The sequence below is a fragment of the Pagrus major genome, chromosome 22 (assembly GCF_040436345.1).
Source record: "Pagrus major chromosome 22, Pma_NU_1.0".
NCBI lineage: Eukaryota > Metazoa > Chordata > Actinopteri > Spariformes > Sparidae > Pagrus > Pagrus major.
The window spans coordinates 6,866,082-6,938,170 of record NC_133236.1 but is presented as its reverse complement, the minus strand read 5'-3'; the positions used below and the strand labels follow the sequence as shown (position 1 = coordinate 6,938,170).

Sequence of the window (72,089 nt, the reverse complement as noted above, 5' to 3'; positions counted from 1 at the left end):
GGGTTACACAAGGCAATGAAAAAACCACAAACTATAATCATAAGAAATATGGTGGATTTTTGAGGATGAGTTCAGGAGTCTCACAGCCTGAGGAATGAAGCTGCTCTGTCGTCTGCTGGTACAGCAGTGGATACTCTTGTATCTTTTGCCAGATGGCAGCAGTCATAAATGTTCAATTATTAATGACTGATTATTTATTTGGGGGTTTTTAATAGAGCAGTTCTTCTTCTTCAGTATTCAAGATTTTCCTTATAATTAGCAAGTAACATATGACAGCTATAGGCGCGTCCATATAGCTCAGCAGCAACAGTTTCTGTATACAAAGCTCTGATCAAATCAAGGAGCCGCACCAACACATGAAGATGCTCAGTGCCCAGCAGTGCCGACGAGCAGTTCCCAGGTCCTATAATGTCAATTTAGAATTTGCACTTAACTGTCCTGTGACTGTCTGAAAAAAGAAAGACACATCAGATGAAAATGCAAGCAGTACAAACACATACAATGGACAGTAAATGGATGATAACAAAGGTTTATATGTATGCGCTTATGCTGTAGTGTAACAGACTGACAGCAAATCCCCGTCTCCTCTCACTGCCAGTAACTGTGAGGCTCAAAGAACACCTGTGGCTCAACATAACATGGCTCCACTGTGTACTCGACAGCCACCTTGTGGTTAAAATGTGAAAGTGCAAACAATATGTCAGCTCATATATCAGCCTGCATTTTTCAGGCGCATCTCAAAAAATAGTAGTATCATGGAAAAGTTCCTTTTTTTCCCGTGACTTAATTCAAAGAGTGAAACTTTCATATATTCTAGATTCATTACACATAAAGTGAAATATTTCAAGTCTTTTTTTTGTTTTAATTTTGATGATAACAGTTTACAGCTCATGAGAATCAAAACTCCAGTGTCTCAGAATTACATAAGAAAAAAAAAAAGGATTTATAATACAGACATGTCGACCTTCTGAGAAGTGTGTTCATTTATACACTGAATACTTGGTCGGGGCTCCTTTTGCATGAATTACTGCATCAATGCGGTGTGGCACGGAGGCGATCAGCCTGTGGCACTGCTGAGGTGTTCTGTAAGCCCAGGTTGCTTTGATAGCAGCCTTCAGCTCATCTGTATTGTTGGGTCTGCTGTCTCAAATCAAAAAGTTGTAAATAGTACCAATAAAATAATCCAGTGCTGTCCTGTTTTTTTGTTACCCTTCTGTTGAGATACCTGGAGCACTGATCAGTCACTAAAAGGTGACGTTTAGACACTGCAGAACACTGATTGGTCAGTCGGAACAACCAGAGTAGAGTAGATTCACCAAACTCGTGTGTTTTTTCCCAGCAGTCCTGCCTCCCTGCCTGCAGCCTTCCTAAATAAAAGTTTCCTTGTTGTAATAAACAACTACATTCATGTCGAGAAGAAAACACACAACACGTGAGTGAGTGGTTGAGCCAAAGAGACAGTACCACAGATAGCAGGCCAACTTAAAGAGTAGGCTTTGTACCATGGTGGAAACTTTTTTGCTTTTGACTTAGTGTGTGGTATTTACTGTTCAATGTAACTTATCATTAAAAAAGATCAAATCAAAAGGAATGCAGAATTTGTAGGCTTTTACTCACATCATCATATTTATTTAGATATGTATTCTTAATTAAGCAGAAACTAGGTAGTGTTTGGGAGCATATTTGAGGTGTAATGAAGTTTGTCCAGTAGAGGTCAGGCTAACTCTGGTATTGCTTTGACAAATTATCAACTTGAGCAACAAGTTTTCTCTCTCTGTTGTTCTGACACATTTAGAAGGTCACAACGAAATCCCTGAAAATCTGTTATAGTATTATATCCATCCAGGCATAACATCGTTATTGGCTCAAGTCAAACAAAAGAAATCTACTTTATTGTAATTTTTGTTTTTGGTCAAATCAAACTAAGACTTATAGACCAATACTTATACATGGTATACATGATAATTTAGCTTGGCACTACATACATTACTACTGCATACATACTGCATACATTCTTCAGTTGAGAACAGTGAGATATGTGTTACTACTGGTGATCTAACAATCAGAATCTTTTCTTAACCAAATGCAGGAGTCTACCGCTTCTCAGAAGTGTTCCATGCGCCACCCGGTGCTGCATATCATAAGTAAGTGTTCTCCCACATGTCGACACAAGTCTGTCCAAAGCTAACATTTCGAGCTACCTCTTAAAGCAGGGAATCTGTGCCACCCACTGACTCACTGTGAAGTGTGTTTGTCTATGTAATGAATAACTATTTTGTTTCAATTGCAAACTTTCAAATGAACTCAGAGGGATCAACTTTAGAATCTACCTCTTGTGGATGTTAGTGTCTCCCTTACGACACCTTTAGGCCCTCATGTGTTGGACACTTGGGTTAGAGTTTGGTCTGTTACCAGGAGACTGCACTTGACAGCTGCTGCTGACGCCTTGAAACGCCAACAGATTTGCATTGAAGAGCTTTGCTTTGGTTGCCCGAGGGACTCAAGTATTTACTACAAGCCATCAAAGCATTGAGACCACACCTAAACCTCTTCACATGCATCATGGGTGGTGGCTCTGAATTCAGGTAGAGCAAAAATGAACATTTGGCCACGATGGAAATGCAAATGTTCCCCACCACGATAAAGAAATGCAGGTGGGTGACGAAAATATTAAACAATGGAGCTTTAATGGAGTGGAGATTTAGACTAAGTGAGACAAGTTATAAAGACTTACAGCATCAATAAACATATAACTATACAAGTGTATTGAAATTGTGAGTGTTAATACAGACTGGTAGACTTAAAGAGGCAGAAAGAAAGTCTTATTCACAGTGGCAGCATCAATCCTTCTCAATGCAAACACACCAGCAGGTTCCTGGCACAGAGACACGTGCCTCCGGCCTGTAATGGCAGAAACAATGAAGTCACATTTCCACAACAGAGCAGAGTGAGCTGTGTGATTACAGCAGACCCCCAACAGAGACGTGCTGTGAGGATGAATAATGTATATAACCATAGAAAGCACCGCTCAGCTATTTGCTTTTCTGCCTCCAGAACCAAACTGCACATGCACACGTACAACGATTGTTGAAGAGTTGAAAATGGGAGGACAAGGTCAAAAAATGGTTCAAAGTTAATTTGCTGTCTCATTCGAGTCATCAAAGGTTTGACATTCTAAAACATAATGCTGACAGGATCATGGTGGTTTCACCTGCAGTAGTAAATCCCATTAAATTAGCATTTTAAAGCAGTAAGCCACACCAACAGTATCAGTATCATAGACAGAGTGTGTCTCCCTCCCTCCCTCTCTCTCTGTGCCTGAAAACTGATCCTTTTATCCCAAATACAGCAGAATGAAAAGCAAGTTAAACCATGCCTAACATGGGGTGGTGCTGACACAGACATTTTTGTCCATTGTAAAGATCCCCTCCTCACATTTTTAAGACACATAAAATGTATTGTATTATTACCTCATTAATAGTTTTGAGTTTGTATTTGAATTTATTTTCCAAAACTACTTTAAGTCTCAACAATCATTTAGATAAGAAACAAGCTGTTAAGGTTTGTAAAGGTTTGTAGTAGGACCCAAAAGTGGACACCAAGACAGGGAATAGGTGAAAAGGAATTTATTCAGGGTTTGCTCAGGGATTCTCGGGTGGTGGAGGAAGGCTCTGGCTCGGAGTAAGGGCTCACGGTGCAGGAAGATGGAGGCTCAGGTGGAGAGTCCGGTGTGAGAGAGGCGGTGGATCCTCAGAGGGATCTAGCTGGTGGCTGGGGAGCAGGAGGCTGGGCGGCTGAGTGGCTGTGGAGCTGGAGCTCGGGGTGGCACTGGCTCACGTCGTCGAGTGGAAACAATCTGGCAGCGTGTGTGGAGAAGACCAGAGTATTTGAGCTAGCGCTGATGTACAGATGAGCTGCAGGTGTGTGAGGAGCAAGAGCACCAGCCGTCCATGGCAGCCATGCCCAGCCCCTGCAAGAAACCTCAGAGCACACAGAATAAAACAAAACCCCACAAAAAGTCCACAGTCATGACACAAACTAGACCATTAATGGCTCCAAACCTCTTAAGTCACAAATCATGCATGTCTTAAAGTGAGATCTGTGAGCACTGTCTGCACAGTGAGGCTCAAACGGTAAAGGGACAGTTCACCCCCAAATCAAATTTATCTTAGCTGTAGCGCTATTTATCCATCTAGATTGTTTGGTGTGAGTTGCAGAGTTTTTGAGAAATCGACCGTAGACTTAGACCTAGACAAACTTTAATGTCCTCTGAGAGAAAATTAGTGGTACAGCACAGAACATATACAGACACATTAAAAATACATCAGACAGCCAAAAAACAAAATTGCCTAAGATAATCTGTAGCAGCCGTCATCAGTGACAATTATCATTAAAAAAAAAAAATGTCATGAAACTGTGGGCCTATTATTATTATTATACTGCACATCCCCAATGTATCCCTTTATATCATATCCCCTGGTCCATGTATTTCCCTAGAGTCCTATAGCTGACATGTCTTGTTTAATTGAGTTATTGCCATGGGAATAAATTAGTTTCTTGCTTGGGTGGCTCTGATCTTGGGGTATTTATATCTCCAACCAGATGGGAGTGGCTGAACTCCACTGGAAGTGGATGGGATGTATTTATTCAGACTTAACCTGCGTGGTACAGTCAGCCTGCTATTTTCCATGATTTTCCCACAGTTCTTAATCTTACAAAATACATTTGTAAGTAGTGTCTCAGAAATCAGGATCTGGTCACTCAAGATGCTCCACATGCTGACCTTGTTGTGAGCAGTTTCATGTAGGAACTATTTTCTTTCTACCAAACGACACCCACCAACCCTTTCACCATGCAGAAGGAAGCGTGCATCTACTAATGGATGAGAGGCTCCTGCTCGTGACAGTGCAGGATGTAACATCAATGGTGTCCTCTTGTTCGATAGAAAGAAAACACTTCCATGAAACTGCTTGAAATAAGGTCTGTGGATCATCTGGAGTAAACAGGTCATGATTTCTGAAAAGAGACATTACTGTTGAGTTTTTCCATCGTATTTTTTGGTGCTTTGAGCCAAACAAGCCAAGTGCCAGCTAATTCCATTATATTGGAGAGAAGGCAGATATATCTGTGGCCAATATCTCCAAAACTCAGCTAGATGGGTAAATGGCACTATAAGCGACAATATGCAAAACACATTCTTAAGTGGAAGGGCACTTCAAATAATTTCTAATGTCTAATAGAGGATGTTTGTCATTGTGTATAATAATGGATAGAAATCCATTTGTATTACAATCTGGCTCTTCTATTCATAGCTTTGGTCATCATTTCTTTAAAGGTGCAATATGTAAGAATTGGCAGCCTGTCAAATTCATACTCAAAACAAATAGGGGGCTGCATATCACCAGAGTAGCTGCTAACTGCTGCCGTGCTAGTTAGCTCAGTTAGCTGAGCAGCTAGTGGGAAGTATTATTGTTCACACTGCTAGCACAGGAGATTTGGTCCAGGACAGGTCAGGGCTAGCTGGATAGCAGGCTAACTTCAGTAGATATTTCTGCAATATGATACAAAGACATCATCATGTCATAACTGCTATTTATTTACATTCTGTTGATAATTTTAGTTAATTTTTCAACATTTTCAACAAGAAATTCTTACATATTGCGCCTTTAAGTTATGACCACATTGCACTTGCAGTTTTTGCTGATTTCTGGGAACACAGAATTGCTACAACAAAGACGGACAGAGTCAGAAATGCATTATTAGACAGATTGTAAACACAACTTTGCTCTAATCTAAACCAACTTCACTGGAGGTAAAACCAAAAATAGTTCACAATATCCCTTTACAGCACAGGAAAACTGTGTGTACACAACAACAGTAAGTACAGTAGATTAGATTTTGGGTTACAATTTCACTGTTTGCCTGTGTTTGTTTGAGTAACCTTGGTGTTTGTTTACAACCTGCAGTATATATGCCATGCCTCCTTTACCTTCTTTATACCAATGTCGCCAAGACTATGAAAATTTTAAACCCGAACTGTAATAAAGCAGAATTATCCTTTAAAAAGAATGACTACACCCGTGATTAACAAAGCGGCATGTTTGTGTGCAGGGTGGGCTGCTGTTTGTGGGTGTTGATGGGAGATGGTTGCATGCATGCGTTGAGCGTGTGTGTGTGTGTGTGTGTGTGTGTGTGTGTGAAAGTATGCGTAAATGCAAACATTCTTTCTTACCCGCTCAGTGTAGACACACTTTTTCAAACCCACACTCTTTGGCCCATAATAGCCTGTTTTTACTTGTGCTCTATATAAGGCAACTTCACCTAGTAACTGCAGTCTGAGGATATGTGTGGGCCTGCAGGCTGTGTGGCCCACTGAACGTCAGCTCTGCTGCAGCATGAGTGAGCAGCAGCGTTAGTCAGGACGTGTGTGTGCAACATATCACTCTGATCCTGCTCTCTGAGGTCACTCTTTCTGTCTTTTCTGTACCAAGGCCTAATATCCAAGAGGATTGCCTTCATTCTTAACTTTGCGTGGATTTTCCCTTCATCTCCCATCGTCTGACTGAGTCACTGACCCAGTTATTCTCAGCTCTTTCCCCACCAGCAAAAGCAAAGCAGCACGTTTCATCCCTTTATCTCTTCCCCCTCAGCCCCCCCTCGCTGCGCCGTGTCCACTCACTTCCGCTCCACGTGCAGGGCAGATGGTGCTCCAGTCTTTTTATCGGCTGCTGCTATTTGCAGTAACATCTGAGGCTATAAGCTCGCCAGCTTGTGCGTATGCAGACTGTTTACTAACGGCCTGCCCGACGGGCCAACACACCGTACGCGTTGTGTCTGGATATCTCGACAGCAGGATGGTAACTGGATGCGTGACAGGTTGACTGCTGCGAACAGATGACCCAAGCTGCTCAAGCCTCCATGTTTGCCCCACTGACACATATGGGACAGTGGTGGCTGTGATGAAAGACTAGTCCAATAGAAACCTGGACCAATCACAGGTGGCTGTGAGTGAGTAGTGGATCGTTGTTCAATGTGAGATTTCAGCAATTTTATACGTTTGAAAAAAGAGAAGATGACTGGTTGCTTTATTAACCACAATGGACCACAAGTTGTGTCAGGTGTTCATCTATGTCCTCATTAAGACCAGGATTTAAGGATTTACCTCCAGTCCATGAATCCAAAAAGCCTCCCTTTGGCTGAGTTTTTGTATTCTGTCCCCTCCCCTGACCAAAGGTTTGATGTGCTCGATACCCTCAAAACAACAAAACATCACTAGCATTGTGATATTCACTAAGTGTCTAGCTGTATCGTGATTCCTGGTTCTGATGGTACAGTATATTCATGCTCGGCGAGGTGATCCCTCACACGTCTTTTGGTACGGCCTGTGTAGAAGATGCCTTCCACACGTGGGTATGACAGGTGCTACATAACAACAGTGGTGGTGCAGTTAATAAAATGACATGTTTATTAGTTGTGTTTGTGTGAACATCAACTAAAGCTTTAGTTTGCAGAACATTAACACAGTGAGAGCAGAGTGCCAGCCGGCCCGGTCCACCAAGTACCTTCCTTGTCTGCTGGAAGACATGAATGCATGAGCTGTCTCTCACAGTGGGAGCACGCCTGAAAGAAATCACAGGGGGTTCAGGAAACACTTGACTCAAAATGGTGTCATTCTCAATGATGGCCCAGTTTCATTATACAGTTTGATACGTTCAGCATGTGTACTGTGCGTGGTTACAAAAAAGGACAGGACCGATGTAGAGGCTTATGTCTGCTGTGTTTTTGAAGAAGAGTATCCCGCTCAACTGACTGTGCTCTGTCTAATGCTGGCTTAACCACCCTAAGTTTATCTCCTGATATATTCTTTTTCGGTGTGCCTGAGTTGCTTTCTCAATTTTATGTTTTTTTTTAAAACACACTTTGTGACATGAATCTAATAAACTTGGGTACAACATTAAGTTTGATGTATGTAGACTGTACAATGATGTAACCTGCGGATTGGTAGGCTACAACCTAAGTCAAGAACAAAATATCACCAGTGTGCGCACAATGCATTCCTCGTGGTTGGTTAGTAGCTGTAGACCGTAGCACTAGTCTCATTTTTAGATGATCAAACCATCACACTCACATGCTGTCCTCTACTGGATCAGTGGATCTTGTACATGCTTTGGTGTTAGACCAGACTGCACTCACAGTGCGATGTAGGACCACGGATTTGGAGCATCAACCATTAACACGTTTCATTCATGTTAGTCGTCTTTCATCTGGGACTGCCCAAAATCTCACAGTGTATACCAGACAGCGAACATCTCCAACAAGTCATCATATCTACATTCCATACTTTTTTCTGTAAGCAAGCCTGGGATTTTGTGAGGTTACAGCAACTAAAACTATGTGGTTAAAGGAATAGGTTAACATTTTTGGAAATATGCTTATCTTGCGGAGAAGATCAAAACAATTCCTGTACCTCATGTTTAATCTATCTGTTAAATATGGAGTTGGAGCAAGGAGATAGTTAACATAGCTTAGCATAAATACTGGTATCAGGAGGAGACAGTTAGCTTGGCTCTGTCCAAAGGCAACACAAATCTGCTATCAGCACCTCTAAAGTTCACTTATTAACCTGAACAGGTTAAATAGCATTAACAGGTGGAGACTCTATGAAGTCACTGCACCTGGACAAGAAATAGTTCCAAGCAGCAGCAGGTAGGAAGAGACTTGATAAACTTATCAAGAAGGCCAGCTCCATCCTGGGATGCCCTCTTGACCCAGTGCAGGTGGTGGGAGAGAGCAGGATGATGGATAAGCTGTCACCGCTGCTGGTGAAGGAGTCCCACCCCCTGCAGGTCATTTTCGCAGCACTGGTCAGCTCCTTCATCGACAGGCTGATACACCCCAAGTGTGTGAAGGAGAGGTATCGCAGGTCCTTCCTTCCTGCTGCTGTCAGACTCTACAACCGGCACTGCTCCCAGTAGACCTTGCTGTGCACGGTGCAATAAAAACTCTACACATAACTCAGTTCTCATTTTGGTTTGCACTAACTGGGCAATTTTCATACCCATAATTATTTATTAACAATACACTTCCACACTGTTTATAATTACACTGTTTATATTTGTACATATGTATATACAAGTCTATCTCTATTTCTTACCTTTTTATTATATTGTTTATTTTTTACTATTATTATTGTTTATTGTTAAATTGAACTGTCCGTTGGCTGCTGTGACGCACAAATCTCCCCGTTTGCGGAACTAATAAAGGAATTTTGATTCTGATTCTAACTGGCTGTAGTTTTCTATTTCGTCAATCAATCAATTCAACAAATCAATCAATCAATCAATCAATCCTCTAACTCAAGTCAAGAAAGGAAACTACAATGTTTCAATAAATGTATATACACCGATCAGGCATAACATTATGACCACCTGCCTAATATTGTGAAGGTTCCCCTTGTGCAGCCAAAACAGCTCTGACCTGTCAGGACATGGATTTAAGACCTCTGAGGGTGTCCTGTGGTGTCTGGCACCAGGGCGTTTTATAGTGGATCCTCTGGGTCCTGTATGTTGGGGGATGAGGCCTCCATGGATCAGACCTGCTCCAGCACGTCTTACAGATGCTCCATCAGATTGGGATCTGGGGAATTTGGAGGCCCGGTCAACACCTCGGACCCTTTATTGTGTTCCTCCAGCTGTTCCTGAGCAGTGTTTGCAGTGTGTCAGGGCACATTGTCCTGCTGGGGGGCCACTGCCATCGGGTAGTGTTGTTGTGATGAGGGGGTGTACTTGGTCCACAACAGTGTTTGGATGGGTGGTGCGTCTCAAGTGGCATTCACATGAATGCCAGCACCCAAGGTTTCTCAGCAGAACATTGCATTGTGATGAGATGATCAATGTTATTCACGTCACCTGTCAGTGGTTTTAATGTTGTGGCTGATCGGTGTATATAAATGCATCAATCTATTCCTTGAAGTTGAGGGAACGGTTGCCTTCATGATTACTGAGTGTTTTAGCTTCTTTCAGCTGTTCTGCTTTGAAGACGTGTAGCTTTACTATTTCAGTCTCGCTCCTCCCATCAGTTATGATGTACAACTATGATATAACACACTGTACACTACCTGCAGCATCAAATGGCAGACAGCTAATGACTAACAGGAGAACATAGTGAAGCATTTAGCTGCTAAAGAGCCAGAGATTTCCCTTGGGAGCTATAGAAGAAACAAATGGAGCAAAAAGAGCGTAAATATGGATTTGCATTCATCAGGTGGACACAAACCTGAGTTCAAATGAATGTAAATGTTCCTCTATCTCTGCTGGCTGTGTGAATAGGTTAGCCACTCCAACTTTATAAGGTGATAATGTGCCAATATTACATTCAAATCCAATAAAAACAATCCTTTAATCGTTCTCATTTTAAGTATCAAAATGACTACAATACCTGATGACACGACAGTAGATATTACGACGAAGGGCAGCTCACTGCATCTGTGTTGCACATCACATAAAATCCGTTCCAGACAGACAGAACAATGACCTCCTTTCCACAGCAGAAATAAAGGTTTGCAGACCATTTGTAAACCTGAAATTTAGAGCAAAGGATCAAAAAGGCTCTTCAATTATTCATACGATGAGCATTACTGAGCACTTTCTAAAATCAGCTCAGTACATAAAGAATGCCCTCATGCTGTAATGGAGGAAACAGAATGACAGTGTAGCATAATCATATGGCTCCATAATGGAGACTGAGGCCAGGTTCGAAGCCAGATTGTGTCACAGTTCAGGGTAGTGTGATGGGGTACGTCCAAGCTTTGATCGCACAATGTAATGGAATTAGAATAGTGACACCATCACTACTTTCTATCTTTATTCAGATTTACATTATTTACCAAATGAAAGAATAAACTCATGTATTGTCCAGAGCTGTTGGTTGGTGCTACTAAGAGGAAAACACCACTGCTGCCAACATCAATACCACTTAGAAACAGTCCACACTTGGAGAGTTGTCTGTTTTCACTGGGCCCTTAAGGAGCTCATTAAAATATAAGTGAACTCAAAATACTGCAAACTGAACTGAGTGACTTCACTGACCTTGACAAAAACAAAACTGACCTTACCAGAAATACATGAGAGGAACAAAGAGTACACTATAAACTGGCTGGACAAACCACTTAAACGAAACACACTGACTAAATTAACTACAAACACTAGGTTGGCCCCTACACTGAGAACGGATGGCTGTATAGCCTAACTGTGTTTCATGATAACAGACTGCAGAATAAGACTTATAAGTGGATTCATTTCCAACAATTGCCGGTCCAGTGTGCAACACAGATGTAGAAACTTAATGGCACAATTCATACACAGAAAAAAGGGAGTATTAAAAAAGAATGGTTTAGAGGCTGCTCGTTTAGAGTCACTCAAACAGATCGACTGGTCTTAATACAGGAAGTTAAAGGAACATTTCATCCAAGCAAGTCCCCAGCTACTTCAGTTGTTTAGGAGAATGCTGCAACGCTGTTTTGCTGTGAAGCTAAATAGTCCACATATTTAAAGGGGCACTGTGTCGTTTTGGAGAAGAAATTCAAACCCACATATAAACAAAGTAAAACAGTATAAATTGTGTTGTCCTTTAAGGTCATTTTGTTTAGTCAGTTTATTCAGTCATGAAAACAAAGAGGGTTTGTTTATTTAGTTTGTTTAGGCATCCAATGAAGATCTTTCTCTTCTCATTAACATTTCTTCACCTAAACTACAGAGTGCTCCTTTAATAAATGACTGGTATTCAGAAATGTCCTTCTCTAGTTAAACAGCCCTCCCAGTGTTGGCTCCAGGGTGTCACTCACATCATCAGAGGTTTTTAAATATGAAATAAGTCTCCCAGCACACCAACGACACGCCATTCTGGGCCCGGACCTGGGTTCACCTGCAGGACACATCCCCTCTCTCCACACAGACGGGACTCAACACACGTGTATGGCTTTTCGGGTGCTGCGATTGGCTGCGACGCCTCGCCAACCCCGCCCTTCTGTGTCTACGTCACCGCGGCAGTGTCCGTAGCGCTCTGCAGCGCTGAGGGAGAGCCGCACTGCACAGCCTGGACGGGGCGAGGCAGCGATCCCGGTGTGGCCCTCATCCATCATCGCTATGGGAATTACCACAGCGTTCTTTCTGAACCAAGCCCTGATCCCGTACTATCTGAAACCGGTCCACCTGGAGACACGGACTATAAAACACTGCAGTTGAGAGTGTCGCTGCTCCAGAGCCCGGCTCAGCTTCTCTCCTCCAGTGAGCCTAGGAGGAGGAGGAGGAGGAGGATGAGAAACATCTAGAGATGACAAGTGTTTCTCCTGCAGACAACTTGAACGTTTGCTCGAGCCTCATCCGTGTTTTGTAACCCAGGACGATGCCTGCCATGTGTGTGTCCGCAGTGGTGAGTCCATCATCATTTTATCACCTCCCTGCTTGTTTCCAGTCTTTATTCTAAGGACTCCTCCAGCAGGTTCTCCATTTAAAGGGACAGTGCCTGTTTTTTTCGTCCCAGCCTGAACTTTAAATCAAGTATCCCAAATAAATTTCACTGTTAAATAAACTCCAGAAATGCTCCTCTTTTTTACTTTAGATTTAACATCTCATTGGTGTGTCACTCACCCCTCTGTGTGTTGACGGCACAAAAGAGTCTCCAGTGGAAGGATGGAGAAAGAAAGGGCACCCAGCAGTCTATTGTTTACCCCGTTGTACACCCAGTCAACTGCCTCTTGTCTGTTGACTGTCAATGACATGGCTTGATTGAACAATTGAAACACAGTCAATATGACTACGTGGGTTTAGACAAACAACATCGCTCTAACACACTCATTTTGATGGAAAAGGACATTTTATTGTCATCATAACTTAAGTGTCAAGGATGGAAGGGTGTTTCTGTGCCAAGCAGGATCTCCCTCATTGAGGTGGTGGAGGTGTCCTTTTGTTATCCCAGTGCAGCTGGAGCTCAATGTGTCATCAACCTCAGTGAGTCAGATGAGGGTCCAGCACAGAGACTGTGTCCTGGTCTCAGAGCATGAAGGCTGCTGTCGAGCTACGGTGATGTTGACTTTTTGAACAAAGAGTCATGTTGGTCTGTTAGGTTCATCAAGACTGTCAGGTTCATGCAGATCATTCAGAGATTTGAGTTTGGTATGTTTTGATATTAAGGCTGGATAATGATAAAATTGGACATCAAGTGTCTGTTTTGTTACATTCTGTTTTCAATTCTTGAATAAAAGGATGTGAAGTCGTTGTAAACAGCGTTTTTTCGGATGAGTGTGCAAAAAGCTTCGCCATGTGGGATTATAATAACTTTTCATTACAATAAAAGGTTTGTTTCAGGCCACACATTCATGTCTACACATTTCTAAGGACTTGATTTTTTAAATTAAAAAAAATGAATAACTGAAGCACAATTAAAAGTGTAAATGTGTATTGTGTGTGCTCATGCAAACATCCAACCTACATGAAGTATAAACTCAAATGCGTCTGATGCATTTGATGTCATCTTTTGGACTATATCTGCATCTTAAGTCCCAATACCTGACCCAAAACTCAAAGGGTCCAAGCTCAGTCTTTCAGGTCAGGTTTGGAGGATGTTGTTTCATTAAGCTTTGGGCTTTGGTCAAATTCTATTTTTCTCTTTGTTTTTTATTTTACTTTCCATCCCTTTCATACCGGTCAGTAGTTTTACGCATGTAGATACCCTTCTAGTGTCATTTGTGAAAGTGCCCCTCTAGTGCAGTAGAAGACTCCATTAGTAGGCATGCGGGGTGGTAAGATGGGTCAAATACACGACTTCCCCCCCAAGAATGATTGATAAGTTAGTAAGTAAGTCAAGTTACATTAAGTAAGTTAGTGTTAGTGATTGAATGTGGTTATTATAAGCATGATGTTTTCCTAAATCTAACCAAGTAGTTTTTGTGCCTAAACGTGACCAAACCACACTCATGTCACAACATTAACAGTCCAAAAGTTATGATATGTGAAATGTTCATTAATATGCTTTATTTCAATAGTGTAACTGGATGTTGCAAATGTATTATTATAGTAGACTGTCTGAAGATAGTCTGAAGCTCAAGGTCACTGAGCAAGCTGCTGTTTTTGAGGAGTTTAGTGTGACAATGTATTTATATATTCTTACACTATAGAATTTATAAAGATCTTTTCATACTTTCTCTCCTTGGTTCTGCCAAATGTCGTATGCATCATGTGTTTTAAGTAGATCCACAACGCCCAGGAACAGGGAACGAGTCATAGTGTAGCCAATGGATTGCATTAGCCTGCCAAGATAATGGTCAGTCATGGATGAAATAAAAGAAATATATAGATTTACATTGGGTTTGGTTCTTAAATTTGCTAGCACAGGTGTCAACTTAGCTTGTCCTTTCAAATGTTGGAACAATCCACCCACAACTTTAGCTACCCTGCTTGTCACAAGTGCATCTGTGGCAAAGCTCCAAAATCGACTTAAGAAACAGATGGTGATACTCCTGGATCACCTCCTACTCTTCAGCTGCAGTGCTGTATATCCAGAACACTTTGATACAAATCAAGGATTAAAAGTGAAAGCTGTGTCTCCAAGCACACAAAAAAACACTGGTGACACCACTTAAATCTTGACTTGTGTTTAACCTGATTCATCTATCTGCATTTCATCGAACCACTCATTAGTTGTATAATTTTAGTTTCTAAAGAGGAAAAGTCATCACGTTATTGCTCCTCTCACATTTAGGAACATGTCTAACTAACGAACAACAACGGAGATTAAATTAGGAACATTTTACAAGTTGTATTTTCACAATAGATGAACTCAATTCCTCCCAGTGCTTCATGCTTCAGTAATCAGCAGTAAACTCAAACATCTACACACATAATCTTCTCCAGCTATTGTCAGTGATAAATTCAGCGCGACTGAATCCAAACAGAGTCTCTTTCTCTGAGCTGGAATGAGCTGCGACTCATGCGGGATGACACGAGGACACACAGCAACAGGTGCTGCCTGCTGTCTGTGTGGGTAAATGTGCGTGCATGTCCGGCGAGGGGGGCAGTGAGTAAGTGCACGTGTGTTTTTGTGCCAGCGTGTGTGTGTGTTTGTCTATGTGTGCGCATGTGTGTGCTCATGGTGGGCCCCACTTTAATTGGATAGTAATTACAACTTAATGTGTGCCACACACACAAACATCCCACCCACACCCAAGTGTCTGTATGCACACACCTCATTATGTAACACACGTGCTCCAACACACACACACACACACACACACAGCAGCCTAAACAGTAGCTTGATTGTTTTGTCATGATCCAGCGTTTTCAGTTAATTAAGTCATTCCTGAAACACCTTCAAAGTTTTGGAAAGGTTTACAATACTGAGACATCTGAAGCTCACATTAGACCTCAGTCTACTTCCTGCTCTGTGGTCTAATCTGTTGCTGCTGAGCCTGAGTCAAAAAGTAAATCAAAAGTCTTGTCACACAATGCGACTGACTGCAGTTTGTGCTGCGGTGCACTTGCACTTGCACTTGCAGACAGACAGCTCTTCCTTGATGCTGACAGGCTGTGTGTCGTGGCATGCAGTCTGTGTCCACGTGCCGTGTTCACTGCTTATTTTAGGATGTTCTGAGAAATATGAAGACACTGGAAGGTGCCTCTGTCTGTTGTCCATCTCGAGTTTCAGGCAAGTGGGTTCTTTTGCCCTTTGTGTGGCAGTCATGATACACAGTATGCTCCAGGCCCACATTTTAGGCAGTAGTTAAAAGTGCTGCGTGTAGTATTATGAAATCAATTAGGGGTCAACAGGAGGATCACTGTGCTCCCAACACAAGCAGAAATACAGGCGTCAGAATTTCTCACGATAGCAGATAATAGGCCGAATGAATAGAGCCTGGAAAAAATGTCATGATTCAGCACTTTTGATAGCAGCATGCACATAAGTATTTACCCAGAAAACACTTTCAGTCTCCTCTTCAGAGAGGTCAAAGAGGAAATGTTAGAATTATTAAAAGCACCCTACCCCTCTAGCTCAACAAGAATAGGACTGCCATAGGCATGAACTGGGCATGCACTTTAATGCACTTCCATAACGTTGGGGGATCTTGTAAGAGACAGATCAAAAAAACAATGGGCAAAATCAAAGCAGCAGAGGCTGAGGTATCCTGAGACTTAGTCCCTAATATCAGTCAAGCTCCACATGCAGGTGATGCTGACTGTAAAGTGTATTTGTGTATTTGTGTCTTTATTTAATGGATAACACTCTAAAACCAGATAAATTAGATTTTGAGACTTTCTTCAGTCATGCTAGCTTGATTGTCTGGTATCCATTTAGTCATTATTTGCCACTCTCAGCTCCACCCAGGCTCCACTTGAAATTTGACGAAATTTGAAAATTGTGGTTCAAGAACAAAATAGTGAACTAGCTGATGGGGTTGAAAGTAAATCCAGGATCCATATTGTCCCCCCAGGAATGTTTGGGTGACATCACAGATGGTTTTGTGTGACATTTCCACAGTTTTGAGACATTTGTTGCTTACTGTAATTCTACCAACGTATGACATCAACAATGCATTGATGTTAAAAAATGTTCTAGGCGACCCATGCACACACCACGAAGAGGAAAGAAGGACTGGTGCATATTACATGTGTGATTAAGAGTAAACACACCAGTATGAACACTCCCTGCGTCAATGCTACGTTTATATGCTGTTGTCACTCTCTCATACCAGTCAAAACACACACGGTCTAATGTGTGCAGACCTGGCAGCCCGTCACATGCCAGAAATGTGCAGACGACTGGCTGTTGATGCTCAAGCACAAAAACATGGAAGTGAAAGAGCTTCACGCTTAGCTGCCTGTCGCCTAAAAAAAGATTTGACCTATCAGGTGTACCTCTGTTTTGATGCCTACATGCAAGCTTGGTCCTGGGCGTGTCTGTGCAGCCCCTGCTGGAGGTAGAATTACAGGGTGTTCTGTGAAGCAGCAAGCAGGGAGTCACAAAGTCAGGGGTTGAGGTATTTGTTTCATTGAATGTGTGTGTGTGTGTGTGTGTGTGTGTGTGTGTGTGTGTGTGTGTGTGTGTGTGTGTGTGTGTGCGTGCGTGCGTGCGTGCGTGCGTGTGTGTGTTTTGTGGGTGGGTGTGCTCAACAGGAACCTGCTCTGCAGTGGTGCAGTGGTGCCACACTGGTGCCTATATGATGTAAACAAGAGCTGCCTGACTGGCGACTCCACCCTCAGATCTCTCCCTTCAGCCTGTGTTCTGTCCTTTACTCTGTCAGTGAGTCACGGAGGCATCAGCTCAAAAGTCCTCCACATTTTCCACTAACACACAGCATAAAGCACAGCAAAAGCAAAGGGACTGGGTTGCACCAGCTATTCAGAAATCAATCCTTACCTACGCCAGTTTCAAATGAGAGATTATGGCGTTTTAGTGATCAGTAATGTGTGAGTCTGGTCAGAAATAGCATCTGTAGCTGCTCCCACTAGTAAGACTGCATTCCAGCCGACAATAGAAAATGATACACTTTAGACATATTGGGGGAGCTGTTCAAATTGTATCAATTTCACTGTCACAAAACAAGTTTTTTTTCAAACTGATTGCTTTAAGAGACACGCAGCAATTCAGTATTGTACTTAGCAGTGTGGCACCTACATTAGACAGATTCAGTCAACTTCAAAGCAGCAGAGGCTGAGATATCCTGACTTTTCTGCTCGATGTATATAATTATAGAGGTGGTTGTGTGAGGGTTAAAAACACTATACTAACGTGACATTTTATCCATTATATTTGGGTTTTAATACACTGACAATGGACTCCAGCCATATTTGTTTATTTTTTAGGCACTTTCATATTATTAAGCACTAACTCTGACACATCAGTTAAGATTTGGACTCGGACAACAGAAGTTACAGTTAAAAGCTCATCTGCTCTGCAGCACCAGCAGCAGAGTCGCAGCACAGAGTAGCAGGAGTCACATTTCACTTGTAACATGATGAGAGTAAAGTCTCTGTTACCTTGGCGTGTGCGCCGCTCTTTTGTTCCGTCCTTCACGCAACTTCATGTCCCACCTGGAGCGTTTCAGAAGCAGAGCGTCATGCCTGCCTGATGTTGTTGACTTGCTCAGACTGTGTTTATTTCATCATTTATTTTGTGAGTCTGCTGTGGTTGAGTAGGCTACCTAGTTAAACTGGTTCTTTTTCTGTCTGTTTAAAGTGTGTTCATTGTTAATATTTCCAACTTTGTTGTGCTGTGGAGCCCAAATCAGCATATGGTATTTTATTTTGAAAATTGACCAGATGCACTGTGGCATCCTGATCTCTGACTTCCTGTTTGGCTTGATCTGCTCTGTGATTGGCTGTAACACCAAGTGGAAACTGGAGGTAAAGATAACTGACTGACAAGACGATGGCGGATGATTTTTTGTCAAAGCATGCCCATAATGCAGCTTAACAGCTTTTCTTTATTGGACCCTCTGTGTCTGGTTACTGTTGCATACCATTGTAAACAACCTCCAACACGGAAAAGTGCGATGGAATGGAATTCCAAGTTGGAAACCCCGGGTAAGATCCACCAAGCCCAGACTTCACCAACAGAAACGCATGACATCACACAGTGAAAAATGACCTTTTACCTTGTTACCACTTATTAATTTATGTAGAGTTTGTGTTGTGAAGCATGCCGTCCTTTCAAGCATGCGGTATGAGCCTACACCTCCTGTCTTTATTAAAGAGTGCTGATCTGTAAAATCAGCCGCTGTAGTTGCGTGCAAAGTTTAAAGCCTGCCATACAAACATCCATTTGCTATGGTTGTCTGTGTTTTACCAAACAGATGCACTGAGACACATTTCTTATATCCCTATCAATGTGGAAGTATCAACCTCCGAGTTGCAATGGATGACAGCATAAAGTCCAGTCTGTTAAACTCCACACCCGCAGTTTGAAACACGTTTTCTGTATCTGTCTCGTCAAATTTGTAATCTCCAAACCTCAAAAAATCCTGATGGTATCAATGACATCATCAGTATCTTTTAGACTATACCAAGCTTCTACAGAGACACAGACAACAGCATACAAAAAGCTGATCTTCATCTGTAAAATTGCTAGAGTACCCCTTTAAAACCCCTTTACATTCATTTAAAGCAGGCGTAGAGAAATGTTTTAGTTGTGCCTTCCAATAAACACAATTTTAATGTCTCCTAGAAGAAGCTAGCCTTCTCACTCTTGTCACTGCATCTGGTTCATGTGCCTTCACAGGGTAGCTCACTTCGTGTCGAGCCGTCTGATTGGCTGTCTGGCCTGTGCACCAGGCAGATGATGTAGTTTATGCGGCAGACACAGAGACAAAGTTGGCATAATAAGAGGAAGGCTGGCAGCACTAAGAAATTGATTCATGCTTTGCTGAGCTGCAGAGGTAGCTGTGTAGAGTGTGTGTGTGTGTGTGTGCAAGCAGGAATGTACTGACAAAGTGCCAGCACTGCACTTTGTTTCCTCTTCTGCTTTTTGTGTCTTTGTTGGCATTTTATTTTCCTAATGGCAAACAGGAAATGCAGTTACACAAGACTGGTTGATTGTGTCTGAACGGGAGGACGGGATGCTTTCAGAGGTGGTCAAGACATCAAGACACACCCTCAGAAAGACACACACTGACCAAATGAGAACATCTACTTGTCTGCCATTAGCTTAGGGCACTCTTGAATAGCAGCCGTCGCAGTAATAATCCTCATTGGTTTCAAACTGTAGCACAGCTGGGTCGGCTCGATGAAGAAATGTGTGCTGCAGTTGTTTTTCACTCACTTTCTATTGACTGTCCTGCCCTCAATTTACTTCAAATATCATAATACCCTATGAGCTATGTTATAATGGAGGGTTAATACATGTAGACTCATCATAGGAGGCTCTCTGTTTACTGTAAAATATATCTAGACTGACACAAATTATTGTGGCATATAGATACTGGATAAAGTAACAGTAAATGTGTGTAACTTAATATAGACAAGACTCTTTTTAAGGCTAGTGATTAATAATTGACATCATTGTGTAAGGTGAGTGTAGGTTTCGTGGTTACTGTTACCTGCTAACGTTAAAATACGAGTCCAGCTGGTCAGTATGTGACTGGAACATTAAACTAACTTTGTGTCAATGCAGACTTCACTAGGTGTATGAAAAAGAAAAGAAAACTGCCAGTAACACCACTAATTTTCATTTTAAAAGGCAGTTTTTGGACAGATCCCCCAAAGACATATAATATGTTTATTCTTGTCTTTTATAGGTGCTGGTAGGCAGATGTTTTTTATTCTTTGAACAGAGCCAGGTTGGCTGTTTATCCCTGCTTCCAGTCAGTAAATTAAGCTAACCACCTGCTGGCAGTAGCTTCACATTTAGCGTACAGACATGAAAGTGGTAATGCATCTCCTCTTATCACCTGTTTAGTTACTGGTTACTGATGAAAGCTTAAGGTTTCCCTTATATTTGTTTCCAGAGTTCTACATGGTTTTTCATAAGTCTACTGTAGATAGTGATAGGAATATGGTAAATCCCATTAATTTTGACCTTGTAGTATCTAGTTACAACCAATGAGTTGCACTGATGAGATCTTATTTCTAAGGCAACAACAACAACAATACTTCAAACATAAATGAAGTGGGTCACTGTTTATCAGAAATCAGAATCAGCAATACTTTATTGATCCCTGAGGGGAACACTGGTTATTGAGTGTGGATAACCAATCCAATTACATCTCCTTGTCTCACAGTGCAACACAGAACAGTAGATTACTGTACACATTTTGCCACGATTACTAGATGGGCTGCTGTAATTGTGTTCATCCAAACTGACTAATGTGGAAAAATGAAAAACAGCCCTTAAACAACCAGTTTTCTCAAACACTTAAACATAAAATACTCCAACACACAGGTCTCCCAGTACTAAGCTGGTGGCCCAGTGAACGATGCTGAAAAAAACTGTCCCACACATGATCCTAAGTAATAATTGCATTAAACTAGAATTCTTTTTTTCTGAAAATACAGTGTGAATGCTGAATAGCCCATTGCTGGAAATGCAGAAATTGCCTCACATTGCCTTACAAAAGGATTCAAACCGCTGCTCTTGCGGTCCAGTGCTCGGACATGAGCTCTGTGCTCAAACGTCTTCCCGCTCTTCTGTCACCGCTTCACATTCACACGAAATATGAATTACCTACTCCAAAAAAACAATGCATCCTGTTTTTGTTTTTTTAACTTGAACACACTTATGACATATCACCATGTAATGATATCCAAAATCTAAGACAAGATAATGTACAGTCTTGTTTCACGATACGCTTTATTGATATTTTGCTCAGGCGTACTCTAAACAAATACTGCATGCATGAAAATACTTATTGTAACGTGTCATCATGATGTCTGCACTACAGTATTGTGTTTTCATGAACATGCAGATGTAGAACAGGGTTTCAGGCTTTAGAACGAGCAATAGAGGACTCGTGCAGTTTTCTATGACAGTGTTTACTAATAGTAAAAAAGAGTTATTGCGCTCTTTTCTCTTGACTCTTAGGAGATGCTTGGTATTTTTTAATGAGCCTGCTTCCCCAGACAAAACAAAATCAGCACCGTGGGTAACGACATGAAAAGCATGAGTATCCAAAGCAATCAGAAAGTTCCTGTTTAATACCACAGCATGCCGTCTGTTCAACAGCTTCACATTAAATAGTGAGTGATACACCTCAATTATGGTAATGTTCAGTGCATGCTGTTCCAATAATAAAATTCTACAAACAAGCAGAAAGAACCACGGGGGGACCATCCTTTGTCCTGTAACAAGCAGAATGTTCCCATTTACTGCAGCACGTGTTCTCTACTCTACCAATGTCTCACTTTGAACATTGATGTGAATGAATGCATTGATGTTACTGACGCAACAAAGTTATGAGCCGCATGTCGAGAACATGCTCTGATGTTTATGGATGAGGTTCTGGGAAAGAAAACAAAGAATGAAGGGGTGGTTTGGTGAAAGGGCGCTGGAGCGGTGAAAGAAAGGACAGCTTGATTCCTATAAGCACTAATCATAAAACAAGTTTGTCTTCCTTTGACTGTTTAATTGAGAGACGTTTGTGGGAAATTAGTTCTGGACCCTGTTATCCTCGTGGATGTCTTGAAAAACCTAATTTTCTCAGCAGTGGCTTGTATTAACACGGGATGTCCAAATAATCTGGGTCTGTGCTCGTGGATGTCCAACATTCACGTGCATCATCAGCAAAATTCTCCCTTCACTGCATCACTTCAGAGCCACCAGCCCTGTTTGTTCTGCATACACACACAAGCTGCTAATCTTCATTCACAATTTTGTGAAAAGACATAAGACACTTAAACACACATTTCTGCACACAGATCCACGTTTTGTCTGACCTGTCTCCATCCACGTCTGAGTTTCTCTCTTGTCGTCTTTCACTGTGTACTTTTCTCAATCCTTCTCTCCCTGCTTTTTTTTTTTTTTTTAAAGTGTGTTATGTTGAACTAGCAATAAATTACACTTCCAGGCGTTACTAATGTATTTTGTTTGGAATAGTTTGCATGTCTCTGATACTTCTGTCTTGAATCAGACTCAAGTTAGGATAAGATAAAATAAGATAATCCTTTATTAGTCCCACAGCGGGGAAATTTGCAATATCACAGCAGCAAAGGGGATAGTAGAAATAGTGAGCATCAATTAAAATAGTAGTAATAAATAGTAATAAATATATAGAAATATAAATATAAAGCAGTAGAAACAATATAATTGTGGGGGCTTTACTGGGAGCAGAGCCGGTTGTACAGTCTAACAGCAGCAGGAAGGAAGGACCTGCGATATCGCTCCTTTGCACACTTAGGGTGAAGCAGCCTGTTGCTGAAGGAGCTCTCTAGTGCTCTCAGAGTATCTTGCAGGGTGGGAGCTGTTCTCCATCAGGGATAATAGATTAGCTATTGTCCTCCTTTCTCCTACCACCTGCACTGAGTCGAGGGGCCATCCCAAGACAGAGCTGGCCCTCTTGATCAGTTTGTCAAGTCTCTTCCTGTCAGCAGTTGTGATGCTGCTGTCCCAGCAGACCACTCCATAGAAAATGGCTGATGCCACAACAGATTCAAAAAAAGGTCCTCAGGTGTGCCCCCTGCACTCCAAAGGACCTGAGTCTCTTTAGCAGGTAGAGTCTGCTTTGACCTGTCCTGTAAAGTGCATTTGTGTTGTCTGTCCACTCCAGTTTATTGTTCAACACCCAGGTACTGGTAAGAGTTCACAATCTCATTTCATGTCCTCATGTCCATTCTCTGGATATTCACCGGTGACTGCAGTCTAATCTGGAGGCAGCTCTGCTGGCACCAGTCCACAAAATCCTGGGTCAGTCCTCTGTACTGTCTCTGTGTCATCCTCATCTGTGATGAGGCCGACAGGCAGAGTCATCAGAGAGCTTCTGCAGGTGGCAGTTGTCAGAGATGTGCTTAAAGTCTGCAGTGTAGAGGGTGAAGAGAAAAGGAGCCAAGATGGTTCCCTGCTGGGCCCCTGTACTGCCTTTTCCCACTCACAGTCTCGTGCCCTCACATACTGGGGTCGGTTGGTGAGGTAGTCCAGGATCCAGGATGATAGGTGGTGATCCACCCCCGAGTGTTCCAGCTTGTCCCTCAGAAGCACAGGCTGTATGGTAGTTATTTTTAAGATAATATTAGACTCATAGATTCTTGCTGTGACTTGGCTGTGAGACATTGCAGACTACGCGTTAGACCATGAAGTACATTGGTGATTGCAAGGAAGGCACCCTGGAACCATTAGACCATTTGGTACACTGACAAATATCTGTCCACAGACAGATATATAACCACCTGGAAAAATACTCAAAACTGCTCCTGTGTTAGTTTCTGTTACAAAAAATGTGTTTTACCATGATGACACAGAGACAGACTCACAAGGTGGAAACATTACAAACACTGTTACGGCTGGACAATATTGGACATGAGTGGCTTGAAGTTGTTGGGAAACAACACAGGCTGAAGTGAAGGATCGGAAACTAGGGCCCTGTTTTGAATTGTGGCATAGGAACTGCATAGTAAAGCTCTGTCAGTACTCCAGCATTATTGGTGATAGTCCTCCACTGATGTTGTTGCTCTGACATGACTCACAGTGTGTGTGTGTGTGCGTGTGTGTCTGTGTAACCTTAGACATGTGTGGGTTACCCCCCTAAACCCAGTGAGCTGTTGGCTTCCCAGCAGAGGTGAGAGGGAGCCTGGCTATAAAGGAAGGACGAGTCATATGTCTGTTTAAAATCTCAGTTCTGCTCGTAAAGTCAATGAGCACTGTTAGGCACTCAACTCAGGGGGAACAGGATGAGTCAGGGGAGTCAGTAAATAAAATGACATTGGATTTAATGGGTTTCTGAAAGAGATACTTCCCAAAAATCTCATCAAAGCAGACTCATACACTGGGAACCCAAACGGCAGCCTTGAAAATTGGACTTCCCCGAATCCCCTGACACACAGCACACTCATGTCTGCCTGCCTGGCCTGTGATGTTTCATACAAAATTATAAAAGTAGAATTCTGAAATTGGTCTGGTTGTGTGAGGCTTGCTCATTGCTGGTTGGGAAACAGTTTTGGATTGGATGGTTTCATGTTTTAGCTTTGGGGGTCGTCATTTGTGACCTGATCAGTGTACAAACTGTACAAACTGTAAACTGTTTTCAGTTTTCAGATTTCTCTAACTTCCACACTTTCTTCTCTTCTCAGCTCTTATTAACAGTGCTGGTTCAGATCTCAGCCCGGGTTTTGACCACCAGCAGCCCAGCTGACCAGCCCCTCCTTTCTCCACGCCGTTATCAGCACACTGACCCAGACTCGGGCACCCAGCTGGTCTGCGACAAGTGCCCGGCAGGCACCTACGTGTCTGCCCACTGCACCCTGACAGCTGTGAGGGAGTGCAGCCCTTGCCCTGAAGGCACCTTCACAAGGGGTGAGAATGGGGTCCAGCAATGCCATCGCTGTCGGGCTCCATGTCCTGCAGGCTTCATGGAAAAAGTGCCCTGCACGGCCACCCAAGACCGTGTCTGCACATGTCCCCCGAACAGCTTTTTGTCGGGTGTCGATGGTGGCACAGAGTGTAAGCCCCACTCACTGTGCCCACCAGGGACCAGGGTGAAAAAGCGGGGCAGTGGAACAGAGGACGTGGTCTGTAAGCAGTGCACCAAGGGGACTTTCTCAGACGTGGAGTCGAGTGCAATGAAGTGCCGAACCCACACAGACTGCCAAGCTCAGGGGCTGGTGCTGCTCACTCCAGGGACTAGAGATACAGATAATGTCTGTGGACCATCTTCTACAGCCCCCTCTTCCTCATCGCCCGTCTCCTCAACCACCCCACTGGTGCCTGCACAGGCTGTGCTCGTACAGGAACCTGTGACTTCTTCATCCTCTTCATCATCACTGACTGGACCTGAACACAAAGGTCAGAACAGAGATCTTGTTTCTTCTCTGTTATTTTCAAAGAAGTTAATTTTAGCATTTCATATTAATTCCCTTGATTATATGTTTCACCTCACTTTTCTGGTAGCTCAATATCAAATAGTGTCGTTATTACTCCTGATGACTTGAAATGGGCTAACTTCTGAAATGGGCTGAATTAGCCTATTAAGAGTTCATCTAAGTATGGATGTCCATGTCTTTACAGTACAGCATCATTATATCAACTATATAAAGCAAGAAATTGCATGTGAATGCGGAATGTCGAAAAGTTGATGCCAAACTGCTTAGTAGCCTTAAAAGTTGTATAAAACAGGTAATTTATGAAAAATGTGGAATTTTGTAAGGTTTGCTGAAAAGCTGTCACTAAACTACAATGCTGGCTCGAATTAGTAGCAGTTAAAGGAGTATGAAGAGTTGGAAAGGTGGGGAATGGGTCTAATTAATATAAATGAAAAATGAATAATTAATAAAAGTCATAATGTGTGAAAGAGGTGAAACATTATAAGGTTTGAAGGGAGTTAAAGTATGAATGAGTAGAATGGAGTCGGAAACACTATGAATAGTTGGAGAAGTGGCACTGGAGTTAAGGGCACAAAGTAAAGTGTGAGCTTGGAGCTAAACCACATAGCTGACTTAACTTTGTATGAAGAAGCAGCTGAAGGAGATGACTTAAGAATAATGGGTGCCCGTTCACACAAAGGATATAATCTGAGAAAGGTTGAAAGTTGCATGAAACTTAAAACAGAAATTGTGTAAGAAGTATTAATGATATGAGAAAGTTGAGCTCCCCAGTGTCATGAACGTTTCAAAGTTTAAATGCTGTTTCTATCTGATGGCATGAATGAGTGGGAAGAGGCTGAAGATGAGTAGGTTTGAAGGGTTTTCTAATTGACTACCAAGTTTCACAGAAAGTAGGGATTTTTGAAAGTTGAATAATACCCAGAAAATATAAGAAAGATGAGAAACATTGACCTGTTTAAATGGAGTTTCTAGCTGAAGGCACGAATGAGTAGATGCGAGGTTAAAATGTACAATAGCTGAATATTTTTATGTTTGAATAAAGTTTAAATGTCGAAAATTGTGGAAGGACTTGAGTGCCTCAAAACATGGCAGAATAACAATGAAATTGGTGTGTAGAAGAACACACTGCATGTTTTCAGAGATTCATGGAGATTGGTAGGCATGGAAACAAACTGGTGGCAGCTCCTTATCTCAGGAATGTTACTATATGTGGACAGGAGGAGTTATGGGTATTTCTGTCTTTCTCCGTCACCCTCCCTTTATCTTTTCCCCTCCCTCCTTACCTTTAGATCAGAGAATGTGAAAACACCTTACTTTCCCTTTGTCTGCCTGCACTCTGTCCTCCTCCTTCCCTTGTCATCCCTCTCTGTTTTTACATCAGGCCTGTCTCAGTCAGTCAGCCAGTCATTTCTCAGAATCAACCATCCATAGCTAGTATACCCCCCCCCCCCCCCCTTCCCACAGAGACCCTCACACCTATAATACTGTCACCACTGTTTGTGTTGGCATTGGATCGATGGCCTCTCAGCCAGTTAATCTGACCCTGTCTGTGCTGTAAGAGGGAAAGTGGGGGTGGGCGAGGGTGGGTGTTACGCACTCATGACTGCTATTTTCACCCGTCTTTTACTCTCAGTGATGAGGATGGAAGGACCACTTTGGCAAAGGAGCAAACCAAAATGTCTTTAACCACTTTACACAACAATAACAGCAGCGATAAAAGCCTAACTGTATTCACTATATTTCAATTTATATAAGTCACTAGATGTAAGGGGCTTTGTAGTTACATCACATATCTCAGAGCAACCACAGATGCAAGCAAAGAATTTGATATGAATGTTTAAATATATCAACTGGGTCCAAGAAGAACACATAACAGTGCCTGGTAAACAATGAATTCATCTGGACTGGATATAGCACCATGCCAGTAAATCCACATTTATCACAACAAAAGATGGAGAAAGTAGTGTTGTATTCAGCATAGGAAGAAAAAGCACGAACAGAACCTCATCAGAGGTTTTGTTTTTCAAAGTATGTTGATACTTTGAATGGTAAAAGTGCAGTTAAGAAAAGTATCACCACGGCAATGGTAACATGCCGAAGTTTAAGTTTAATGCGCACCATGTTCACAATTAAAGTTAAGCCCATAGTTTATCTAAAACTGGCTGATTAGACCTAAAGACAAAACACACTTTAGGCTAGGGGTGTCAAGATTTCAATTCTAAATAGAAAATTTGAATTATGACACATTTCACAGTTTTCAAAAAGTTACAGGTCCTAGGATTTGGGTATTTTACTTGGCAATATTGCTATTTCCATAATATTAGATTATATTCCCCTACTAATGCTATGTCTCATTTTGACCTTTTAGATAAGCACTTAACATGGACATTTCATCAGTGTGAATCTTCAGCTGTGATTAGACTAACTATATCTTGCATGTAGAATCACATATATCCCCAATCACTGATGCTCAAAAGCTGAATACTTCCACTATGGTTACTGGACTGCCTTACATCCCCTGCAAGTCTTCTGTATTATCCTAAAATGCTGTTTGTTAAAGACCTTTTGGTGCCAGCCAAACATCAGCCTAAATTTAGGATTAGACCTGCACCTGTGTACCTGTCTGCTGATAAGAGGATAAGAGGGATTAACACTCATCCAAGTGACAATCCTAGTAAGCAGCAGCCCATTTATGATCTAATGTCATTATACAACACCAATCCCATTAGCAGCAGCACACAGTCACAGAGCGAGCAGCAGGGAGGTGGTAGCAGCCATATTGATAATCAATAGTTAATGGCGCACTAAAGGTCGACTGACCATTACAGTTTGTTCCCATGTCTGAAAAACACTGTCCCTGCTGTTGTTTATGTCAAATGGGACAATCCTATTTGTTCCTTTCCTATTTCAACAGGTGACAGACTGGCTGTGAATCTTTAGTCATTTGACCAATCCCTTCTCCTATTGAAGATTCTTTCAAATTACTGCAACTGAAGCCTACATCTGATTAGATTTGTCCCAGCTTAATGAAGGGGCAGACTGTGGGGTGAGCAATTCAAAGCTCATCTGCTGTGAGATTAGGAGGTGGAGCACAGCTGGGCCTTAACAAGTGGAGGCAGATTGTAGTTTGTTTGCAGTTTATAAGCATCAGCTGCAATTTAACTATAAACAATTGCTTAAAAAATGGTATATAAAGCATTCCCTTGTTTGTTAACAGTCAAATAACTGATAACTAAAGTTTGAGCAACTAAAAAGTCACAATTTATTAATGATCATTATAACAAAGTGTTAAACCTTTGATATCCTAAAAAAGTTTGTTATGCATGGCTGAGATAGAAAAGTTGCCAGCTGTGTTTTTTTAAGAACCATCTCCCAACAGTAGTGGATGAAAATGCACATCCATCTGCATTTTCTTCTGTCACTTTCCTGGAAATTCTGTCATAACTGTCTCACCATTTGTATGGACACCAGACTATTGAAGACCAACGAACTTCCACTGAGCATATTGCATTTTTTTCTCACTCGGGTCACTTTACACTATATAACATCAGTAATATTAGGTCTTGGATGACTGAGTATACCATTCAACTCCTTGTACAGGCATGGTCATCTCTGACAGGCCAGCATGCACAGTAAAACCTTAGCAAATGGTCTAAAATGTTTAGGATTAACATTAAGTTCAAGTTACTAAAGCTTGTCTATGAAGTAAAACTCACCTATTCCAACTCCAGGTTTCACAACGATCAGGAAATGAACATCAGCTAGTCCTGTGAGACAGGAAATCTTGATCCAGCCTCCTCTCCTGCATTGTGCTCTGGTTGTAAAATAGGCTACCTAACTTAGTTTGGTCAGCAGAATCCTTGTCTGTCTTCAAAACCTCATCCAAGGCTACCAAACCTAAGGTCACATAACATGCTCTCCCTGTCTTTTATCTCAGACAGCAAAAACTCAGCAATTAGTGGCTTCTCCCTGAACTATTGTGGCCTGAATTGTATCTAATTTACACGTGACCTATCTACATCAATCAGGAATGTATTGTGAATGTCAATGCTCACTGAATATCTTCACACAATTAATCAGTTGTTAATCAAATTTAAGAGATTGTAATTTAATTATGTTATGTGTCTATGCTGAAAATTGGGCTGATAGATGATGTTTTAGCCTCAAAAATCTAGCATTGGTCTGGCTCCAGTTTTTAAAGTACACTGCCCAAGAATGGAGGAAGTCAGCAGGAGGAGCAGATGAGTGAAAGGAGAGGCAGGAGGTTATTCCTTCTTCTGTTTGTGTGCCAGATTGCTTGCATGGATTAAAGTGTTAGGCTTCCCTCCCGTGATGCCTTCTGTTTTCATTGTCTGGGTGAAGCAAATCTCTGGAGTGAGTGAATTTAATTCCCTCTCTGTCTGTGTTGTCTCTCATCTCTTACTTCTGTACTATCTTGTCTCTTTGCTCTCTTTGTTCTCTCTCATCTCTCTTCCCCTTGCTTGCTCTATCTTGTCTCCATCGATCCTTTTGTCTCTCATCACAGGCACCTACAGCCAGTCAGCAGCTATTCAGCTGAGGGGTAACCCGGGTGGGAAAGACCACCATGCAGAGGGGATACACCTCAGCTGGCCAGGGAATCCCACCCCAACAAATCGTGATCCCTCACGGACTCCACCACCCACGGTTCGCAAACAACTGACGGACCGTGAGCTCCAGCAGGGGCAACCCAGTTCTGACCCTGTGCCAGGCCCCAGCAAGAGGGCGATGGAGGGTCTGGAGGGTGCAGGGATAGAGAGGGCTGGGACAGGTATCATCAAGGTAGCCGGCCAAGGGAGTGGTGGTGGTGGAGGAGGGGTTTCCAGCTACTACAGGCCAACTCGCAGGGGCTCCCCAAGGCCGAGCACCCATAATGACTTTGACATCAACGAGCACCTGCCCTGGATGATAGTGCTGCTGCTCCTGCTGGTGCTGGTGGTGATCGTGGTCTGCAGCGTGAAGCGGAGCTCTCGCGTACTGAAGAAGGGCCCCATGCAGGACCCCAGTAGCATCATGGAGAAGGCAATTCAGAAGAAACCATCTGCACCTCCAACACAGGCCAAGGAGAAGTGGATCTACTACTCCAATGGACAGGGTAAGCCCACTTTTTCTTTGATTTCAACAAGGGCAGTTATAGTGAAAAATTGTGGGAAAGTGCTCTGACACTTGGGTTGGGCGATGTCTAACAAACTGGCATATGGCGATGTCCATGGTGAAACATCATGAGCGATGGCATTGTTGTTGATGGTGATGAGGTAGTGTGTCTCCTCAGAGCTGCAGTAAGTCAGGGGTTGCTCATTAGCTCACCACTGTAGTCACTGCTTTTTCCCCACTGTCACTCTGACTCACTGACCTAACCCATATGAGAAGACTGTGGCCTGTTTCCACTGACATACATCCCTGTGTTGGGTTTGAAAGGGTCTTTGTCTCCGCGTCACATGTCTGTACCTTAGCTGTGTGCAGCCTCAGAAGCTTGGAACATAGTTAGCCAGCTAGCTATACTGACTGACATGTTTGAAAGAAACACATTAACAGCAACCTGCAGAAAAGAAGTGCATTAAGCAGCAACAAAAATCTTTTATTTTCTCTCCCACATGTTGCCTTCCAGCAACTCTGAGGGGACACATAACATTTTTGTGCTTTCTGGTCGGGGGCCTTTTAGATCACAATGCTAAAATGGTATAGGACTCAGAAGTTGAGGACTGTCAGTCATCACGATGGACGAAGGCATCTTCTATTGGTCCAACCCTATTCGACACACAAATGAGATAGAAATGTCAAAATGTCTTGGACCACCACAAGCCCCCAGAACAGTTGTAGAACAGATTCTCAATGTCTCTAGAAATCTACTCAGGGGGGTAAACAGCATTCTTCCAAAAGATTATCTTTCATATCATGGTTTAGTGATGATGTTGGCGATCAGGGTCTTACAGATTGTTTCAAGATCTCTGATACGTGTTCAGTTGGGTTGGGAGTTGGTGACTTTTGTTCTCACATGTCTAAATGACTACCATCTTTATGAAACCTCTAATCCTTTCAATCCTGGATAAACAGTAACACAACCCAACTCATTATGGGGTCTTGAGTAATGTTAACTATTGAACCTCATACAAGGCTCAGTAGAAGTTTACATACATACTGATAAGACAGATGGTATGCCCTCAGAGAAAGTGGCTTATCACAGCTCTGCTGTGTGTTTTTGTATTCTCGGGACTGGTAGCTTATATGGTGTACATCTGCAGCTAACATGGGGGGGTCATGGACTTTCACTTGCATACTGGATGTCCCAGTCTAGTGTAATGACATGTTCTGCCCCTGAACTGTATAGAACCATCTGTTGATGTTATCGCACCGCTGTGGGTATCCGATCTAATCAATTCTGCCCCACAGCGCATGGTGTGGAAGGCAGTGGTTACACAAGCAAGGACGTGACCCTGTTGTAGTACCACCCTGCTGTCACTATCCACCCCCAACACGGACAAACACTCAGGTTGACTTGCTGCTCTCAGGTCTTCAATTTCCTCTTGGTGTCTCCTTCCTTTCCTCGTCTCGCTCTCTTGTTCTGAGTCGCTGCCCTCTTCCCTCATTTCTCTCTACCTTTATTTACACTCACTTTCTGCTGCTGTTTTGTTCTTTCAATGACTTTTTTGTTTTATTTACTATGATTTTTTTTTTTTTTTTTACCTCTTCCTTGCTCCAGCTTTCTTACCTTCTTTGTATACCCTCTCCTTCATCTGTCTTTCTTTGGCTTCATTGTATCTTTTGCTCTCTCTCCCCTCTTTCTTTGGTGCTCTCCACTTCATTTTATTTCCTCTGTCTGATGCTTGTTGTTTAAATTTGCATCTCTCTCGGTTACTAGTCACCCTCTACACAGCTCCCATCTGTTGAAACTGTAGCTTTCAACAGGTAGAGTACATTGTGCCCCACAGCTGAGTGCTTAATTTCACACTGAAAGAGACTCAAACCCAGGAGACACCTCCTGTCTGAGACACTTGAATCTCTACTTTGAAACTCTGTATGTGTGTGTGTGTGTGTGTGTGTGTGTGTGTGTGTGTGTGTGTGTGTGTGTGTGTGTGTGTTTGTGTGTGTGTGTGCTGTGATAAAGCCGGGCCACCCTCTCTCTGCTCCCTCAGTGCCTGACCACAGAGAACTGGAATAATCTGGTTTCAGCTGCATCAGGGTTGTTGGTTGGTTGGCAAGGCACATTAGTGGGTCAATCGGGTCTCTTACAGGGCGACAAAGACATACATAGGCAGAAGGAAATGAGGAGAGATAGTGAGAGGGTGCAGAGTTTTGGAGGGGGGGGAATGTTGTATTGTACAGTTGTTGGCTGAACTCACATGGGGCTTCCCTGCTGTTACCTAGCAACCTTTGTTCGCTCAGATAATAAAGGTGCTGATGGAGAGAGGGATGGGGATAAAGTTTAAGATTAGTGCAAAAACAAATCAAATAAACAAAAAAAACACCTTGGTTTGGGGCAGTGCTTACTGTAATTACTGTATGCAAGTGCCTAATCAAAAGTACAACTTTTCTTAAAGTTCCCATGAAATTGAAGTCAATGTGTAAGTGTTTTTATCGCATATGTCTTTCTCTATATCTCACCTATGCACTAGTATCAGGCCCTGCAATGACCAAAAAGTTGTTTGCAGGTATTCTTAATGCTTATACCATATGTATAAAATGAAGGATGCCAACAGATTACTGTAGAAAAACACAACTTTAAAACTTTATTCACTGATTTGAGTGAAACTTTCATTCTGTTGTCCTCTGCCTACTCGGCTTCAAATCTGGACAGATAGCTTTACTTGTTGCTAGACTAATTGCTAACCGTTGCTAACCAGCAGCCTCTCAACAGACACCTCCGGACCACGGCCGTATGAAGCCTCCAGGAATGACTTAGGCCAGTTACAGTAGCTTTGTTGCTAAAATAACAGCCAACTTACCGCTGCAAAATGTCGCAGCCGTTAGGTAAAAAAAGTGCAACTAAGTTAGAAGTCCTTGGCTGACTCAGCCTGGAGCCAAACCTGGCAAGAAAACCACCTTGGTACTGTATTCCGTGTTGTCAAATTGGCCTCCGTCTTCTCAGAGTCTGCGCTTTACTGTCCCGGTTGGACAGTGTTCACCGGAAGCTTCCAGTCTAAGGGGAATCAGGGGACGGCCTTCCATTCTGAAAAACACCTCCATTGCGAAACCCCTTCATTCCGAAACACCCCCACTCCAAAACACCGCTGTTCCGAATCCGACTTTCAAGTTCCAATTACTTCCCAATAGGGTTAGGGTTAGGGTTAGGGTCAGGGGTTCCCCAATAGCCTTTTCGGAATAGCAGGGTCTTTAAAAAAAATGGGAAACCACGCCATTAGGTTTGGTTAAGCTCATTTTTAAAAGAAACCAGCGTTTTCTGATGGAAGGAATAATAATAGATTACAAAAGCCAATGTCAGACAGAACAGATTCTCTTCAATTTAATCCATACAATAATTCTCGCATGTGTAAATTCACTTATTTAGTTGTGACAGTACTGTGGTTGCACAAGTCCAGTATAGAAAAAAGCAATGTCAGGCTACTTCTGCCTTTACATCTGAGAAAAAGCTTGGTCGTTTGCACAACCAAAACCAAACACTTGTCAAGAAAATGTAAACATTTTGGGGGGTTTTGGTTTGTGTGTGTTCGTGTGTGTTCTCCTGATTGGGTGAGTAATCTTGTGCCCATGTGTATGTATTTACTTGGAGATGTATGTATGCACATCTAACCCAAATAGCCATTTTACACCACTATTTATTCTCTGGAACATAAAACAAAACAGCTTCTTAATCCTTCCAAGGTGTGTGGCTGGCTCCCCTTGAAGGTTGTAATGCCCCTTTACTAGAGTAGTTAAAACACACGGGCAATAAAGGAAAAAGGAGAAGGGAAACGTCAAAGCACAGATCACACACATACAGCACTTGGCATTTGCTCAGAGGCAGTCAGGAAATAGTGAAAAGTGCTACTCCTCCACAGCAGGGCTGAGTGGGGCTTTCCAGGGCCATGTTCCAGATTTTTATTGCACAGGATTTAAGAAACAAATTTGTTTATCTGAAATAAGGATACAGCAGTCAAATTAACTAAAAGGGAATCACAAAAATGTTGCATAAAGGTCAGCTCGAGGCTACAGTAGGCTTTTCACATTTTTGTCGTCAGTGCAAACAGTCGTGTCATTCTATCACTTGTAGTGTTATTTATATCATGTAGCTGCTTGCTGTTCAAGATTTAAGGAGAATTGTTGTGACCCTATGGAATACTTGGAAAACACCCATTATGAAAACATCATAATGGTCCTTAGAACATCAGATTGAGGCAGGTTGTGCTTGGTGTGGTAACCAGCCATATTATTTACAACATACTATATTTCCAAAGTAAGATGCAGATTTTAAAGGAAAACATGAAGGAAAACAACATTCTACCTGCCCACTATCCTCCCTCGTTAAACATCCACACCGTTAATGATGCCAAGCTCCACATCCAAGCCCAGCAGGGAGCCACGAGTTCGAATATACTGCGCTTTGCGATACCAGGGTGGGCCGAGGTAGCCTGCTTTCAGTTCAGCCTGGGTTTGATTGTGAAGAGCAGGGTTTGGGGGGGTTTGTTGCCGGTTTGGAGGTATACAACACGTGTTGTGCTCTCACAAAGCCACACACACATTTCACCAATTTAACGTTGTGTGTTCCCAAATTGGAATGAACTTGATAGGACCACGTGGTGTGATTAACAGAATGGTATTTTTAAAGATACTGACGCACACAGCGACCTGCTTCCCATCATGTTACACACAATAACAGGGTGAGACCACCTGTTGGATCCATGTTTTATTCCTCACTCATCTTAAAAAAACCTCATTGTTGCTTAAATCAGAATCAGGAGTGTCCCAGACATTACAGCAATATACAGATATTCTTATTTGGTCATAATTTTGTTCCATCTCTTTTTACCTGACAAATCACATTGTTTATATGATGTGTTGGACACTTATGCTACCGTACTCTGAATGCTGTGTCATTGTCATTGTAGTCAGATCTGCAAAGTTCTTGAACTGATTCAATATCCTGAACTAAATTGCTTCAAACTGCTCAATTCTTCAAAAACCTCGTCCAAAGGTCAACATATAACAATTTTTCTGACTGAAGGTTACATTCTTGTGCAGCATTAAGTGGGCAACAGAATTGTAAATGTTAATGGCTACATAATTCCCCCACAAACCAATGAAGTGAGCCACTGCCCCAAATTAAGGAGTTCTTGGGGTCTTACTCATGAGTGAGGGTAAGATGGAACAAGAGATCAACAGACAGATTGCTGTGACGCCAATGATCATTTTGACAAGAGCTGACCTTGAAGGTGAAGATCTTGACTGACCAATCAATCCTCAGTACATTCCAAGCCCCACTTGTGGTCACGAGGGGATGGTAATGACAAAACATATGATTGTGGATACACTTGTTAGAAACTGTTTTTGTGGGGGTTTTTTTGAGGGTGGCTGAGCTTCAGATGCTCTTGGGGATAGAGCTCAGACATCTGGAAGGAGTTTGGAGTACAATCTGTTCTTGTTTTGTGGCAAAAGAAGTCACTTGAAGATGTTCTGGCATCTGATTAGGCCTCCTTGATGCCTCCTTTTAGAGGTTTTCTGGCCATATCAACTGGCAGGAGGTGCTTGGGCAGACCCAGCACATGTTTCATAAATGATCACCTCTGGATTCCCCAGGAAAAGTTCTGGAGGACATGGCCCGATCTACCTGGCTTTGTCTGTGGCCACTGTGACCTGAATAAGGAGCAGTAAATGAACAGATGAGTTACGGATGCCCGTCCAAATTATCCCAGGGAATTTCCCAATGCAACCAAAGTCAATTACTGGAAAAACTAGAGCAGCTGGGGGTCATCTGTCTCCTAATGTTGAGAAGGAGAGAATAATTTTACCTTGTGAATGTGAATGAGAAGGTGAGATTCATGAGCTTTGGGTAGTGACTGAACGAATGAGATTGAAGTGGTTGAAATGAAATTCCTTCTGAGGGTGTCTGGGCTCAGGTTTAGGGATAGTGTGAGGAGCTCAGACAACAGGAAAGACCTCAGTATGGAACTGCTGCTCTTTCTTGTTGAGCCATTTGAAGTTGTTTGAAGCCTCCTGGACTGGACCTTCTTGGGGAGATTTTTCAGGCATTTCAAATTGGGAGGATCCAACATGCTGGAGGGATTACACCTCCAAGAAGAAGGGATCATCCAAGAAGAGAGAGAGGCTGTGGCTTGGAAGGATGCCTGGGCTACCTTGCTTATCCTTCTGTTACTGTGTCCTAGACCTGGATTAGCAGTGGTACATGGATGGATGGATTGCCACCCACCTTAACCTCAAACCTTATATCGGTGTGTTTCCATGTACATCCAAAGATGTCTATTGTTAAAAACACAAGTGGTCTACTGGAGCAGTTGGGGGTCAAGTGCCTATTACTTAATCTGTAATTGCTTAGAAAGAAAGGAGCATGTGTCCTAGTATCTACTTATTTAGCTTTGCTCTATGTTGTGAACCCCGATTAGCTGCAGTTATTTATGAGAACAAATGGCATGTGAATGTGATACTCATTACAGAGGAGAAACTCTTTCTTGTTTGGATGCTAGACTTCAGTGACCTGAGGTAGACAGATGGGTTGCTGTTGATAAGACAAACAGGGTGTTTTGTCAGAGGTGGGGTTGAGTGTTTTCCTTGGTTGGTTTTGTGTGCTATGTGTAATGTATGTGTAACAGAGGCACTGTTGTTGAGAAAGAGTATCAGTGTGTGGGTTTTCACCACTAAATATATCCATGTGGTTTAATTAAACATGCTTAATTGTTCAGTCATGTAATCTGGACATTGCAAAAGAGATTTAAAGGTACAAAACACAACTTTTTATAATGACAAAGACAAAACCCAAGACTCCCTTTGTTTAATGTGTATCGGGTGGCTTAGAGACAGATGGTAGGATCAAGTGGCACCTGTTCTGGTCAGAGCTGATGTGGCTGGGTTGCTTCAACACTGTTGACTTTACTGAAACTGTCCATCAGTCTTGCTCCCCATCACCACACTGATGTATTTTATTCCACCGTTCAAAGAAAAAGTGAAAGCCAATTTCCCGTATTGTTTTGTCACAAAATCGTGACAAAATCGTCACAACAGCAGATGTTTTCAGTCAGTTGGTCAGTCCACCACTTTGGTCCCAACTGAAATATCTTTAAAAATAGCTGTTGGATGGCTCGCCATGCAATTGCGACTTCTGTGATTCTCTGATTTTTTTCTCTAAATGACCGATGATGATCCCATCAGCTTTAGCTTTGTGGGTGAATGTGAGCATGGTCAAGCAAAAGGGTCATTCCATGCAAACTCACTCTGAATTCAGAACTTTTCCCAGTTCATGTTGTGGATTTTCTTGAATTTTTTTTTTTTTTTTACAGTTTGGTGAGGCTCCTAAACAAAGGATCACAAAAATGATGCAATCAGGTCAGAGGGCCAAACTTCAAAAATTCATAATTGAAAAAGGGATTTGGAGTACAGCTGTAGGTTCATGTAAAGTCACATGACTTGAAACAAATCCATGACATGAACTGGGAGGGTCTAGGTGAGCTGTCATGGAGTGACCCAAAACTAAGGATCCAACCATAGTAAACATAACCTGCTAAAAATTACACTAACATTTTCAACCTAAGCATTTTTAGCTTAACAAGCTGCTAAAGGATAACTTATCCTAATTTATTTTCTGTTTATTGACTGAATTTACCGACACTTACACAGATTTTAATAAATCCTACTCAATATTAAAATAGTTGTACCTTTGTCGTGCTTAACCTTATTTGTTTTAAATATCAAAGAAGTGTGTGTTGAATGAATCAGCACATCAGATCCTGAAACACTGTTGCTCTGGTCTGAGCCACATACAAAGATACATGGTATCCACTGAGAAACTTTCTTTTGAGTGTTGAACTCCCTTCTTACTGTGTCAATAGTAGAGCTTGCTGATTACAATGTTTAACACCCTGAGCTCAGAGCACCAGAAACCTGGAATAGTAACTTTGCACCAGAAGTAGCCAAGTGAACTTCATTCCCGCTGTTTGGAGCTCTCTACTTCTTTTTACTGGCTGACAGAAAATACAAAGCAATTAGCATCACAGCAGAAGTCATTATCACCTGCACTGCCAAAGAAGATGAGTCATTTCCAACACATAATGGGGATAGGGAAGAAAATGACACATTTGTGTTTCTTTCCAACACGACAAATGTTAACAAAAACATTGTCTCATTATGTGCAGAAATGACACTCGCCTCTCGTGATGCACCTTCAGGATAGCAAACAGTTTGTCCTCTCCAGGCAGCTGTATCGTGCTATGAAAGTTTGGCAAAACATCTCCATTTGGATAAACACCAGTGACTGACAGCAAGCAGCGTCTGTCTGACATTTCAGTTTGGGTGTGTTGGAGAGTGTACACACTCTTTATACACACAAATAAGAACACTTCATCCCAATACTTCCCCATGCAAACACATGATCACATCCGCAGGCTGACATACTGAATCATCACGAGACTTATATAGGTCATTTAAATGTGGTCAGCCAGCAGTGAGGCATGCAGAACGAGGGGATTTCTCTTCTGTCGCTGTGTGTTGTGTATGAGAGTCGACAGGCTCTTAGCCCAGAAGGCCGGCACGCGAGGTCCTCTGGGTCCCTCTGGGATTCATGCGAGTTTATTAATTCTGAGCAAAAGCAGGAGATTGTGTGTGCGTGTGTGTGTGTGTGTGTGTGTGAATGTATGTTTTCTTTTCCACATTTGAGTTTTTAAGCCATTTTGAGTGAGGACACTCTGCAAAATGAGGTCAAATGAAGCCGTGTTTCACTTCTACAATGGGTCAGTTTAGGATGAGGACTCAGGTTTGGGGTTAGGGTTTAGTTTTAGGGTCAGGATTAATGGTAAGGTTAGTTAAGGTTTATGACTTGGGTTGAGGGTTAAAATAAGAATTCAGTTTAGGTAAAGGTTGAGGTTGTGGTGAGGGTTTGTGTGAGGGTTTGAATGTGAGCGGTAGAGTGTTGTTGCATTCCTGTAGTGTGTGTGGCATGTCAGGGGGTCTCTGCTCTGTAACCATGTGTGCAGACTTCACATGTCTATTTATACATGCCTCTCGGCTTGTGTGTGCTTGCTTTCCTCTGTCTGTATAAATTTGTACACGTGAGCGTGTCTGTGTGTGTCGAGCCATAGAGTTACTACCACTGGCTGACATCCATTTAATCTCTGCCTCTCATCCTGGATTTATGCACTTTGCATGTTTGCTACACTAAATGTTAATCAGGGATCAACCTGATGCAAAAGTGGTGAATTAATTCTGTATTGATGCTCTGGAGTGTCATGGCTGTGAGTACAGGGGGCATCGGAGGGTAAAATTTGTATTTAATTTTGGAAGAAAATTAGTTTTAAAATTTAAATTAAGTCATCAGAAATACTTGAGAAAGATGAAAAAACTTTAAAACACTTTTAAAGCCTTGAAAGTGTCGCCAGTGCATCTGTTTTATGATATTTTGTAACTTACAATCGTTCCGTTGATACTGGAAGCGGTGCAGTCATTTCCCCATAACCTCGTCAGTGACCTCCCCAGGAAACTCGAAGACTCAAAACATGTATTTGCACATCGACTCCCATCTTAAAACTGTCCCCAAACAATTGCTCTTTTGTTGAGTTGTTTTTACTCTGTCAGAGGAAGATAAATACAAGTGAATGGTGTAACAAAGCTAAGTTACATTAACTTCCTCTGTTTTGCTATCTGAATAGGCAAATAGATGTAGCAGGGCAGCACAACTTGAATAAAAGTCTTGCTAAGTGCTGGTTTATTACCAGCAACAGCAACGTCGCAGTTTTGAAGCACTTTGCCAGGTGTTTATGTCTGTATGCGGTCAGATTTTGTCACCATGATAGCAGCACAACCGCGCAAGACGCAGTCACGAAACTTGACAGGTGTGTCCAAGATGGTTGTCACGCGGTTGTTGTGGTAGGGATAAGTTCATTTCGAGTTACAGATCACTTTATTCCAGTTCCTATCATTTCCGTCCGTGGGTTAAACTACAGAGCAGCTTGCGCTGGGATCACACCAGCCGCGATGATAAATAGGAGTGTATGGTGTAATGGAACACATGACAGGAGAGAAGTGAGTTTGGCAAAACAGGTGAACTATATCATGTTTAGTATTATACGTTCTTTGCATCAAACAAGCAAAACACATATTCAGATCTGACACAGGTGTTTTCCATTTCACCATACACACCAATTTAGCATCACAGCTGGTGCAATCTCATCACAAGATGGTCTCTAGTTTGATAAACAGATAAAAACAAGGATACAGATAAAAGTCAGATGGTAAGTAAATCACCTTTAGGCAACACACAAAAGAACAGTTCAGGTAATTAGCTTAAGAGATGCCTCTTGACCTAATTGTCCATGATCGTTCTACTTCCTAAACACTCCGGAGCCATCAGTATATTTTCTGTCATGTCAAACTCTCTGATGAGACGTACTTTTTTCATGCTGCATGCTTATCAATCACTAATGATTATTAAGTTTCTGTGTCATGTCCCGCATGATAAAAACCTGTAAACACGCACCAATAAAAGCGCTTACAATTCATATAGGAGCACAATAATAACCTTTTCTCTGTCACGCAAAGCAACTGAGATACTATATTTTTGCTCAACAAATAGATGAGTCAGCATTTATATTTCCAGCCAAGTCATTGTCAAATCACATAACCATCAGCGAGTAAGTGGAGCAGCGTGTGTGTGTGTGTGTGTGTGTGTGTGTGTGTGTGTGTGTGTGTGTGTGTGTGTGTGTGTGTGTGTGTGTGTGAACAGGCAGCAGAATGTCTGAAGGGGAGAGCTGCACATGAAAAATCAGTCGTTGTGGCTAAAGAGAAACACCAGGTGGTGATGTGTGTGTGTCAGCAGGGAGATTGTGAAAAGGTGTGTGAACTGTGAGGCTATTTGAGATGCATACATTTACTGTGACACACATACAGTTGAAATCAGAGAAGTAGTTTCTCATGTACCCGTGAGATGAAAAGGCAGAGCTGTATTTCCATGGCAACTTGATCCAGTAACCAGATACAAATCTGACAGCTGCACAGCTTCAGGGTGTAGATGTTGAGAAAACAGCTGCAAAGGACCAGCTAGTTGTGTCAGCTTAGTTTAATTCATATTCTTTGTTTAATACAACATATAAATTGGTTTTGTCAAACTTAAGATGACTATTCTGTTTATAATTCTGGGGGGAATTTCAACCCAGAAAAAGTGCATACTCAGAAAGATATGCCAACAAGCTATAAGTGTTTCGAAACAAACCAATCACGTAAAAAAGTGGTTACAAAAACCTAAGAAGACAAGTTAACTTTAGCCTTCTCACTGTTTAATGAATGATTGACTGGATTGGTTTAACTGCCCCAGTTGAAATGTTAAAGAATATAAGTTGCTGTTACAGTGTAGAAGGTGGTGGGAATGTCCTTTTAGCGGTTTGCTAACTGACAGAGTAATAACTTATGCAGTTCAGCAGTTTAGTTCCAACTATTACAGTTTAGCTACCAATAGCTAACACCTCTTTATAAACCAACACAAACATGTGGATATGAACAAGACAAAAGTTTTACTTCTGTACAGTAGCTCTCACTTGTGCTGCTCCTTCTGCAATACTAGTAAATCCTCATACCTAAATGACTGAATCGGTCAATTGTAACTCCCAAAACAACATGACCGTGGCGTATTTGTTTGACCCAACCATCCTTCCCCGACCTCCTCCATCCTACTTTGCCTGACTTCCTCCTTTGCTTCCATAGTAATTACTACGGCCACTGGAGGTCGCTGCTTAATAAGAAATGAAATATGGGTTGTAATAACCTGCTTTCACAGTCAAGGTCATATCAACTCCCTCTCAAGCACACAGCTCATAGAATGTTTGCACAGATCAGGAATCAGAAAAATGCTAAAAGTCAATATACGTTGAAGTAGTATTTTTATGTGTTTCATATGGTTCGCGGTTACATTTACATTCTATTTGAGTGAATGGCTCAAAAGGGGGTATTAAGTGAGCTAAGTGTTCACAGGGTATGAACCTCCTAGTAATGGCCTCACTCAGAGGCAGAAGAAATGTGATTTAAAACAACAGTAGAAAATCTTAAAGGGCAAAATATAATATAACTCCATGTAGATTTAAGAACATAACCAGACAGCTTTGTGAACAGTTCTTAATAGAAAGACTAAATAGATTCAAGAGTCAAGTCTTCCCTGATCACCATGTTCTGGCATTTCTTTAGTTATTCTTAGCTGGTATGAGCACCAGATAAATAACAAGTCTTGACAGGTCTTTGAGTTCATCATGTTTTTCCTGTTAAAGTATTTGTTTTGACCTCTCCCCATGGGCTACAATCTATGACTTCCTGTTCTGTTACACAACAAAACACTTGGGAGTCCATGTGACTTCTGTATAAAAGCCCTGCTTTTCCTTGAAAAATGATGGTGTGACCAAATTGTCACAAAAAAAGAAAATAAACATAAAACCTGAAGCACTGTGACTGTTTAACTCTCCTACTGAATGTCAAATTCAGTTTTGGGGTGGATGCTGGCTTGAAAGATTCTCGAGAAGGTAAATCTCCAAACAATCTCCCCTGCGATCGATTAGAATGAGATCCAACCAGACGTGTTTGGTGTAATCACAAAAGCTCTTAAGAATCAGATTCTGCAGTGGCTCAACAGCTGTCTGTCCTCAGGACCTTCCAACCACACAGCAGGTGTTCGTCTACAGACTAAAATAAGAGACGGCCCCAGCTGATCCAGGGAGATACAAGACTGATGGCATGACATGCTTCCTCTTGCATCACCTCGTGTGTATGTGCAATCCATAGCGTGTGTGTGTGGAAAGTTAAGGTGTTAAGAGGTGGATCTATTGCACTGAAGGGATTCCTTCTGCTCCTTGAGTGCCGCTGGCCTCATAACTTAGTTGGACAACATGATAGGGAAAGCACTATGTCTTACAGGCTGTGCAGTAGAGCTTTATGTCTGAAAGGGTCTGGTGATTTCAATCATCAAAATAATTCCCAGTCCAATTTTAGAAGTAAATGTACTTCTATGTTTGTTGGAACCAGTGTTGTTCAAAGTACCCAAAAGTCAAAGCAAAAGCAAAGATATTGTGTTAAAACATTACTCAGGTAAACGTGAAAGTCACCCCATAGTACATAGTAGAAGTCTTCTGATATTAAGTTAGCTGAAGTGTCAAAAGTATTTCTTTGGTAATAAATGTACTTAAGTTTAAAAAGTAAATGTAAAACATATGTATATTTACATATGTATGTATTGTATACTATGGGCCAACCTATTATTAGTATGAAGTTTCAGAATACGGAAATACTCAAGTAAAGTAAGTACAGTGGTTAAGTAAATGTACTTAGTTACATTCCATCACTGCTTTGAAATTAATGCTTACGTACAACGAAAAGGCTAACATACCGATGCTACATAGGTTTACCATTTATCGTGTTAAACTGTGTACTTTAGTAAACAAAGTAAAGACTGAAGGGAATGACAATATTTTTGCGTGTATTTGGTTGTAAACAAAGGTTTATTTTTACCTCAATATGGCAGAAAATGGAAAAAAAGAATCCCCAAAGTTACCGCAAATCATCCTGAGGGAGCGGGCGTATGCCGCTCTCCCTCAGTTGTAGTTGTAGTTGTTTGACTTTTCACTCATTTCCACAAATATTAACCTGATGGTGGCAACAGAGGAAAAGTCATCATTCATTCTCTGGACACCATGGATATACACTATGGATAATCATGTATGTTCCAAGTTTCATGGCTACTAGACTACTAGTCTCAAGTATCTAGTATCAAGGGATGTCTTTTGTGTTTTGAACTGTTTTCATGGGTGTACGTCACGTAGAAACATAACTTTGATCTGGAAAATGTTTAGGAGTGCCCCTTAAGAGCCAGCATGTTAAACTGGCTAGCTTGGCTTTGAAACAGCCCGGCTGCTTGAGGCAAAACGAGTCTAACCCAGAGTTGACAGATACATAAATTATACTTTCCAAAAGTCTTGGTCTACAGGCAGGACAATAATGTTCTTTATAACCTCTAACAACATAGTTAACGCTGCTTCCTGCCCGACTTATTTTGGGATGCAGGTCACAGCTGTGTTCAGTAAACAGACCAATTTACAGATTTTTTTACATAACAAACTAGTTGCATAAGCTGAAAGAATACAACTCCAGTCAGTCTTATACACACAGCACGCAGACGTGAAGTGTAAAGTGATAGAAAGAGAACAATGGTGTTTTGTGTGGAGCATGAGCATGAGGACTACATTACTTAGAAATGAGGCAATTTGTTTGCCGCTGCATCCTGTTAGTTAGCACAGCTTACAGCCACTGGCCTACATTCTTCAATTACAAGGAAATCCAGCAGTCATCTGAGTCTCATTTTCCTTTCCTTTTTTATAGTGAATGGCTGATTAGTGGTTGAACAAATGTTCACAATGTTTCTTTCTCTTTATCAGGGGTGGATATCTTGAAGCTGGTGGCGGCTCAGGTGGGCACCCAGTGGATAGACATGTATCAGTCACTGGCCAACGCCACAGAGAGAGAGGTGGCCGCCTTCTCAAACGGCTATTCGTCAGATCACGAGCGGGCGTATGCCGCGCTGCAGCATTGGACCATCCGAGATAGCGACGCCAACCTGGCCAAGCTGATCAATGCCCTGCATCGACAGCGTCGCATTGACGTGGTGGAGAAGATCCGCTGTGTCATGGAGGACAACCCACAGGTAGGCTGGATGAATGCGTGGGCAAGAGCTAATGTTTGGCTCTGTTTAGAATCAATTCATGGATGAAGCATGAAAATAGCTTTGACCTTTTCTTACTTCATGTCTTTTCCATCTTCCGCTCTGTCCATGTCTCTGGCACACGCTGTAGTACACACTGTTCTTAGCGTTTCTCTCTCACTGATATCTAATCTGTGAGGAAGCTGTCTGGTGTCAGGAGCCAATCCCTGTGGTTTAGCAGCATCCCTCACATTAAAGCAACAGTTCTCTTTGGGAGAATGACTTGATGTTTGAACAGGTTTTGTGATGTCATCCACTGAGGCGGGGCCAATGTGCGCAACGTTTTACCCATCTGTTGATTGAGACATATTAAAATTGTTACAAACTTTGAGAAACGGCTGCAGCAAATTCTAAATCATTGGTGCCTTCGTGTAAGTTTGGCACTGAGCACAACATTACAGTTTCTCTTTCCTTGTTCTTTCCTTAGTGTCAGTTTGTTGCAGCATCGCTGTAAAAGCCTCTCTGTTTTTCGTGTTTCAAATGCATTCTGTCTGCTTCCGTATCCAAAGTGGGTCTTACCTCCCAGCAGCTGTTTGAACACTGTTTCAGCTGATTCCACCATTTACACCAACTTTATTACAGAATATAACATGTTGACGGTAAACATGTCACATTTTATAAATACTGTAAACAGTAACTGAATAGGCTTCTTCTTTGGAGAAAGAAGAGTGTAGAAAGTCACCAGACTCCCTTAAAAAACGCTCAGTTTTGAGACTTGTTGCGTTGGGAGAAACTGTATAAACTCTGTGAAATGTTGGCTATAACACATTCTTAACTATTTGGTCCTATTTGTTTATTCGGCAACCATTGTAAATGAAGATATTGCTTGTGTGATAAGCGTCCCCGTTTCTTCCAATGATGTAGGTGTATATTTGCATGTAGAGCGGGGACGTGAGCTCAGATCTCAAGTGGTTACAACACGCATGTCGAGAAGCATTTACAGTCAGGTGTGTATTGATGGGCTTGAAGCTGTCTGTTTTTTGTCCTGCAATATATGAGAACTCAAAGTAAGGCTTGATGACTGTGGCTGATCAGTAACAATGGTTGACCACAAGCCACAAAGTTCATGTTCATGTTCACTACTGCATGTTCACTAAGAACAATCTGTGCTTCCCTTTCTCTCTCTCACACACACACAAACAGAAAGCCGCAAACACAGAGGACACAGAGGACACACAGACTCCTTCATCACCCTTTACTTTCCTCCTTCTTACTTACTTACTTTAACTTTCCAGTGATGCATATCAAATAAGCGTCCTTGACTGCACTCTCCAAGGTCAGCGCAGCACAGTTACAGCCTTGTTCTGCCTTCATGTAAAAGTTACTCCAGTCGCCTCAGCTCTTCAGTCGTCTGTACAGTAAATTGGCCTTCGTCACAGCTTAATAATGAGCAGATCAAGTGCGTCAATAGTTTTCTGTCGGTCTTACTGGACCCATCATGGATAAGATGGCAGAAGATAAAATTGTTTGGTGAGGGGGAGGCATGGTAATTATGGAGAATTCAGTGGGTTAAAGGGACCACAGGAAGTACAATACTGTTGGAACAATTTAAGGAGATTCATCCTTAATTAACCTGTTATAAGATGGACACACGTAACACGTAACTCTATCGCCAAAAGTGTGTGGACACATCATTTTGTGTACTTTTGGTATGAGGGTGTTGTTCACTTTTCAACATGACAATGTCCCCACACACAAAGCTCCATTAGGAACTGTTTTCTTCTGTTTAGTATAGAAGAACTTGGCTGTTCTGCACAAAGCCCTGACCTCAACCTTCAGAGCATTTAAATACAGTCCTCAGAACGTCAACACAATCACAATGCTAATGAACACATACATCATTGTTAAAGGAGCGCTTTGTAGTTTTAGAGAAGAAATTCGAACTCAGAATTGTAATATTTACAATATTAATGAGGTAATAATACAAACTTTTTCCATAAGTGAATAAAGAAGCTGTTCTCACTGGAAAATAAGGTCCCAGAACACTGTTTGAAGCTAGAAAGGTGACTGGGTCCGCCACATATAAATGTGTGTTGTCCTTTAAGGTCAGTTTGTTTATTCAGTTTATTCAGTCATGAAAACAAAGAGAGTTTGTTTATTTAGTTTGTTTAGGCAGAAAAAAATCAGCCAATGAAGAGCTTTCTCTCCTCATTAACATTTCTTCAACAAAACTACAGACTGCTCCTTTAACAAAAGGCTTCACAAAGGGAAAAAAGTTCATTTGAAAGTAGGCAAACTAAAGAAAAAAATAATGGTCAAGTCCTGACAACAGTGCAGACTGTGTAGGAGATTATCACTAGAGCTGGTATCAATTTAGGACCAGTCAAGGGTAATTGTTTCTAATTGTAGATCCAAATCACATCTCTCTACTTTGGTCTGATCTAGTAATCTAGTAGTCATTAAAAATAACGATGCCTCGGGGGGCTATAGAATACCTACCATGTATGATGCCCTGTGTCCATAGACTCTCGATTGGAGCGAGGAAAAACCTCCTTTTTAGAAGGGAAGAAATGGAAGAAACCTCAGGAAGAGCCACAGAGAAGGTATCCTTCTCCCTGAATGGACAGACTTCAGGCGTAACGTAAGATATATGAAGAGTGTGGATCCAGGAGGACAACCGACCAACTTAAGCCGACCCCAAGTGGCACCTCCATACAACCTCCTCTCCACCATGGTGACTTGGAAATGGACAGGCCTTACAAAGAAGATTAGCAAAAAAATCAAAGTGTGTACACATTTTGCTGACAACTATATAGATGCAGATGTAGAATTTATAACATAAGTGAGCTATGGTCTATACGGGTGAGCCCAAGGGGGCTACGATCCTGATGCAACGTCTGAGTTCTCGACAGCCAAGAGAGAGAGGTTCCCAGACGGCTGATGGTTCAGCAGAGACGACCCTGAGCGAAAAGAGTGGAGAAAACTATAGAGGATGCACACAGCCTATCACGTTCATTTGCATTTCATCATGCATTTTATGTTGTATGTTATGACAAGGACAGCAGGTGAACAATGTAGAACTATCAAAAGCACCTGGAACAAAATGAAGAGGTTTCGGTGGAGGGAAGCTTCAAAATGGCGACTGGAGACCACAGCTATTGCCGGCAACAAAGAAAGAGACAAAGAGAGCTGTTTGGGAGACATGCAGTGTTGACATAGGTAAAGGTCAGGTTCTCCCTCATTTCACACCAGGTCAGTGCGACTCACTGATGTCAATGCTGCAGTTACATAACAGTAATGTATGACACTGACGTCTGAACACGCAGTTGAAGAAAAACACATTCACTGTATTGATGGTATTCCCATCGGAACAACAGAGTGTCAGCTGTCTGATGGATGCATCTATTTTTATCTCTGCTGCTGCATGAGAGTTGAAACTAGACAGCAGAGTGACAGATGCGATTCTCTTCACTCGCGTTTCTGTTCCTCCTCACTGTGAAGTATGAGGCAAAGCAGTCAGATATATGCCCTTGACTAGGTGTAATCACCACAATGGTACTGATCCATATCCAGATGTAGGCAAACTGTTTACCCACTACTAAATGCACTGCTAACATATGTGGTGTATGAGACAGGAAGTCAAAGATATGTCCTAGTGTGCACTGACAAGGCAGCAAAATGTATCCTGAAAAATTGACAGGAAGCTGACAAATTTTAACCTGACTGCTGACATCATGCTAAACTTCAGTAAGGTCAAAAATGCATGTTTTATTCATGCTTTAAATGAATGTTTAATAGAGTTACTGCTGTGCCTGCTTGCTTTTCTGGCCCAGTCGTCAGTATGTACAAATAACTGATTAAAGAGCAGCCATGCTGTTTCATTTTGATAAGTCTCCTGTGTGTGGCTAATGGATGCATTATTTCAGAGACTGCAGCACGCAGAGCTGCTATCCTCAGCGAGGAGTGAAAAACAGAAGTAATCAGTGAAGGGGAAAGATGGTGAATTTTTGCTGCTCTGTCCTTTCTGTAAACACAAAGTAGAGTCAAGTATGTTTGAAAGTCCTTCAGAAGTCAGGGAATGACTCCTTGTAGGCCTACAGCGTTGATTTTTGGCGTCTATGCATGGACATGTCACTCCCCACAAGGAAACACCAAGCAGGGATTGGGGAGTGATGGCAATAACCAAATAGAATATAGAGACAGTGGAAAGCTGGATACAAGGGTGGCAGTGGGACTTTGTAGACTTGAGGCGACTTCCTGAACCAGCTTGCAGGCTTTCCGTTAGACTTTGGTGTAAAAGGAGGGGTCATGTGTTATTGTAACTGGAATACTTGTATCTTAGCATTCATTTGCATCAACTAGGCCAGAGTCACAAATTTGATGTGATTTGAGGTCACTGCTATAGAAGAGTAAAACTAGACGGTCTCCTCTGGGGCTCGCAAGCCAGCTCTGAAACAGCTGGCTAATCAATGTCCACGGTCATCCCAAGGACAACATTCGTATCGCACACTGTAGAATTTTTAACATACGACTCTTGATCTGGGAGTCGAAATCTAATAAATGTTGGTGGTAAAAAGGTTTGTGCATTTGTTGGGCAGTTGTCCAAAGTTAGTGTACTCTGTGTTGAGAAAGGCCTCTTGACTTATGATAGCAGTGTTGATTAATGGATTACCTGTGGGTAATAGTCTACAGGGGTTGAAACAGTTTGGTATCCTTTGTATTTGAAAGGGGCAGAATCCTTTTAGTTTAATGCACAAAGAAACAAAAACACACTGCTGCAGTCTGTTGATGGGATTGTTGATCCAATCCAATGACTCAACAATTACTTGGCCAAGTGCTGAGAATTCTGGCTCTAAATAAGTATTTTCATTCTGTTTTGAACAAGATGTGCCCAGCTAATTAAGATTTGCAGATGGCCGATGACCAACAACTTAAAACAGTCAGCTCCTGAGTTATGAGTATGTGTTGATGTGCAGCTGAAGCACTGAGGAGCCTGGCTGTCCCATCTTTGTGATAGGAAAAACTTAGATAGAAACACTATTTGTAGCAAAGCCTGTGTTGATGTAGTTTTTATGCAGTAGTGGACTAACAAATAATTCCGCTTTATATAATTAATAATTCCAGTCTTATTTTTTGTGAATTTCTGAGATCTGGGAAAGAAGCAACATGGCTAAAAAGCAGTTATTCTGCTTCGTGACGCACCAACAGATTCGTTAAGACAAGACATAAGGCTAAACTGCAGGTCTGGCTACTCATATTTCTTACCAAACTGGACTTGCAGTGTTGCCATGTTCCCTTAAAAATGGCTTTGGTGTGTGTATCATGTTAGATAGAAACTATTAAAATAAGCTGCAAGTTGTACTAAACCAGATTTCTCCTTAAGTTGCAGTGTAACAAAAGCTCATCATGCCTCAGACACAATGAATAACATCAGAACAACTAAACGAAGCTAATCAGTCAGTTCATGTGGAAGTATCCCTTATGTGGTTGAAGGTTATTATATCATAGTTATTGCTTTTTTTTCTCATTTATCTTTTATTATCAAAAATGTCAATTTATACATAGGCTACATTAAATGTACAGGATATTCTCAAGATAAAAACAATCCTGAAAAACTGAATGAGAATTCGATATCAAATAATATATCATTAAAGTATCATCATCATGAGAAATATAAAACAAAAACAAAAACAACACACATCAAATGCTTCCCAGCTATTTTATCACGACATAATTGCTTTTAAGGACACCTATTGAATTATGATTCAGTTTACAACATGAGCAGCCCAGGAATAACGTTTTTTTATGTGCATTATACAATTATACATATGAGTTTTTCTTTAGAAATGGAGTCTGGTTTTCAGTGATTGGATTATTCACAGGAGGCACACAAAGCAAAAGATAAACGCACAGACGTAGTCCCTCACCTACTCTCTGTGTGTCTTCTTCCTTCCTCTTTCTCCTCTTTACTTTCTGAATGCACCCTCCCTTCCTGCCACAATGATGCACAATCAAATGCAATTTCTTCCCTAATTGGGTGCTAATGACTGAGGTCCCATTAGATGCCTTTCAGTCCTTCTATAACGAGCCCCATAAGATAATAAAATGAAACCACATCCACTGCTTTCTGGGGAAAAGGACAAAAAATTTCCCAGAAACTGCATTTATTCTTTTAAAGGTAATCAGTGAGATTATCTGCAAATGTTTGTGAGTGTGTTTGACATTAAGTAGGCTTTAATGCAATCTGGGAACAGGCTTATCCATTAAAGATCTACTTTAAATGTCACAGATGAATTAGTGGTAAAGGCTGAACGTACTGTACGTACTGTAATATCATAGACGCTGTGCACTATCAGAAATAATGTGCTAAATTTGTACGTTTAGTGGTACAACAGCTCGTCACTGGGGCTGGACCACCAAAGGTGCACCCATTGTTTCCTGTAACAAGGGTATATATTAGGGCCATTACAGTTTATATCTTATGGGGGCAAATTTGTACTCATTAGAAACAGTCAAAACAATCTGTTATCACATTTATTAACCTTAACCTTGATTCCAAAGTTTTTCAGTTACATATTTAACACTTTAATCATTTATGTCATGGCCATATCACAGTTAAAGCTCCAGGCTGCCACAGTGTAGATCGTACCTTTGGGGACAGAGATGGACCTATTTCTGACAGTGTGGGGTTGAAGCCTTGCTCTACACAGTTTCTATCGTAGCTGTATCTTAGTTAAAAGCTCATCTGTTTTGAGTGTAATTAGAGCTGAGTGAGATTCCTCACTGTAACATTTTGGACCTAATTAATCAAAATATCCCCAGTGTGCCTGCCTGTCTGTCCCCTGTGCCCTTCATACTGCAGCAATCTGCCAACTCTGCTACTGAAGCTAGCTGGCTCAGTACGTAAGTGTGTACATGAGTGCTGGGCTGTGTGCCCTGTGCATGTGTGTGTGTGTCTGTGTGTGTGTGTCTGAATCCCTGTCCCCAGCAGGGCCTTGTGTTGTGCTGACAGGAGTCGTCAGCAACTCGGTCTGATCCTTCTCTCTCTCTCTCTCTCTCTCTCTCTCTGTCACTCACTCACTCACACACATTCACACACACACACTCACACACACACACAGCCTGGGAGCTTTCTGGAACAGCAGTACTGTTCTTCCTCGCAGTGACCCCTGTGCTCCGGCTCCGTCCTCAGTAGCTCAGCTCGCAGCAGTTCGAGGCTGCCAACATGAGGAAATCAGATTCCGTGTGGTGTGAGTGGCTCTCAGACAGAGTGGCAGACTTACGCAAAGTGCTCTACCTGGGTGGGCAGAGGGGACAGAGCTTTTCAGATAGCAGTGGGCTCGTAATGTTATATGGCAATAATTACGGTGTCAGTGTAATCACAGCCTTGTCAAAAACATGTTTGATCTACACTGCGAAACTCTTGTAGTGTAGATATCTGTCTTTGAGATTACTCCCTTCACCCTAATACAACGGATGTGTCAGAATTTACAAAAATTGTTACTTGTCTTAACAGAAACATTGCCCCTCCACTTTGGATAACGTAGGAACATGCTGTCTAACAAAGGTACATGCAGTACAAACTGTCGACAGTATGTTCTGTGTGATTTTCCGGTCCTGTGAGCACCACAAAAGAAATAGCATCGAGCTCCATTGCATTTCTGTAGAGGCAGATGTGAATCTAAAAACCTCAAACATAAAACCACAACTGCCTGCATGAACAGATACCAACAAGAAAATGTTATCTGTAATTAGGCTTAACTGACTCTTTAAAGTGTACAGAAGTGCGTTTGACACTTCAAAGTGAATATACCATATGTCCAGTGCTGTTAAGAAAGCAGGCAAAACCCCAGCAGACTCCAACAGGCTTCTACTGGCAAGTTGTTCGCACAGCTGAGACTTTCTTTTTGGAGAACCATAATTAAGCACTATTGCAGGCTACATATTCAACAGTGATTCCTTCTTGTTGCTATTTTTGGATGCTGATGATGAAGCTAAAGGTCTTTTGGTTTAAATAGTGGGATAGTCACCTTATTCAGCTTTATTTTAGGATTTTTTTGATGGGTGCTCCAAATGAAGGCAGGCCCTTCAGCACCTGATCCAGCTCTATTACAGGGTTGACTTGATGTGGCTTCTAGTAGTCAAGAGACTGGAAACTGGAGTAATATTGGCCAGAGTGATAATCAGAATTGGATAAATGCGGAGATGTTGCTCGAAAGGTGCAAACATACTCAGTCAACATTTTCTGAAATTATTACCATTTTATTCAAATGTTCAACATTTTTAAAAACAGATTTAACATGTAGGATTAATGCATTCAAATGTCAAAACAACAAGACCTTTGTTTTTATATTTTGATGAGTTGTTTACTCACATTACCCCAAATGTTCCCAACAATGTTCCAACCAGAGAAATCGGCAGTTGAAGGTGCGTTTCATTTGATGGGGAAGTTGGTCAATGAGACTTAAAAGTATTGGCTCTGAGAAGCGACTATGTGCCCCCGCTCCTCATGGCCCTACTCACACAGCGTTTGGCCAATGTGGATAGAATCATTCACTTGATGGTCTAAACAAAGAAGTATGACCAAAGACCAAATAAGGTAACTGTGATAAATTAAGGAGGTAAATAAAAAGAAATGAAATATAATTTCAGTTTGTGTATTGGCAAAATTGCAGAGAACCAATCAAGTTAATTCATTTATGTTTAGATCTATGCTAAGTTGAGTATCAGATCGTACCATTTTGTGTTTTACATATGCACAAATTTCCTGTCCCCTGAGGCTGTAACATCTGTCGTCCCTCATGGGCCCCAGTGGTTTTATTTCTGCATCTGCTCTTAAAAATATATCTGTTCCAGTTACATCTGCTGCTGTGTGAAAGTCAGCATGTCTTTGTCACGGTGTGTGTCTGTGCGATTCTGTGCATGTATGTATGCACTCCTTTGTGGGCCAAACAGAGCATGTTTGTTTTGTCAGAATCACGCAAGTTGTGTCACACTGCAGCCCAGCGACCCAGACATTACGGAACAGAGAGAGAAAACACAAGAGAAAGAGAACAGCACTGGTGTTTCTGTGTCATGTCCTGCTGCAGCTCATTCAGCAGGATTGATATTGAACTGGAAAATCCATCATAATAGATTGAATCTGTTCCACTGCATTTTCATCAAAAGTTTGTAGCCCAGTTGCATCTTTCTGTCTTTTAGTCTGTTTGTTTGTTGTTTTGTCTACTTCTCCCACCCAAGTCCATTTCCAATTTCTAGTGTGTGCTCTGAATGAAATGACCTCTGTGCTGCTGCGACCTTTAGGCCCAGCCGGGTTCACGCTGGGAAAAACAAGATGTACTCTCATGATCTCAACCCCCCCCACCCCCCCCAAACCAGTCCCTACTGGTTCAAACCACAGGTTCATTACCACACCAAAGAGAGAGGAGGGGGTGAGAGGAGGGAGAGGAGAGGAGGGGGCCTCACAATGATAGAGGGAGGAGAGAGAGGAGACCGAGGCAGACTGAGAAACTGCAACAAACCAGCACACAGTGAGAAACAAGTGATGAAACTTTAAAGAGGGAACAGAAAAAGGATGAAAAGATGAGGGAGAAAGAACAAAGGTGAACACAGAGATGAGAAAAAAGAGCTTTGATAGGGAACAGAGAAGGAGACAAAAATGGGAGAGATAGAAACAGTGATGAGGTTGAAAGAGTACGGGAAGGTTTCACTAGAAAGAAAAAGGATGACGAGTGAAATGGAAGCAAGGAGACAAGTATGAAACTATGTCAAGCTTAACAGATGAAAAGTTACAGAAAGAAACAAAGTTGAAGAACACAAAAGATGACACCAGGAAGAAAGGATTGGAGCTGTTGAATGCAAAGAAGTGGGAGGATTTAAATATGCTGAGCAGGTGCACAGATACAGGTGTTTAACAGCAGGAGGAACAGAGAAAAGGCTCAAGTAAACCTCACATACAGTTTGACCTTGCATGTAATCCATGAAATGTCTAATTCTATATTGTATGTCAAATTCCACTCTGTAAAACTATTGAATCCATATAAATATTTGCCACAGATTCTGTCTGCATAGACCGACACTGAGCTCTGCATCCTTCATCGCTGCATTCAGAGACACAACTGTCATTCCCCACACTCCTCCTGTATTAGCATTTAGGTGTATGCACATTTTCAAATGTTTCTTTGGTGGTCTTGCTCACCAAACATTGTGTATTTCAGGCCAAGGGACAATCTGTGTGAGACATTTGTTCCAAAGCATCACATGAACACAGCCACAGCCAAAATGAAGTGTGTATTATTATGAGGGCATAAGAGTTGAGAGAATGAGAGAGATGAAGAGATACAGGACAAAGATGTTGAATTCAGTGTTTTCTAGATGTGGGAGTTCATGTGCTCGAGCATCGGTTTGTCACGTGTTTTCCTCCTCGTCTTGCTCCCCCTCCTCATCCTCTCCCTCTGCTTTATCTCTCCATTTCCATCTACAGTTTGACATCAACCAGCTGATGACCTCAGTGAATGTAAGCCAAAGCCTCAGTCCCATCCACAAGCCGCTCGAGTCTCCCAGCAGCGTCGGGAGCGGCAGTCACAGCGGCAGCGGTGGTAGCGTGGGCGGGGCCAGCGGAGTGGGCGTGGAGCAGTCGCCAGTGGACCGCACCAAAGGCTTCTTCCCCGACGAATCGGAGCCGCTGCTTCGCTGTGACTCCACCTCCAGCAAAGACTCCGCCCTCAGCAGGAACGGCTCCTTCATTACCAAAGGTAGGTACTGTTAGCCATAAAACTCACCACAGAAAGTCACCACAGGCGTTCTTTAAAAACCCTTCCATTTCTCTGGTGTTTGGTGTCATCGTACTGTCAGCAAGGCGTGACTCCAAGTTTAAATAAGTACATCTTTAAATTTGACGTTTAATGTCCCCGACAACCTCTGTAGTCTTATTTAGACACTTGTTAGCAAACCGCCGTTTTTATGACACGTAAAAGCTTTAGTAATCATGGGTGGGGTGTTTACTGACGTATTTTATGTCATAGAACAAAACATGAAAATCTCTGAAGCTTGTGTTATGAACATAGCTTATTTCAGGCATGTAACCAAAAAAAACCCTTAAAAAATTACATTGACTTTAGGTCAAGGGAACCCAAAGAACAAAAACTCATATCCAGGTTGTAGGACTCATTCCTGCAGCACAGGTTCTTCTTTGTGATAGAACACCTCCCATTTTCCCCCTTCAGTTCTGCTGTGTGGTGAAACACATGCAGCATAAAAGCACAAAAATAAACTAGTTCATTCAAATAAGATTGTGACACAGATCCCTTCTTCATGATGGGGCTTTTTGTTCAATTAATAAAAAAGGACCCACCATCATCTCAGTTGATACGTCCAGACTGAAGCACATTCCCAGCAAACACTCAGTTAGATTAGCGAAACAGCTGACACAAACACACTTCAGAGGAAGGTGGCCAGTTAGTAACTCAGCCTTGACTGGAAAAGCTTTAATTGATAATAGATCATTTATATCAAGTTATAGATGCCATTAGTGCATATTTGTCAGTAGGATTTCCAAATGGGTCCACAGACACACTGGTGACACTTTCACTTCTACTGACTGTTACTCTGTTGGTCTGTTCATGTTTATGATATTCATTTCAGGATTTATGATTCATATATTGTTTTATTGTGCTGGGTCAACATCAAATATGCAGTTTTTGTATGAAGGTGCCCCCACATGGCAGAATGATGTTTAAAAAACTGAACTATAAATGTAACAGGTGTCTGTAAGGAAACTGTCAGCATATCAAGTGACCTATAATGGTTTTGTGATCAGCATTATTCTAGTACTCATGAGCCTGTCAAACTTAGACTAAAGAGACTATTTAAATGAGTTTAATGTACCCTAAAGTGACTTTAAAGAACACAATTCCACTGGAGACTCACTCCATAATGTCCAAAAGTTATCTGACAAGGCGTTTTTGGTAGCCAAGACTAGAAACCCACTCCGGTGTGTTGGCAGTGGCCTGTGTAGATACTGATTGTCAGCAGTTTCAAATTATTCACACCCCGAGCAAATTATTCAGACACTCACTAATGTGTCTCACACACAACTGAAGATGATGTGTCAACACTGCTCTCAGTTCAAACAATGGATGCATGGGTGCTGACTGCCCCCATGTGGTCACTCTGGGTATTGCTTTTAAATCTAACATTGTATTACACAGCACATATAAAATCTCTTTAGATTTTATTTATCTGTGATAGCTGACTGGGGTTTATTGGAACCAATAATTGTATTACCAAGATTTTATTTGACCATTATTGTCTTACGACTAGTTCTGTCTAACCTTGTATAACTAACAATGATAATGAACCTTGTACTCAATTCTTAATTGTTCATACTCAACAAAGTATGAACTTTCAGTTAAACAGTTTGTAGAATAAAAATACAATATAGAATAAGGCAAAATTGTACATTATCCACACTTTATGTCTTATAGCAGTTCAACATGTTAACTTCAGTCTCTGTTTTTGTCATTGTAGTGTAGTGTAGTGTAGTCGTAACAAAAACGTCCCTTTCTTCCCTTGCAAACCATCTTTTCTGATTTTGTCCCTCAAAGTCAAGAAGAGTAGGCTAAAGGCCTGCTCACACCATCATCATCTGTGCCTGTTCACAAGTTTTAATAAAGTGGAGGAAAAGCTCCTGAGCAAGTCTGTTTGCAAGTCCTTTAGCTATCACTTAATAGCTAAAGGACAATAAGTTAAATAAGTTCACACAGTATTTTCAAAAGATGTCTTTATCAGCCCCCGTCTTATAGCTGTCAGCAAACTAGAGAAGTTTACACTCTGACAGAGGAAGGTTTGACAAAAGCAGATGTTAGCAGGCTCTGATAGCTCCCTCATTTTTGGACTCTCCAGTAGCGGGCTCAGTCACAGGTCAGCACTGTCAAGGCGGTTTGCTGTTGGTCAGCCGTGCAAAGTTATTTGGATTTAATCAACTGTTCACATTGATTCTATTTGAATTGACTTTGACACAATTGTTTGTGTTACCAGGTGCTCGGAGCAAAACTTATATCCTTAAACCCACTTGTTAGCGAATAGTTCAAATAGTTCCGTATTTACCAACCAGCAGCCATGGAGCAACATAGCATTTGAGTTGTGTTACCTGATAAATACAAACTCAATATTCATTCTGTCTTGGTTTTCACCAACTCCTGAGGGAAATACCTGTTGCTTTAACTGCTAAAATGCCCTACAATGTTCAGCAGCTAGCTATGAACTTTTGTCTGTTAGCTGCTTAGTGCAAGGAAGATTTTTAAATGAAAACAACTGCCCTTTGTGTTGGAAACATTTAATAAAGGATGGTACAATTCTGATGGTGATTCTATGTGGGTTCAACACATTCAGCCCTTTCACAATACACCTAGTCATTTGATCCATTGTTAATATAGAAATAGTAATTATAGGCGCTTTAAAGGAGCACTCTGTAGTTTTGGTGAAGAAATGTTAATGAGGAGAGAAAGAGAGAACAGCTTGTTCATTCACTAACGGATTTTGAATTATTACCTCATTAATATTGTAAATATTACAATTCTGAGTGTGACTTTTGTTTCGAGAAGGTGCCCTTTAAATATACAATATGTAACATAAATGCAATAAAAGGTCTAAAAAGACCCTTAAAAATGAGACCTGAGTCACATCAGATAGATTTTCATCTGCAATGGTGGTTGTTTAGCAACTCCCATGATCCATCACTACTTCCATCTTTCCTTTTGTTTTGATTGAGAGGCCCCTACTGGTAGAAATGACATACTGTGCCTTGAAGATAATCACAACAGCTGTGTCCCCTCTCTGTCTCCCCTCCAGAGAAGAAAGACACTGTGCTCCGACAAGTGCGTCTGGACCCGTGTGACCTGCAGCCCATCTTCGACGACATGCTTCACATCCTGAACCCAGAGGAGCTGCACGTCATAGAGGAGATCCCGGCTGCCGAGGACAAGCTGGACCGTTTGTTTGAGATCGCGGGAGTCAAGAGTCAGGAGGCCAGCCAAACGCTGCTGGACTCGGTCTACAGCCACCTCCCTGATCTGTTATAGTGGAGGAAGGAGGAAGAAACCACACAGATGAGAATCGGCGCAGGAACAAGAAGGAATGTCTCAGCGGGAGGGCTGAATCAGATAAATTAGGATTGGGGTTGATATTTGATCAGATATACTCTGACTCGTCATGTCACTTTGTCACATGATTCAAGCTAGGTCTTGTAGGTAGATCTAGATCTCCAATGACTCTTTGTCCTCCAATCTTCTTCTGTTGTCTTGTGTGTGCACACTATTACTCCTTCGAAACACCTCCATCCTCTATCATGTTACAGGGTCAACACTCAGTGTAACTGAAGCATTCTGAGTGTCACAGCAAGGACTATTTTTTCACTTTTCTTAAGTATGTTCAGCCTTGTTTATGGTGGTATTACACGAGCATTGTGACCTTAAAAATGTGGCTCAAGAGCCTCAAAACAATACAAAAAAAATGTAATGGAACAACATTAAAAAGCACTTTCTGTAATGTAACTGGCCAATGCCTTCACCTTTAAAGGATAATACCAGTGTTTTTTGTTGGTTGTGCCAATCATCCAGGCTTGCCTTTAACATCATGCTAAAAAATGTATTTTACCATGGTTAAGGTTAATGCTAAATGATGGCAGGAAAGGAAACTACGCACAGACAATAGTAAATAAGCTACGCACTAAACGACGCTGGTATTATTCTTGGGATTTTAAGGGGTTTAAGCTTCTTGTAAACCACATTCACAGATATATTTCCCAGGTATGAACTGACCCAAAAGTCATGTGCCTGAGCTTTGTAACATGTCCCTTTTCTCAGCCCTTTCTGAGCCCTCTGTTTTTCCTTCCAGTTGCCTGTAACTGTAACCACTCTGCCAGACCAGCAGGGGGCAGTGTTAGATGACAGAGCTGGCCTGCTGCTCTGGAACAAAAGCCATATATCAAAAATACTGGATTAAACGTCAAAATAATTCAGAATTATGATACTGAAATAATATTTACCTTATCTGATATTCTGATATATGGCTTTGTTTTTTGGACTGTTTTGGACAGAAGCTCCAAAACTTAACAATGAACTGGACAGGAAGGGTGCAGTGTTTACCTCCCTGCCTGCTTCTCTGGAACCAAAGCCATATATCTAAAACAGTTTAGATACGTCGCTTTGGAAGCTCTGAGGCTCTATTTTGGACTCATGGACAGTATACAATAAATACTTCTACCAGTACGCACATTCTCTGCTAGCTAGACCTGTTCGCCTCAACAAATGTAGCGTTGATAAAGTGTTCATGATACATTTTGGAGCTTCATGTCAGTGTGGTGGGTGTCTGAGTGTCTGTTTCAGTGCTATAGTAAAAATAATAGACTACAAGTGATTTTCTCATGCAGTGGTATGTTGCTACATGCTTCATGTAGTTAAAATGTAATAATGATGCACTAATTCTATTTTCTATTGGAGAGGCAGACATGTATTTTCTGTGTCCTTCATTTTCTCTTTCTTTCATCCTGAAATGCTGTTAACTAACATTTGATTTTAATGGAATGTTTTCTACATTTAGTTTGATTCATTATGTTATCGTAGCACCTCTTTGTTATCATTTTGACTTTGTTTTATCTCGTGTTTTCATGGGCATTCACATGTATTTCCCCCCGCTTGGCGTGACACAATGACCTGGCTGGGATGTAAGATATGCATACTCCATACTCTACTTGAAGTCTGTCTGCTTGTGTTACTTGATTTAAATGAGGAAGAAATAATGTACTCTTTCAGTTCCTTCCGAGTTTGACATTCTTAAAATAATAATAAAACTTAAAAGCACCACCAAAAACTCATCCACATCTGGGGAGGATTTTTACAGGCGCCATGAGAGCGACAAACGATGGACTCCAGTGGTGCTAGATGTGAACTCTCACCAGTTGGCCTGACACAGGGGGTCTTAACCCCAGACTAATGACTATTTAAAGTATTCCAGACTGAGTGAAGAAGGGTGAAGGTTGTGCTGCTGTAGACTGTGGGGTGCTGACAGTGTTAATGATGGTGATGGTGATGGTGAAGATGAGAATGTGTGAGCTTGCTCTCCACGTTGCTGTGGAGACTCAAACTGCAGGGTGTTCGATTTTTATTTTTTAAGAAAGTCTGAAAGGATGAAGTTGAGGTGTAAAACGCACATGCAGCTCGAGTGGATGATTTCATCAAATTTCACGTGTGTAACCAGTATGTTTACTACTATGTAACCTCTTAAAATCAAACAAATAAAGCTTAAAATATTTGTCATAACTCTGTGTAGTTGTCACTTATTCTATTTTTTAACCCCTCACTAAGTTAAGGCCTAACTTTTTTTATATAATAAGATAATAATGAATTCTTTGTTTCTATATTAACATCAGTCTGTACACGGAAATGTGGCACATTTATGTCACAATTATGTCAGTTAATCTACATTTGAATACATGTATGAAGTAGAATTAAGAAGACATTGCTGTATCAGCTCTGACTCTGGGGAACCTGTAGTTTAGAGCAGGGCTATCAAAAGTGATCATGTAATCCTGTTGTCTGCATTATCAACAATGCAATTTAGCCACTGAGTGACATCACCGGAGGTAATTTATCAGATTACATGCAGCTTCCTCTGAAGCCACTAAAGACTTTATACTCCTTTTTCACACATATGGTCGTACTCCCATACACCTGTAAACACACTCTAATGTGTAAAATTGGTGGAGTTACCCTTTAAGGGAAATTGAGATCCTAGTAAGACGGAAGCCCTGGGCCCCCCTGGCCAGGGCTAGCTGGTTATATGCTAACTTCAGTATCTCTGCAACACAGTACATAGACATTATAATGTAAAAACTGTTATATTTCTCAGTCTGTTAATAATTTTAGATCATTGTTTGATTGCTTTCAACTAAAATTCTTACATATTGCACTTTTAAGGTTCACATTTAGGCCTCCAGTGGAAAAAGTTTGGCCACCCCTTGTTTATAGGGTCGGCAGTGACATCACACATGGCGTGCTTGGTATGACTCCTAATTAGTGTTGTCAAAAATACATAGTGATACAGATCCATTCTGAATATTTGAAACCATTTCAGTACTCATTTTTGCAGTGTTGATCTGGTCTTATCGCTCTCCTCTTATAGTGCAGAGTTCTCCAGGATTCAATTATTATCGATGCTCCTTGCATACATAAGAACTAAACCCTAATCAATCACAATCACAGTTTTACCAATGTATACCACAAGGCTGTTGATCCAAAGGTGTCTGTCTATCTGTGTATACATATGAGTTTTAAAGTAAAATCCAGAACACAGTACCATTCTTTTTGAAATTACAGTATGTAAAAGACTTCAGTAAAAATACTTTATAACATGCAAATTAAGATGAACTTAACTATGTAAAAATGGTCTTTGAGCTCAAAAGAAGGTCTCCCAAGTTAGATAAAAGTAGCAGATGACTCCAGTAGAGTATCACAGGTGAGTTAATGGGTTTTTTTAACCCATTAATGTCCAAAGTGGAGTTTTATCATTCCTTCAAAGCTCTTAAAATACCAGCTGAGTTAAGAACAGATCCATTGAAAGTTTTCAAATCGCTCAGAGTATGAGAATACAGCTCAAGTTTTTGTTTTTTCTTAGAGACATTTTAGTTTGTATTCTCTGGGATTCTCTCTCTCTCTCTCTCTCTCTCTCTCACACACACACACACACACACACACACACACACACACACACACACACACACACACACAAAAACCTGATTGGAAACGTCAGAAATCTGATGAAGAAGACAACCTATGGCTACATCCCTTGAGTTGCAGTGAAGAGGTTGGGAAATTGAAAAAAAAAGAAAGAAAGGCAACTAGTTTTTACGTTGCAGTACCCGCTTCTTCTAGTGTAGACAAAGCCACAATGTTTCATACCTCCACTCCACCAGAAACCCTGAAAATAGAGACAGGTATGAATAGATGAATCTGCTATGACACCCTGAGGCAAGAGGAAAACAACTCACACTCTCTGTGCATGTATTTAACTCATTAAAATGCATCATGTAAGCACAATGGGTCTTTAAATTGGATTGTGACACAGAGACCCTCTCCAGGCAGATTATAAAGCAGCAGTTGAAACTGTCCTGTTAGTTGATTTGTGGTTTAGTAGTGCAGCATTCATTCCCATACTCCCAAACAAAGTTACACTTAGTCGTATTAGCACACAGCCGTTGCCACACAGTGAATCTCAAACTATGTTGACATGCTTCATTCTGGGTTTGACCTTGTGACTGTGCTCTGGCTCAAGATGGTGTGAACTGTAGCAGCCTGTCTGTGGTGTTCATCATTCTAGTGACACATCAGGAGTGTGTCAGTCTGTTGATCCGATCAAACATCAGACACATCACTTCTGTACAGGAACAGCTGCTGTACACACACAAAGGTCAAGTGAACATAGAGGCATTCAAAAAAGCTTTATTGGCTTGACTGACGTTACATTACATATTATTGAATGAGTACATTTTAATACATACAGTAATGATTTTTCTCCTTCAGATGTAAGTGGACAGCCGAGTCTAGACCTGAGGAGTTGGCCCTCCTGTGTTGTGCCATTCGTTTATGGAGAGGTTGTTTTGTCTCCCCAGTGTACAAATCTGTGCAGTTCAAAAGTATTGGAAATGCTTTTCCTGCATTTGTATTTCATTTTAATGGTGGCATGTTGATGAAGGTTCTCAGTCAGCTCAATTTTACTGGTGGAATTGAGTTTTTTAGTTAAAATGTCATTTTGCTGTTGACAAAATCCCAATCAGTATATTAAAACAACTTCAGTTCTCAAAGATATTTATACTTACTTACTTAATAATGATATTTACACAAAATAATGTGGTGGTTTGACAGTGGAGTTCTGTTGGTTTGTCTTTGTTACACAAAAATGATGTGTTACTGTTTTAATCAGAATGTCTATAAGAACTTGAGATGGCAGTCACACCTGAAGAACAAGCTTTTATTTTTGATGCAATCCCCAGAGGTTTGCTTCAGTTTTTATAGAACTGTAATCTTTACATTATTAACGCTAAACAACATTTTTACTGGAGATATTGACATTTAAAATAAACCATGCAGTAAGCAACATATCAGGAATGTGTTACACCTGCTGCAGACCTGTTGGTGTTCTCTCATGAGCGTTGTACAGTGGAAAAGGGCTTGTTATGTTCTAAATTAATGTTGCAATAATAACAAAGGGAAAGAAGTATCCTTCAAGATTTTGCATCAGATTTAACCTGATAAGAAGTGTTGGAAAGATTTAAGCTTCATTTTGATTATTCCTTTTTGTTTGTTTTTTTGCAGTTCATCGAAAGGAAACAATGTTCGATGGGTTTTTTCACAGTGAACATTCAAACTTATTCTGGACAGGTATGAATGATGATATTAATGGAAATATAGGGAGCCTGCTAATGTACAGATTCATGTATTTTGATGTGTTCTTTTTAAACTAACTAAACGTGAACAATAAAAAAGCTGCAGACGTTCAGTATTTTAAAGGAAGAACATTTTATTTGGGCTCACAATGAATGAATGCTGGACTCCTCTGACTTGTATAAAGCTGCTCTGTATTGTTGTACTGTATGTATGACAGTTGTTATACATCTTTATTGTAAATCAAGTTTTGAGAAATAAAGGAAATGTAAGTGTATCAGATGTGATGGAAGGCCAGTCAGAGGTACTGTTGTGCTTTTTTGAGCCTCGTGTTTTGTATATACTTTTTTTTTATTCACATTTAGAAGAACCAGCTTACAGCATTTCCTCTTTGCAGTGTACCCATGGATGTACAGCCAGTTACACTGGATTACTTTGATACTGCAGTAAACAAGCTGATCGTCCATATGACCATTCACTGTGATTAAAATTCTGTCTACAACCAGTCAAGTTACCGAACTTTCATTTTTTATTTATTAGTATGCGTTTGATAATCCTACCTGACAGAACTCTGATCGCCAATTAGCTGCCGACACACTTTGGAAGAACAAAGTTTTACATTTGGACAAAATAATCGCTAAATCAGTTTACTGAATTTTGCCCAAACTTTTCAGTTATTAGACGATGGAGTCAATTAAAAGGCTCAGTTGTCTTTTAGAAGGAAGTTCCACTTTCTTGATTTATTTTGTTTCTCTCAAATTACCATTTCAAAAGGTCAGGAATAAACATCCACATTCAAAAAGTCATGTGTTTAATTAGTTTTTGACAATATAGTAAAGAGATGCTGAAGGTCCATCACACTTACTTGAAGGTAATAAGAGAAACTGATGAATAATAATGAATTGATATATGAAATATTCAGAATATAGAACATGGGTTGGACCAACAGGTGGAAACACAGTTATGGTTATTGAGTGAAAGTCAATTTATTGTGAGAAAAAAAAATTACTTTTTCTTTTGCTTCCAACAAATATAAACAGTTTTTTCTGGCCTTGGAGCACCGAACACAGCAAATCCATGAAAATGCAATGAAAACATGAGAGAAGGACTATGACACAGGGAGGATTTATACAGGCTTGTAGTCCAGCTTGGACTCCAGCTTCTTTGAATCAGCCACCTTCCTCACAGCCTTCATGAAGTCCTCCTGGGTGACATACTCACGGTCAGAGCGGATGGCAAACAAACCTGCAAGCAGACAGAACATGAATCAGCTGTTCATAGACAACATGGACTGACCAAATGAAGCTAATGAAGACATTGAAAGAACGTTTGATGTCCAACCTGCTTCTGTGCACACGTTTCTCAGATCAGCTCCGTTGAAACCATCCGACAGCTTCACAATGGCTTCAAAATCTGAAAACAACCAGACGATCACAGTTAGAGATAAAAAACTTTGATGACATTTGAAGAAAAAAAACAACTGGGCTGTATCTAATGATCATTTTCATTATCAATTAATCTGTTAATATGTTTTTTTGCTTTTCAATTAATTTATCTGAAAAAAAAAAAAAAGTTCTGAAAGATTTTTTCTGTTGATTGACTTAATTCAGCTCCAGCAATCAATAGGAATGAATTATCTCCAATTACATCTACTACTATTCATTAGCTTAATTTGAGTATAAAAATGAACTTGGATGGCATAAAAACTGCTATTTGATTAACTACGAAACTACGAACAAAAGGAAGAACTCGGATCAAACACCAAAATCTGTGGCTGCTGCATTCACAGTAATACATTTTGGTTAAGATGCTTGCTACATTTATGACCAGCATCCACATTCCTCCTGTGTTTCAGGACCCCTTAAAATGAGACTTTTGGAAGCACAACTGGGCTTGCATTTTAGTCCAGACGGGCAGAAATGGGGACTTTTGGAAACGATAACACAGACACCTACTTTTGCTTCCTGACTGGGTCTTATTAGGGCTGGGCGGTGTGGCCAATATTGTGAGGCTGTATCGCGATTCATAATATGAGTTTAGTTAGCCTGTTCAGCCATTACCTGCACCTGTTAGCATTAGTAGCATTAGCCTCACTAGCTAAATTACTGTCTTTCTGTTATAGTAATTCAATTCAAATACAGTTTAAACAGAAGCTCAACTATAAGAGTACGTGTGTGTAGGCTGCTCCAATATCCACTTCTTTAATACAGCGACGTGTCTATTAAGTTTCTTTCCTCTGATATATACTTTTGTGTATAGTGATGTATTTTTGCTGTATTATTACCTCCAGCAGGGAGCGTCTTTGTCTGTTGATTTGTCGGCAGGGTTACACAAAAACTACTGAGTGGAATTCTTGGATGGAGGATGGGTGGTTTCAAATGAAGTGAACGGGGATATCCTACAGCTACAAAACTCAACAGATCTAATAAAACATCTCTGTGACGTCCTCATGATTATAGAGGGCAGAGAACAGCTGACAAAGACCGCTGCCATCAGCACATTTTGCATACAGGGGCAGAGCAGAGCCGCAGAGGAGGTATCAGCTGTGCTCACTCACCTATTTCTCCGTGCTTGGTAATGGGACTGGAGTGGATCTTGAGGATGTCCAGACGAGCCTGTTCATTGGGCAGTTCAATGTCTGGAGAACAGAAGTGAACATTAGATCTGTTGTGTGTGCTCACACAGAGCTGACACACAGATGACCAACAGGAACAGTGGAGATCTTACGGATTTTACGATCCAGTCTTCCGGGCCGCAACAAGGCCGGGTCCAGAGTGTCCGGTCTGTTGGTGGCCATGATCATCTTGACTCTGTGCAGTGTGTCGAAGCCATCCATCTGGTTCAGCAGCTGAAAGGACACACATAAACAACGAAATATAATGTGTATCAATGGGATTTGGGTAAGATCATTATATTTACAATTAACACTTTGCCACATGGAAAGTTTTTTGAGAAGAAGCGTTTGTACGCTGAGAGAAAAAAGATGTGGGTTTTGTCTGAATGACAACAACATCTTGATAACCGCTGCTGTATGATCCACACTGCTCCTTTGTGGTTTACTATCTTGTTTTTTATTTGACATCAGGACATCAGAACAAGGAGGATGTGGGTGATGACATGATCCATAGGAGACAAAAGAAACTCATTGGGATCATTTGAAATAAGACGCTGGTGCTCAGGAAAAAAAAAACTATGGGGACACGGAACCTCACTTGTTAAGATGCGAAATGTTAATCGGATCCCAAGGTCCTTTAATTGGCTTACTTCCTGCACAAAGTGTCCCTCTGTCTGCTGCTAAAGATCCTCCAAAAACCTCACAATAAATAAAAGATCACAAACAGAAACATTTGGTGGGCCAAATTCAACAATTCAGGCCCATGGGCCCCACTTTGTTCTAGATTAGGGGGCTGATACCGATACCTGTTATTAGTAATCCGGGTGAAATTTGGAACAGATATACATTTAGAGGAAAAATAAAAATCTTTGTCTCATAGCTGAGAATAACCAGTGATAGGATGTAACCAACTACAATTTACTCAAGTACTGTACTTATGTACAACTTTGAGGTACTTGGCTTTAGTTTTTCCATTTTCTGTTACTTCATACTTTCACTCCACTTCATTTGATAACTCGTCATTGACTACTGTGCAATTGTTTATAAAATAAGGTCACTTGGGGCACACTGGAAGGGGAATAATTGCTGTTTTTTTAACAGCTTCCGTATCATGTGGCCCAGTGACTCTAAATCAATAACGAATTGTATTACTACACTGGACCTAACATAGACGCTTCTATTTAATGATTATTTTTATTTATTCATATTTTTATGAAAATTCTGCCTCATTTTGAGCAGCTTCCATGTCATGTGACTCTTCTGTTGGTATCTATTTGCTGGTCACATTGGACAGCGTTTTCCTTCATCGCTGTTGTCTTCACTTTGTCCATGTAGCTCTGTGTTTTATCAAAAAATGGAGCCAGGAGAGTGAAATGTGCACAAAAAGACTGCAAGATCTGCAACTGATTGGTTGATTCCTGTGCTTAAACAAACCATGTTTCATTTTGGTATAAACTTTATGTCCCAAATTAACTCTTTCCTTTGGAAATTGTGAGCACAGCACTTGAAAGGTGTCACACAGTCTCCAGCCTTTGCCACACTGATACGTGTTTGGGTCTTGAGAGGACAGGACACATTGAGTCAGTTACCTCCATCAGAGTCCTCTGGATCTCTCTGTCAGCAGAGGTTCCCTCAGAGAAACGACGGCCACCTACAGGGAACAACACACAAACATGACATTCAGTGAGGTTTTAAGAGCACACAGGATGGCAGGTCCTAACTCAAGTAATTAAGCCCCAAGTGGAGAGTCTTAAACCCTGTATTGATGTAAAGCTCCCGGTTTTTAATGATTAAAAACAATGCGTACTCATTGATCATTGGACTTTATATAGTGCTGTATTTATAGTGTCTATTCAGTTTTTATTTTCATATATTTATTCTATTTTATTCATATTATATTGTTGTTAGTTTCTAAGTTTTTCCTTTCCTTGTAAAATGTGTCTCGACATCACTGTACCAGCCTGTCTGCTTCTGTGTCTCAAGTCCATGCACCGATTTATCAGACTAACATTGGTATCGGCCAATATACACGTGGTTGGCTGACGTCGGCTTATCTGCAATTAAGATGGCATTTACCAATGGCAGTGGCCGATGTTGTTCTGTTGTGTCTCATTCATTTTGCACTGGGTACACGCGCTGCCCACCTACCCGCAGACCAGGGCCATTACTTTCTCCACCACTCTGACAACATGCCATGTGTGCGTGTATTATCGGCTTCTATTTTGGAAAAGGTCAGCGACTTGCACTTTGCAAGGTATTCCAGTGACCTGTTCTGACGTGATCTCCTTGTTGAGAGAACTGAGACGTCTTTCAAGAAGAGGCTGTCACAGACCAAGGTGCTTAAACAACAAAGATTGATTTATTAGAGGCTGCGAACAAACGTTTTACTGTAATGGAGTCCAATCTCATTCTCTGCATCGCAACCCAGAGGTAGGTAGTAAAGAATTGTATTTACTGCGTTACATATACATGGGTAACTTCTTTGGGTAAACTGGACCTTTTGGATTACTTTTAATGCAGCATACCTTTACTCCTGAGTAGATTTGTTGTAAAAAAAAATCTTGACTTTTACTCCGTTACATCTGGATACAATGGTGCCGCTTTTCTATGTTATTTTATGAGTTAATGCACATTCTGTTAGGCAGCTGGTCAGCTGGTGCAGACCTATGTTACAAAAGAGAATGTTTTCGTTGGGTGCTGAAACATTCTCCTCATTGAGTTGTACAGCAAGATAAAAGGCTAGGAAGGAATTATTTAAAAAAAAAAAAAAAAAGTATTTTCCATGGGGGATATATTAAAGGTTGTTTTATAAATGTGTATGATTGACTTTGTGCTCATTCACAGATCGGTGGCTAAAGGAAGCTTTAGCTGCTTTTTAGTTAGCCTTATGACAGTTGACAGATATAGAAAGCTTTAACTGAAGGCATAAAATGATTAAATAAGAAAATGCATGTGCCCTTTAAAAATAAAATGTGACAGCCCCAGTGAAGACAAAAACCAAACCAGATCTTCAGCTTCACTTACCGATGGCATCGATCTCATCCATAAAAATGATGCATGGCTGGTGGTCTCGAGCATAGTTGAACATCTCTCTGATCAGCCTGGCACTCTCACCGATGTACTTGTCCACAATGGAGCTGGACACCACCTGTGGCACACACACATAGATATCATCAGCTGAGAGACTGCACTGCAGTGTGACAGTACACACTGACAATGGTGCCCACACTTACCTTGAGGAAGTTACAGTCCAGCTGACTAGCCACTGCTCTGGCAAGAAGAGTCTTCCCAGTGCCTGTTACAGAAGAAATCTTATCAACACAAATCAAACAGCGAACTCAAAACTACTTTTAAAAAAAGCTATGGAATATTTTTTGCATCATAAATTTCAGATAGTGTGAACCTCACTCCAAATGATCCCGTTCGCCCACATCACCTTTTCCACTAATCTACTAACCTGGAGGCCCGTAGAGCAGACAGCCTTTAGGGGGGATGATCCCCACTCTCTGGAAAAGCTCAGGGTTGGTCAGTGGCAGCTCTATCACCTGCCACAAATAAAAGCAACATTGTTTGTTCACCACGAACGAAAAATAACATTGAATCCCTCGAAACAGAGCCCAACTATGCAAATTCAAAATGTAATGTCTAATGTATGATCTCATTCTCAATGATTGATTGAGACTTTGTTGTACCTCTCTCAGCTCACGGATCTGTTCAGACAAGCCTCCAATCTCAGAGTAGGAGACACTGCCAGGGTCCTCATGAGACATGTTGTACACCAGAGGGTCCACCTCTCTGGGCAGGTACCTTTGAAACACATTAAACACATGATGAGCACACACCCAGCTTTGTTTATGGTTTGCTCTTTATCAAACCACAATACACCAAGTACAGCTCAGTTATAGCTTGAGGGGTGAAACAGTTCACAAAATTCACAGTTTGGTACATACTGCATTCATGGAGTCACTGACTTCTTGAACACTAAAAAGTAGTTCACCTTCTGTCGGTTTAAATGCTCAGTAAGAGAACACTCCGTTGCTATAAAATGAATCATTTCCCATCAGGGCAAAGGAGCAGTGTGTTGAGGCCATCATCTGCTTATAGATTGATGAGGAGATAGGATAGCTCAGGAGCTGGATGGCTGACCATCTTGTGTGATAAACACATCTGATATTGATCATTAATCTGTCCTGTGTAAATCTGCAGCAAGATGCTGCTTGAATGCCACATGGCAAAGCACATATAGGCTATAAGTATCCAGTTCAGTATAAACGTGTGTAGTGTTAGATCCTTATTAGCATGTGACACTGTAACTCATTCATGACAAATATATTCAGCCTACCTCATTATTGTGAGTGTTGTCATGTCCAAAGCCACTCTGGTGCCTGGCTTCAGCTGTGATTTGTCCAACTGGGAGCAAAAATGTTATACATTAGCAGGGTTATTCCAATACCAGTACCCAAGTACATGAGTCTATGCACCAACAAACCACATTATTTATTTATTAGAAACAGTATGCAGCAAATATAATTTTTACTGCATAAGTAGCCACTATCAATAAACAGCAAGTGACTTGTGTAACTTCATGCACACCGAAAACACCAATACAGCTGTAAAAAAAATGTAAGTAAATATTTTTTAGCCCACTGGGAACGGATCAGTAATTGGAATCAGTA

The 72,089-nt window shown here is 41.3% G+C and overlaps 2 protein-coding genes across 2 annotated transcripts in view; one reads left to right on the top strand and one right to left on the bottom strand.

Annotated features, from left to right (window-relative positions):
- The first annotated feature begins 12,343 nt into the window (after positions 1-12,343).
- Positions 12,344-61,675, top strand: tnfrsf21 (tumor necrosis factor receptor superfamily, member 21). The gene is made up of 6 exons (XM_073493136.1): positions 12,344-12,429; positions 24,765-25,476; positions 30,040-30,627; positions 45,098-45,363; positions 55,844-56,114; positions 59,212-61,675. Exons 1-6 carry the CDS (start codon positions 12,403-12,405, stop codon positions 59,439-59,441), a joined length of 2,094 nt encoding a protein of 697 aa, XP_073349237.1. The 5' UTR covers positions 12,344-12,402; the 3' UTR covers positions 59,442-61,675.
- A 3,434-nt stretch (positions 61,676-65,109) lies between these two features.
- Positions 65,110-72,089, bottom strand: part of psmc6 (proteasome 26S subunit, ATPase 6) — a 10,186-nt gene continuing 3,206 nt past the window's right edge. The window contains exons 5-14 of the mRNA XM_073493233.1: positions 71,756-71,823; positions 71,106-71,220; positions 70,871-70,958; positions 70,647-70,708; positions 70,438-70,561; positions 69,003-69,064; positions 67,527-67,647; positions 67,357-67,437; positions 66,141-66,212; positions 65,110-66,044 (exon numbers count right to left, since the gene is read on the bottom strand). Of these exons, the coding sequence (XP_073349334.1) occupies positions 65,926-66,044; positions 66,141-66,212; positions 67,357-67,437; positions 67,527-67,647; positions 69,003-69,064; positions 70,438-70,561; positions 70,647-70,708; positions 70,871-70,958; positions 71,106-71,220; positions 71,756-71,823 (912 nt within the window). The 3' untranslated portion in view covers positions 65,110-65,925. The remainder of the gene's footprint in view (positions 66,045-66,140; positions 66,213-67,356; positions 67,438-67,526; positions 67,648-69,002; positions 69,065-70,437; positions 70,562-70,646; positions 70,709-70,870; positions 70,959-71,105; positions 71,221-71,755; positions 71,824-72,089) is intronic.

Bases quoted from the DNA above. Each gene is read 5' to 3' on its own strand.
- tnfrsf21 (XM_073493136.1), top strand. From the start codon at position 12,403: ATGCCTGCCATGTGTGTGTCCGCAGTG. The intron at 12,430-24,764 runs GTGAGTCCATCA...TTCTCTTCTCAG, and splicing joins CCATGTGTGTGTCCGCAGTG to CTCTTATTAACAGTGCTGGT. The intron at 45,364-55,843 runs GTAGGCTGGATG...TTCCATCTACAG, and splicing joins TCATGGAGGACAACCCACAG to TTTGACATCAACCAGCTGAT.